Source organism: Cryptomeria japonica, chromosome 5, assembly GCF_030272615.1.
Source record: "Cryptomeria japonica chromosome 5, Sugi_1.0, whole genome shotgun sequence".
NCBI lineage: Eukaryota > Viridiplantae > Streptophyta > Pinopsida > Cupressales > Cupressaceae > Cryptomeria > Cryptomeria japonica.
Genome location: NC_081409.1, coordinates 238,485,779 through 238,557,867, shown reverse-complemented (window position 1 = coordinate 238,557,867; position 72,089 = coordinate 238,485,779). Strand labels below are relative to the sequence as shown.

Here is a 72,089-nt window from a genome sequence, read left to right as displayed (position 1 = left end):
GATCACCTCAAAGATTTTGATCACCTTGGAAACTGGTTCATCTTGCTTTTCTTCTTTAACTCTTTTCCCGCAATGCAAGAAATGATTCATATTTGCCCTTTTTATCTCTGCAAACCCTAATTTTAAGTTGACATAAATACACTGGTAAGGTCCAACAGGATGCCTTGATCAACATAATGCATTCAACCAGATTCAAAGATTGTCATGAAGAGTTCTAGATAAGCATCTGCAATCAACCATGATCAATAACATATCTCTCCAGGGGGTTTTGAAAGATTTTGTATGAAAAAGTCACCCCCTAAGGCCAAAAGCCTTAATTATCGGATGAAGATCCTACACCAGATTTAGGTGCAGATCCACTATCTGCCTTGGATTCATATTTTATTATCCATATCTTCTCATGCTTGTCTCTGATCTCTTCTACCTTCGCTTTTCCTTTCTCATCCGATTTGTCTTTGCTCACCAAAGCATTATTCTTACTTCTGCAATACTTTGCAATGTGACCGGTTTTGTTGCATGCACAACAAACAACATTTCTCTGCATAGGTCTAAAATTCATCTAATTTGGTCTCATCCTGCACTGGTTAGAGATATGTCCAAACATCCCACAAGCATAACATCTCTTTTTTATGAAAATTATTCATTACTGCTCTGCACATGTTTGACTTGTGACCAAAACTATTACATATGAAACATTGACCGATAAAGGTAGGACCATTATTCATATTACTCATTCCATTATTCATCCTACTTCTGTATTGATTCACCATATGACCAAATTTATTGTAAGTAAAACATATACCATTGAATTTATGAGCATTAGGTTGTCTTACCAGAGGATTCTTTTTCTTTATATGATTAGGTTTTGCATTGCCTTGTCCAGATCTGAAGGATTCACGTTTCTCAAAGTCAAGTCCTCACATGTCCTTTGCATGTCTTTGACTTTCCAACATCTCATCAAGCCTTGCTAAGCTAGCATTGAATTTTTCTTTGTATTCATTTTCAGTAGCAAGTTCATCTCTTAGGGAAACAATTTGTCTCTCATGTTCTTGACCATTATTCCTTGATTGTGTCAACTCCAGCTTCAACTGATTATTCTCATAGGTAAGCCTGAAGCATTCATCTGCTCTATCCTTCAATGGTTGAGTCAAATTCTCTTCATTATTTTCCCGATCTTGAATCTCCTTAGTCAGCTTCGTCACAATGGATTTCATTTCATTATTTAGTACAACATTCTCTCTAGCAAGATTCTCACACTCATCGGCTTTTTCCTGATTTTCCATGCTTTGATCTTCTTTCTCCTTCAACTTATCCATAAGCTCTTTTCTCTTGTCTCTTGAAGTGTTGACCTAGCTTTTTAAATCATTAATGAAGTATTCATCTGCATTCAAGTTTCTCTTTAATGAACTTATCTCATTTCTTGCTGCATCAAGATCCTTAAGTTCCACACAAAGTTGTCTTTGAAAACCAAAATCCATTGATTCAATTTCCCAGACCTTCCTCAAGCGGTTAGGCTTCCTTGGAGGAACTAGGCTATGATACCAATTGTTGGAGTCAAGGATCACTGAGGGGGGAGTGGAATCAGTGATCTACCTGCAAATAAATTTTCTAACTTATTCTGAAACTACCGAAAGCATATGCAAGAAAGTAAAGTACAGAAACACAAGATAAACAACCACAAGATCATAACACCAAGATTTTTACGTGGAAAACCAAAAGGGAAAAACCACGGTGGGATTTGAACCCAGAATATTATTCCACTATGGCTAGTAGTAAAACTATATTACAAAAGAGGAATGCACTTTGCATCGAGGCACACTGCCTAGAGAAAAATTAAGAGAGTTTGAGTTTGATTTAGAAGAAGGTGTGTGTAGGATGTGTTTCTCAATGTAATGTAGATTAAGAGGAAAATGGTGGAAATAATCGCATTAGATTTGTGAAGAAGACATTTAAAAAAAATTATGAAAGAAAAAGATTGAATTGTTCATCATCCATTGAAGAAGCAACAATTAGGGATGAGGTCGCTGAGACCCTTAGAAGCCTTATGTAATTGGGCCATTTTCTCTTGTTGGTTATGTCTATGTCTGGGTTTGGCCTTTCTACTGGCTTTTTGTGCCCCGCTAGGCTTTTGCTGTCTCTTTGGCTGTTGTTTCATATGTTTATCCTTGCAGCCTATTTTGTTTTGGATGTTTCTTTCTGATTCTATACCTCTTAGAATCATTTTGTAAAGGGTTTCGGGGCCCCTTCAAAACCTGTTTTTTCCTATGAACTATGGGGATTGGTGCCTATAAAGTTGTAAAAATATTTTATATGTATAATCAATATTGTGCCATGGTTTTCTCCCATAAGGGTTTCCATGTGAATATCATGTGTCATTGTGTTCTTTGCATGTGCATAATTATTTATGTTGAGTAAATGACATTATTGTGATTGATAAAGTGTTAAATTGGTAAAAAGTTGCATCACACTAATTCACCCTACCCCCTACCCTCCCTCTCAATATATTTTTGTGCTCATCTTAGGATAAACCACATCCAAGATGTATCAAATATTATGCTAACACCTTTTCTAAGTGCAATTGTGATGAGAGAAGAACCCGAGACACAAAAAAACACAACAATAAAGACAATAAAAGATCTATTTTATTATTATAAAAAAACTATTTGCAATACATGCAATTACATTCAAGAGGAAATAATCCTCACAAGATACAACACACAACTTACAGAGTCTTCTAAAAACCCTTTACAATGCAAATTATCCAACTCCTAGAAACTCACTCTCCAAAGCTAAAACAAGTTTCCTCAAATGAGTCCTAAAAAGCTTCTCTTTCATTTGGAGCCAAGATGACAATTTAGAAATTACCATTGGGCGAACAAATGCCAAAACATGATTTTGGAAATTGACATTTAGCCAGATTGAAAAACTAGAAACTTTTCAAAAATTTGTCTAACTTCCGACAACCAGAAATTTTGATCTGGGAATTAGATGGATGCCCCATTTGAACTGTCAAAAAGCCCTTTGAGTAAAAAATATGCTACAAATGCACTTTGTTGATTCATGTCGGGTTTGAGACCGTTCAGAACCGTTTAATGCCTCAAATCTGACTTGGAAGAGTTTTTTTTCACTTTTTCAGAAAACTGAAACTTGAATAAATTTCAAACCATTAATGGTTTTAACTTGATTCTTTCACCAAAGTTCTTATTTTTCCATTCTCAAGCTTCCTGAAAAATTCGGTCTCCATCCGCCTTTAAATAAAAAATTTCTATTTTGGGCAGTTGGCTAGAAAAGACAGCTTGATGCAAAGCCCTCCTTGTTACCTGCCAACCACCTCAAAATGTATGACACTGACCCCCTAATAGATTTATGGGATCCTATCAAGGCAAGGCTCTACAACTTTATTACAATCTTCTCACCATCTCCAAGACCCTTGCTTACTCGATTAGGGGTATCTAGCTACAACACACTCCATGATACCTCCAAGGGTTACAAATCATTTTCACACTAGTTTTGGGTCATACAAGACTCCCTAAGGTTAGAAAAAGCAGCGATGGCGATAATACAAGCTCATTCCTTAAGAAACTCACCCAATTAGGCCTAGTTGCTTGTAGCCCTATTTAGCGGGTAAAGGGACCTTAAGTTCATATTTTCCACAAACCCTTGGTAAAAAAATTATGGCTTCAAACACCCTTTTCGAAGTTATACAAGTCCCCAAAAGGAAGGGTCAAGTTCTAGAAAATAAAGGTCTTTTCCGGTAGGAATTTGACTATCCTAAAATGGCTAATTAGGCCTCTTTTGTGAAGCAACTATGCTTAGATGAATGAACTGGTGGGTTACAATCCCACGGGCATGTTGGGAAACATAAATCAATAGGGATTCCAGGGTTACACAGCTGGAAGCATCACCATTTGCACATAAGGTACTTTTGTTTGTTCAAGGTCTAGGTAGCCACATAGAGATGTCTACCTAGGGTCACTTCACTTCAAACACTTCTCTCCCTTGCTCCTCCTACAAAACACTTTTGGAAACCTAAACTAAATTGACCATACTTTCCTTTCACCAAATCCTATGAGCCTCAGATTGGTGAAGTGAAAGATATGGCCATGAAGGAGGAAAAACTCAAGGTAAACCCTGGTTTTCCGGGTACCTACAACAAAACTTAAATATCAAGAGAAACACACACAATAAAGACTTGAAATCAAAACCAAAATAGAGTCAACTCTCCTCTCAAATCAATTCACATCATTGGGAATGGATCCCAATCTGTACCACGGACCAAAACTCCAGAATTGCAGGGAAACTTCAACATTTTATTAGTTTGTTTGCATCAAAACTCTTCTCCGTACAATCACCCCGTTGGAAATTGGATCCTCGAGGTGTAAAAATCATTCCTCAATTGCTCTCAACAAAAAATCAAGAGGTTAGAGCCATTGGAGAAGTTTCAAATTACAAAATGCAAAAAGTGCATAGAAGTTGCTCATGACAACTTTTGACAACTTTTACAAAAGTTGTCAAAATGTCATCTTTCACCTCCTAATGCCTTGGGTCAAGTTCAACCCCTCCTAAAACATATTAAAACACTTAAAACCAACACATTGGATCTCCTATTGTCCAAAAGTTCTAATTGGCTCATAGAAATGCCAAAATAGGAGTTTGGCTCACAAGAAGGGATTCATTATTACAAACATATAATACATGATTGAAAACCTATATAAAATATCCTAAAGACATTGTTAATGCCTTATCCTCCCTTATCATAGTCCCACTTATCATCTTGAAGGGTTTGATGAGGTGCTCCTGCACCATACTCCTCAGAAGAGAAATCTCAAGTCCACTTGAGATGAGAGTCTGTAGGTCTGCACCATGATCTTTGATCTATTGCTTTGTCATCTAGACTGCTTCAGTATCAGGTTGTCCTTTCCAATCCACCAAATAATCCATGTAAACTTTACTCCTGGTTTGCTTGGCAACCTTAGTATCTAGAACCTTATGCAACTTTGGTGGTTCATGTTTAGGAATGTCATCATCAACAATATCCTGCATTGTGTCTTCACCTGCATCAACACTACACTTATAAAGAGTTAAGTCACAAACATTAAAAATAGGTGACAAACCAAGATTAGATGGTAGTTGAAGTTCATAGGCATTTGAACCATATTTATTCAAGATTTGGCAGGGGCCAATCTTTCTTTGTATCAACTTTGTGTATCTTCCTTTTGGAAGTCTTTCCTTCTTTAAGTGAACCCACACCAAGTATCCCACATCAAACTGAACATCTCTCTTCTTTTTGTCAGCATGAGCTTTATATGTCTCTGCAGATTGTTGAAGATGAGTCTTTACTTGGTCATGGATCTCTTGTATAACAATAACAAAGGTTTCTCCATCTGCACTAATGGGTTCTCCTTGAGGTATCTCTCTCAACTCCAGCACACCCCTTGGGTGGATGCAATAGACAATATGAAAAGGTGACTTACCGGTACTCCTATTCACTATATCATTATAGAAGAATTTTGCCTGAGACAATATACTATCCCACCTTTCTCCATGCTGTCTAGTCAAACACCTTAAGAGATTCCCTAGTGACCTGTTTACAACTTTAGTTTGACCATCTGTTTGGGGATGGTAGGATGAGGAGAAGGATAAATTTGTACCAAGATTCTTCCAAAGGGTCCTCCAAAAGTGACCAACAAATTTTACATCTCTATCAGAGACTATGGTCAAAGGCATGCCATGTATCCGGACAATCTCCTTAAAGAACAAATCTGCTATATAAGAAGCATCACAATTTTTTTTGCATGGCAAGAAATGTGCCATCTTACTGAACCTATCCACCACTACAAAAACACTATCATATCCTTTCCTTTTCCTAGGCAATCCTAAAACAAAATCCATACCTATGCTTTCCCATGGTCTTGAAGGTATGGGTAAAGGCTAGTATAAACCTGCATTGGTGGACTTTCCTTTTGCCTTTTGGCAAATCACACATGTCTCCACAAATCTCCTGACATCTGTCTGTAGTTTGGGCCAAAAATAGTGTCTTTTCACCAAATCTAATGTCTTGTCAAGACCAAAATGTCCCGCCATTGCTCCACAATGTTTTTCCTTAATGATATTTAGTCTCATAGAGCATTTGGGTATGCATAGTTGTGCACCCTTAAACAATAATCCATTTTGAATCAAAAATTTAGAATACTCAACATGAATTTGTTCATCAAATGAAGTACATACCTTGTAGGCCTCTCCAAAATCTTCATCATCCTCATACATGGTTTTCAAAGAGTCTATTCCAACACTCTCTAACTGAATTTCATTTGCAGTTAGGACTCTTTTGCTCAAAGCATCTGCCACCTTATTCTTGACTCCTTTCTTGTTCTTAAGAATGAAAGTGAAATCTTGTAGGGTCTCTACCCATTTCATGTGCTGGTGATTCAACTTTTCTTGACTATTTATGAAGCTAAGTGCCCGATTGTCTGTGAAAACTATGAATTCTTTTGGTAGAAAGTAGTGTCTCCATTTTTTCAAGGATTGGACTAGAGCATACATCTCTAGGTCATAAGATGAGTATCTTCTCTTTGCCTCATTCAATTTATCATTGAAGAAAGCAATAGGTCTTCCTTCTTGACTGAGCACTGCTCCAATAGCCGTATGACTAGCATCACATTCTAATAGAACGATCTTGTTGAAACCAGGTAGGGCAAGGACCAGTTGTTCTACCACTTTTCTTTTCAATGTTTCAAAAGAGTTATCTACTTCTTCTGTCCAACTAAACCTGGACTTTTGTCCTCCCTTTATTTTATCAAGCATAGGGGCACACATATGACTAAAGCCTCTTATAAACTTCCTATAGAAGGTAGTGAAGCCATGGAAACTCCTAACATCATTCATTGTCCTAGGTGTAGGCCAAGAAAATATGGCACTCACCTTTTCTTGATCCATTTTCAATTCACCATATGAGACCACAAATCCCAAGTAAATGATCTCTTCCTACATAGAGAAACACTTTTCCAAGTTGATCATTAATTGTTCTTCATATAATCTCCTCAGGACTAGGTCTACATACTTTAGATATTCTCCTTTGGTTTGACTGAAAGCTATAGGTAGACTATAACAAATTTCCCTATGAAATCCCTCAAGACTTCATTCATTAACCTCATATAGGTACTAGGTGCATTGGATAAGCCAAAGGGCATGACTTTCCACTCATATAACCCCTCATTTGTTTTAAAGGCAGTTTTCCATTCATCTCTCGACCTAATCCTAATATGATGATAGCCACTTTTTAAATTAATTTTTGTAAAATATCTAGCACTCCCCAAACAATCTAACAAATCCTCAATCCTAGGCATGGGAAACCTATACCTGATTGTAATCTTGTTGATAGTTCTTGAATCGGTGCAAAGCCTCCAAGTTCCTTCCTTTTTGGGTGCCAAGACTGCAGGGACTGCACATGGGCTCAAACTTTTTCCAATCAATCCAGATTCCAACAATTCTTCAACCTATTTTGTCATCTCAACATTCTGATCCGGTGTGAGCTTGTATGCTGCTTTATTTGGCAATGTGGATCTAGGTATAAGGTCTATACAATGGTTTATGTCCCTCATGGGAGGTAGTGATCTTGGCATGCCATCAGAGATGACACCCTTGTATTTGTCTAGTAGCTACTGCACTGTAGGGTCAATCAATCTCAATCTGTCCTCTTTCTTATCCTCAGACCTCTCCACCTTTGTTACTGTTGGAATAGGGATAAGGTCATAATAGACCATGCCTTCATTTTCTATGTTCTTCATGAACTTCTTCCCTCCTAATATCAACACCTTGGCTTCCTTTTGTTTGGTCTCCTCCTCACTCTCCGTTAAAGGTAGCAACTCAATCACCTTACCATCCTTGGTAATGGAATATGTATTCCTAGCACCATCATGTTGTGCCTTCAAATCAAACTGCCATGGTCTCCCAAATAGGAGATGGAAAGCATCCATCTTTGCAATGTCAAACATCAACCTATCTCTATAGGTTCCAATATGAAATTCCACCCAAGCCTGCTCTTCCACAACAACTTGTTGTCCTTGTGTGAGCCATGAGACCTTGTAGGGGAAAGGGTGACGTAGTCTCCTCAACTTCAGTTTCTCCACAATCTCTCGAGACAGAAAGTTCTCAGTTGAACCATAATCTATTAGGACCTTGCAGACCTTTCCACCTACTTTACAAGTGGTCTTGAATAGAGACTTCCTCTGTGGGAGTTCTCTATCAGACATGTTCATAGAAGTTACTGCTCTTCTGATCATCAAGGCTTCACCTCTTTTAGGGTATCCATAACTGTCAGGGGTATTGACACTTTGGTATGTGTTTGCACTTGCCACACTTTGGCAGTTGACCTCTAAAATCAAATTACTTCTTCTTTCTCCTATGAAACTAGTAGGCTTATTCGAGCATCTATTAGCCATGTGTCCTTCTTGATTGTAGTTATAACATCTGATTGGACCTCTACCTTGATATCTCCCTTTGAATGGTGGTCTTCTTCCTCTAAAGTTACCTCTCTGATTGTATCCTCCATTGTTATTGGAACTGCTCTCTCCTTTAGTGCCTTCTTGACTGATTTCACTTTGATTTCCAAAGCCATTTACTTTGCTTCTGAAAAAATTTCTTCCACCCCTCTGCTGTCTTCCTCCTCCTTTATTATTCAGCTCTTGTCTCCTTTTGATCTTCTCTTCCACCTTGATGGCAAGTTGATGGCATCTACCAATGGTATCCGGGCTAAGAAGGTTCAATTCTTCATGAATATTGTACCTTAATCCATTCACGTACTGGGAAACTTTCTCACTCTCTTCCTCTTTTGTTTTAGACTTCATGCATAGCCTCTAGAACTCCTCTGTATATGAGTTCACATCCATGTCTTTCTGCCTGAGGTTTGTCTCCTCTTATGGAGTTGTATTTCATAGTCTTTGGGCACATAGGCCTCTTTAATTAAGGCAACCATCCTCTTCCAAGAAACAATCTTGGGCTTATTGTCCTTCTCTCTTCCCTCTTGGACAAAGTTACACTAAGTTAGGGTTTCTCCCTTCAACATGGACTAAGAAATCTTCACCTTATGGTGTCTTGGAATGTCTTCACACTCAGAGAAACTAGACAGGGAGTCTATCCAATCCATCACAACATCTGGATCCATCTTCCCAGTGAAAGTTGGCAAATCAAGCTTTTGCTCCATAGTTCTCCTCTCCATGGATTTGAGGGAATTAAGGAAGTGCCTTTGGTCAGGAGGAATTGCCTCTTCTTCTGGCATAGGGATCTCATCCTCATCCCCTTCATCACAACTACCAGTGCCTCTATCTTCCTTCCCATATACTCTACCTCTCAACCTCTGTAGCTCCCTCTACATTGCCTTGCAAGTAGCAACCTTCTCTCTCACAATCTTTGCCAATTCCATGTTGGTGATTGGTCCTCTAGGGACCTCTTCTTCTTGTCCCTCTAACATCTCTCAATTTTCTATCTTCTTACCAAAGTCGTTACTAGCTCTGATACCACTTGATGCAGAGCTCTCCTTGTTACCTTCCAACCACCTAAAAATGTATGATACTCACCCCTAATACATGGATGGGATCCTATCAAGGCAAGGCTCTACAACTTTAGTACAATCTTCTCACCATCTCCAAGACCCTTGCTTACTCAATTAGGGGTATCTTGCTACAACACACACCATGATACCTCCAAGGGTTACAAATCATTTTCACACTGGTTTTGGATCATACAAGACTCCCTAAGGTTAGACAAAGCACCGGTGACAAGAATACAAGCTCATTCCTTAAGAAACTCACCCAATTAGGCCTAGTTGCTTGTAGTCCTATTTAGTGGGTAAAGGGACCTTAAGTTCAGATTTTCCCAAACACCTTTGTAAAAAATTTATGGATTCAAACACCCTTTTGGAAGTTATACAAGTCCCCAAAAGGAAGGGTCAAGGTCTAAAAAATAAAGGTCTTTGCCGGTAGGAATTTGACTGTCCTAAAAGGGCTAATTAGGCCTCTTTTGTGAAGCAACTATGCTTAGATGAATGAACCGGTGGGTTACAATCCCATGGGAATGTTGGGAAACATAAATCAATAGGGATTCCAAGGTTACACACCTGGAAGCATCACCATTTTCACACAAGGTAATTTTGTTTGTTCAAGGTCTAGGTAGCCACATAGAGATGTCTACCTAGGATCGCTTCAAACACTTCTCTTCCTTGCTCCTTCTGAAAAAAACTCATGGAAACATAAAATAAATTGACCATACTTTCCTTTCACCAAATCCCATGAGCCTTAAATTGGTGAAGTGCAAGATATGGCCATCAAGGAGGAAAAACTCAAGGTAAACCCTAGTTTTCTGGGTACCTACAACAAAACTTAAATATCAGGAGCAACACACACAATAAAGACTTAAAATAAAAGCCAAAATAGAGTCAACTCTCCTCTCAAATAAATTCACATCATTGGGAATGGATCTCAATCCATACCGAACCGTACCATGGACCAAAACTCCAGAATTATAGGGAAACTTTAGTATTTTATTAGTTTGTTTGCATCAAAACTCTTCTCTGTACAATCACCCCCTTGGAAATTAGATCCTTGAGGTGTATAAACCATTCCTCAACTGCTATCAACCAAAAATCAAGAGGTTAGAGCCATTGGAGAAGTTTCAAATTACAAAATGCAAAAAGTGCATAAAAGTTGCTCATGACAACTTTTGACAACTTTTGCAAAAGTCGTCAAAATGTCATCTTTTGCCTCCTAATGCCTTGGGTCAAGTTCAACCCCTCCTAAAACATATTAAAACACTTAAAACCAACACATTGGATCCCCTATTGTCCAAAATTCCTAATTGTCTCATAGAAATGCCAAAATAGGAGTTTGGCTCACAAGATGGGGTTCATTATTACAAACATATAATGCATGATTGAAAACCTATATAAAACATCCTAAAGACATTGTTAATGCCTTATCCTCACTTATCAGAGTCCGACTTGTCATCTTGAAGGGTTTGATGAGGTGCTCCTGCACCACATCTTGTCAATTCTAAAATTTGGAATCTCTTATTCATCCAAATGGGTATCCAAAAATGCAAAAACATTAAAAAAACTTAAACAAAAAGGAAATATTTTGGGTGATGCAAGATCGGATGTTCCTACATCAAATTGAGATGATAAGAAATGGTGCTTGAAATAAGGTCATGTTAGGTGCTCATGTATAATTTGAAATAATCATAAAGTAAAAATAGAGTGTACCCCTCAAAAATTAGAATAGGAGAAAAATGTAGGGAAAAGGTGCATATTTTATGACCAAGAGATTTAAACATTGTGATTCAATACCAAGCTTAACCACAAAATCCTCCAAATCACAACAATAGATAGTCTAAATGAAAGAAAACTTAAATCACAAAAATTATACCTTAATGAAGCAAGAATTTCCATTGGCCTCCATTTCTCTTCTCACTTTCTAAGCTTGAAAGTATTGTTGCTCTCAGAAATCATCATAAGTACTATCTAGACAATGTGGCCACAAGAAAGCCGAAAGATTGTTGTTAGGAATGATAGACAATTAGGGTCATTTTTATAGATTTTATGATATTATCAATAGGGGAGATATGAGGAGAAGATTTTTTGATCAATGGTTAAGATTTGTTGAGAAGAAGATGATTGAGCTAATTAGGGATATAGCTTATTAAAATGAGTTAGTCAAGATTGATTGATCAGTTGAACTGAAAGTGAGTGGGAGTTGAAGAACAAATTAACATTAAAAAATTGAACAATTATTTAATTGTGCATGAGAGACATAAATAAATAAAATAAATATTTTATTTATTTTTAGAAGACTTAGCAAACTCATTAAATAAAATTTAGTTTTTGAATTCACCACTATTTTGGTGGAAGCACACTAGTTTGAAGTAAAATAAATATCTACTTACTTAGCTCTAGTGGCTTAGAGGTATCCATCACATTCTTTCTTGGACTTCATTAGATTTCTTTGATTCTTCATTTAATTTTACCTCTTTTTTGCTTTGGCATTTGTGGTTTGGTACCCAAGACTCTTTGTATTTTAGAATGTGAGGCCTTATTCTATTTATGACTAGAAGGAGGTTTTCTTCCTAATATTTTTTAGGAACTAACTTTTCTAGTGTTGCATTACATTTGATGGATTTGTGAGGTGTTATTTTTTTAATTGTTCTTTTGTCTATGAGAATCCTTTCTCATCTCATGCTTAGTAATCTCCTACTTAGAAGCCCATTTCAGCTTCAAACCTTCTTCTTCCTTTCCTAATTACTTATGTAGTTATAGAGGCCTCTTTGAAATTATAAGTACCTATCAAAAGATAATGCAACTTTGTAATCTTTTGATATACCTTAGTACTCTTCAAATATTGACAATCCCCTCGCTTTTTGTTTAAAGCTAGAAGTAGAGTTTACTTTGGAAGGTTGATATAATGTGTTTGTTGTGTTTCACTTGGAAATATATTTTTCTTCAGAATCTTGATATAATCATCTTGATTCTATTTTCTAGTTGTACCTCAAGCACTCTTCATATTCATAAAATTTGAGAAATGAGCTAAAAAAATTTTAATCTTTAGTGGAAGGTTTTTTATATTTAGTATTATAGGCAATGACATATAACTTGATTGGAATTGGTTCTTATATTATAGGAGTGTATTTTTTTATTGCAAGAAATGGGTTGGAGAGGTTTTTATCATCTTTGTTTTAATTATTGCTGAATCTTAAAGAGCTTGTTCCACAAGACTTTAGTAATTTTAAGAATCCCATGGTTCATTGGTTGGTAGGAAAACTAGTTTTGATTTAAGGTAAATAATTTCAATAGACAAAAAAAATTAAATGGGAACTATTTTTAAACCCTAAATCACTTTAATACTTACCCATAAGGTTAACTCAGAAATATGTAAACAAGTGAAGAGGAATTAGAGTGCACACTGAATCATATCAAGGTGTCATAGCAATTCTAATGATTCATTATTAATATTTGACATTTATTACTTAACCGTAAAGTATAAAACCCTAACCCAATGTATTTAGCTCTAGTAAACCCATAAGTTTTTCATTACATTCACATGAATGATAGTATACCCATAATGTTTTCTCTACATTCTTACATTTACAAACAAAACTCAAAATGTTGTGATCATAGCTAAAATATAATACATACAATATTTTTAATAAAATAAACGTTGGCTATAGGGGAACTTGGTTCTAGATCACTCATAAGAAAAAACAAAATTGTATGATATTACAATATCTAGTTATCACTAGTATGGTGACCACAATACAAAAAATTACACTCATGACAATTGCAAGTGTTATGTAGATTTATTGTCACAATTATAAACCACCATGAAAACTAAAATGTGGCCTTTGTGTAAATCTTATTTGTTAGCCAAAGGGATTTCATCCTCCAATATGGCATCTATAGGGTTTTCACCTCTTAACCTCCTTAGATTCGTGTGTTTTCATCCTTAGATTTGAATGCTAAAATAAGTGGTCATGGTGATTTTTCTTAGGGTTTGGTTCATTTTTTTTACTTTCGTCCATCTTTGTAATATTAAGATACCCAAAAATAGTGTCAAAATTGTATAGTGGTCACCATCTTATGTCTAATATATGAGAATGACTTCTTTTACTTGTTGATTTTATCCTAATTTACTTAAAGTTGTTAATACCATTTCTTATGTAGATATGATATTTGAATGTATCGATGATAATCCCTTGCAGCATAGAACTATCCTTAGGAATTATGGCGAGGAGCTCCTTTTGATACAAAACCTTAACTACCATATTAATGGTGGTTTCCATCTCCCTCAAAGTGCGCCTTATTGGATGTTCATGAAATTAATATTCAAGTGAACTAGGATATATTTTAGTGTTAGGAAGAATCACATGGGGAATCACATATAGGTGGAGAAGGATAATGAAAAAGCATATAATTGCTAATGTTTAAGGTTCACATTAGCAATAAGGGATGGTTGCATGCATAAATCCAAATTTATAATAAGGAGAGGAATAAAGGGGAGAAATAGATGAGAGGCATGGTACTAGGGGGAAGTTTGACATCACAACAAGGATAGAGAGAAGTGGAATTGAGAAGAGAGGCATGCTAGGAAGTGTAATTGTACCACTTCAATTACTTATATAGACTCATGAGATTCCCCATTCTTTCATGCTTAGGACACTTGGGGAACTTAGGGCTATGCTTAGGAGATGAAGGGGAAGGATCTCCATGTAAATTAGGATCAAGGAAAGTGTAGGAATCAAGAAATGGGAATTTGCATCTATTACATGAGTTATAGAGAAAGAGGACATGAAATTTAGTATTCTTGGATAATTTTGGTGTAATCTCCCTATTGGTTGTGTATTCCATTTCCCCCTCTTATCTAGTCTATATATAATCACTCTTCTAGCATGTTTTGCACCATTTTGCATTTTGTAGCTTCATGCTATTATGCTTTCCTAAAGTTTTTTCTCTTCTTGAGAATTTTTGTTACTCTCTTGGAGACTAAGTTTGTAATCTTATTTTGATTTTTAATCATTTATATTTACAATTCTATAGTTTCTATTTCTCACAATAGATATTGGGTTATCGTTTCTTTTGTATATTTTAAGAAAAACATATATAATTCCTCTCTTATGGTAAACCCACTAGGGGCATGCTTTGGATACGTACGTTGAGAATAAGAGATTTTTTAAGGTTGAGAGAGACTTAAAATGAGTTCAAATAAGAATATTTTATGATAGCAATCCATTTGTGGTACCAATATTTTGTATTGTAAAGAATAATAGGCTTTATTAAATTTAAATACACTAGGTGTAAGTGAGAATATTAGATAAATGTTCTTGATTTTTCAATGAATAAAATAGAATTGTATAAATTGGTGGTAGTTGATTCTTTATTTGATATTTATTCCCACATTAGGTTTTTTTAATAGTAAAACACTTAAATATTGATATCTTTTTCAATTTAATATTGTGATATTACTTGCTTGTCTATTTCTTAGAATTTTATTGATTTCTTTTAGCACACGTAGATAAAATGCAACTATATTTGATGATGACCAACCATTTACAAACATAGTTCTTATACCTCTCAACACCTATTTATTGGAATTGAACTTATATATGAATACTCTTGTTTGTCTTATGGTTTTATGAATTATTTGATAATCATATATGTAGTAGGATGATTAGAGTATGAGCAATTGATGTAGGAATGCAAGTGGGCTTGCTAATATTTGTATCTATGTTTTTAATGATGTTAAATTTGATAATAGTTGTTGCGCTTACATCATAGTTTCAAAAATTTATCTAGTTATTCAAACAAATAAAGAACTTGTGACCAATAAACATTATAAAAAATATGTTAACATATTTTAATAATTTAAATTTTATATATTGGCATCCAATAAAAATCAAATCAATTCAACAAGATTGTTATAGAAATATATTTTAGCTAAATGTTTGTAAGAAAATAGAAGATACATTATAAATCACAATGAATTCATTTGTGCCTTCAAAATTGAGGCTAAAGAAAGGACCTAAAAGTAAAAATCAAAATTGAGGCTAAAGAAAGGACCTAAAGGTAAAATTTGAGACAAAGATTTATGTTGTTGACTCTAAAGAAAGTAAATTATACGTTGAGTAATCTAGATTTAATCGTCATAACGAATAATATCTAATGAAGAGTCACGATTTTGTTTGAAGATGTATTAAATTTATACTAGATACCTAAATACAAAATGTTGGCATTTCAATAGAAGGAGATTATTGATATAACTGAAGAAGGATGATAACTATCTTTATAACATTATTTTGTCATTGATGTCAAGAAATTGATATTTTGATTCAGTATGATGTTGCCATATCTTGAGAAGACTGATTTGAAGAGAATTAAGATGTTGGTAAAAGACACAAAAAGAATGTGATGAATAAGGGGAGAAATAAGTTATTTAATGGGCAACTATTACCGAGTTAGACAATGATGAGATCATGATGTTTATATTGTTTTGATATCCTACATATGTTGTTGATTGTAAGGTTAATACTATACTATGTCACCGAGAAAAGGACCTAGTCGGTAAACCCTAAGGAACCTAGTCAGTAAACCCTAAGGTTATCGATATCGGTTAATGAAGGCGGAATGTCTACCAAGTGAAGTTTAGTATTTACCGAGTTGTAACCGAGTTATGGCAGACAACATTGAAGGAATGAAAGTGTTATTTAATGAAGGAAGCTGATTAGCTGGAGTTGATTAAATGATTGACATGACGTGCAAGAAATTTGTTAAGGATCTACGACTTTGAAAATTCAGGAGCTAGATCTACAACACAGATTGAACTGCTTAACCTAGCACAAGTTCCAAGGATGGAATGAAAGTTCCTAGGCGAAGTAAAATGTTTTTTAGATCAAAGGATACATTGAACCTAGTCAAGATTGAAGATCTAATGGCCATGATTGATTATGGGAAATGTGATCAAGGAGATTCAGCGGTTAGCAAATTGTTTATAAATAAGAAATTATTGATGAACAATGTATGTGGGCAAGTGTAAGCACAAGGATGCTACATAGTTATTATCGAGCATAGAAGCTTGAAGACCTATTTGAATAACAGAGTAGGGAGCCCAGCAGAGGGACAAGATAAGTCCTATGACTAGACAATGTTGAGCAAATAAGAATCTGCTTTAGCATTTTAGATGTGTAGTTGCAGATATATTTTTATTACTGTTATTTTGTAAAGTGACAAAAAATCTCTTAACCGAGTGGACCTAACAGTCTTATTTGTAAATCCTCTAGCAAGGTAACATTCTAATTGAGTGTTTGAAATCCTTTGACAAGGTCACTTCTAACAAAGTGAAGATCCTAACAGATCTGAGGGAAATCCTTTAACCGGGTCACATCTAGCAACGTGTTTGTAATCTTTAACAGGATTTGCTTTTAATTGAGCATACTCTAGAAGAGTATATTTCTTAGTGGGTCCGAAATCCCACAGTGGTTTTTCCCTATTTGGGTTTCCACATTAAATCTGGTGTTATATGTGTTATGATGATTATGTGTTTATGAGTTAGCATGTTTAGCAGTTTTTGGTTATATTGCTGAAGTATAAGTTACCGAGGTTGAATCTGTTGATTTTATGGAAGATTAAGTTTGTATGATTCACACCCCCCCCCTCTCATCTTATTAGCTATTGGCATTAGAACTTTACACAAAATGCTATTATGATTCTAGTTCATTATTGTAAATTATACAAATGCAATGATTTATTAGGAAAAGTGTCTGAACTCTAAGAAGAACGAGTAATAATATACCTAGAATTGACCCGGAAGAAATCTCAAAAGGAAAGCAAGCCAATTTTCTTAGGAGGACTAATGCATCTCTATTTCTATATAAATATAGCCTTTTAAATGTTGATGCATTTTTGTTGACAATATTTTTGCTAGTTTCATCTAAGCTAATTTCATATAGAAAAATTGTAGATCGAATCCCTAAAAACTTTGTATAATTTTATTTTAACATGCCAAAATATTCCTAAAAAATATTAATAAGGTACTCATAAATATTAGTATCAATTTCACTTTTATAGTATAAGTTCTAAAGGGATTTTTCACTCTTTTTGTTTATAGGCCTTGAAAATTATAATAAAGTAGAATTTTCTTACAATAAATAATTCAATATATATTTTATAATTTTATATTGGTTTTATTTATTCACAATCATATTGGGTGGGGTGAAAAATGTTTGAAAATTGCAATCTTCTTAGATTAATGTATGATATTTTTGTTAAATGTTCTAAAAATATAATATATCACAAAATATGGGTTTATGAAAAAATTTGCACCCTAAATTTTATGCAAGGTAGAGCATTAAACAACACATCAAAAGAGAAAAACATAAATTTGATAAAAAGCAAGAGCTATTGACCTAGTAGTAGAATTTTGAACATGGTCATTTAGTTTCCACACATTAGTATGATCTTGGACATGAGGTATGCACCAATATTAACTTGTTGATCTTGTACAACCTTAAGAAGCCAATTAGAAAACCTAAAAGGAGAAATGGCCAATGGAAGAAAAAAAAAGTTACTGTTTGGCCAAATTGAGGTACCTCTATTATGGGGCTACTTGAGGAAGTTGAAGTTTGATAGAAAGATAGAGACCATACATGAGAACTATGACTATAAGATCTAAATTGAAAACCATGAAAGTATTGAAATCATACCCATGAGTATTATGAACCCTACCATTTCAATACCCTCATAGGAGTAGATTGGCCTTGTTCGAGGTAGACGTTGACATAGATTTGGCAAGCATACAACACACATTAACCTAGTTTTTAAGAGGCACCTACAATGAGCCATTTTAACTGCAATTTTTTTTCTTGCACTAACATCTATATTGACACATTTAAAGAAAACATAGAATTAGAATATATGGAATTTTTTTAAAGGTTTGTTCTAAAGTTCTAGTTATCACCTATGCTTATTATTTTTTGTAATGGGTACCTTCCAAATATTTTTATCAAAAGCTAGAAAATATCTTTATATATTTTTTATGGGCTTCATTAGAATAAGACAAAGGATTTTACAAAGTAGCATAAGAATTTTGTTGCCTTCATCGTGATTCTAGGGGGCTTGGTATCATGGGAACACAATAGATGGATGCAACCTTATGTAAATGGATAGTTATATCCTTGGAGTGTAACAAATCAAAGAAAATTTTAGTTCATGATTTTATATCTTCTAGAATGCCTCAAGGGTTCAAATCTTGGAGAGTTTGTCACAAACCGTATTTTTGATCATGTTTATTTAAGAGATGTAATGTAGGTTTTTATTTATGCATTGAAATTGAAACAGATATGAGCATTCATTTTTATGATAATTCAGTTGTAAGGAAATAATGTATGCATTTTATTAATGTAATATGTAATTCGATAACTAGTATTATCTTAATTGGGGATTGTCAATGCTGATGAATTATTGAGTGCAAGTGATGCAGGGATAGGTGAACGAAGTTGAAGGTGAGAACATGACTCAGGTAGAGTTGTTTTTAACTTATGACTTCGGTAGACTAGGGGAATCTCACACACCACAATAGGAAATTGTTTGTGCAAATATGACTTTGTCAAGGCATCATTGATTGAATTGTGACTTCGTCGATGATTATTTTAAATTGAAATGATTTGAGTAAAAATTAGTCGTTACATTGATTGCATATTTAAAAATGTACAATAGTTGAAAAATTAGGGTTAATTAATTAGCGAGTTAACATTTTTATTAAATTTGATTTAGAATGCGAACTTTATGTCGACGTGATTTCAATGGTATGAAGTTGATTATTTTGTTCGTTGAGAAATAAGTATTACAGTCTCATCGACTAGATAATTGAATGGATTTCGCATGCATAAAGATTCGATGATTGTTTATAAGTTAAGTTATATTTTGAAAGTAATTAATCTTGTCAATTCGAAATGATAGACTTATAATTATGCATGAATATATATATATATATATATATATTGTTAATTTATTAAACATCTTCAAAGTCATAATTAGGTTTTCTTTTATTTAATAAACTGAATGCGATGTATATTTTATTTAACATAATATTGTTCTATTTAAATCAACATTGTAATGCAAAGGTGGTGGATGTTTGTTTTAAAGGTGGCAACGATGGGAAGTAGTTGACTAAGTGATAGTTGACAAGGTCGACCTCCTCGCCAAGCAAGCGACCAACCCACGTAACTGCAGAACTCCTCGAACAATAGATACTCCTCACCCTTAGCTAATGGCTAACTTAAACCACAAATTACTCCCTCATCCCACGGTGACTGTAGTCAACTGTTAGTTTCCATGAAGATAGCTTTGAAATAGTCCACAATCTTTGGCTTGTAACTGCGGGAGGGAAGAGTTAGCAGGCACATGGTGCCATAGAGTTAGAAATGTAGACATTAGAAAGCTACAGACTCCACGATCCATGGTGAGAGGAAGTCGACTCATCTTCCACAACTACAAAAGATGTTATTAAACCTTCCATCTCTCCAAGACATGTAGACTAGAGATATAGCTAAACTGATAGCACTATGAGAAAAGGAAGATGTGAGATAGTTAAGTTAGAGACCTGTCGAAATGCAGAAAAAGACTTCAATTTAATAACCACAACCGAGCCTCAAACTTAGGAGATATCATAGGGGGAATTAAGAATAAATATAGGCATACGATCGATAGGTAAACACACACAGAGGAGAGAAAAAAGAGATAGAAAATAGCAGAGCAGATAGAAAGATATTAAGATAGGATTGCAAAGAGAGAGAGAGAGAGAGAGAGAGAGAGAGAGAGAGAGAGAGAGAGAGAGAGAGAGAGAGAGAGAGAGAGATGTTTTAGAGTAGAGTTAGAAGAAGAATAGAAGATCGCTGAGAGAATTTTGAGCCATCAAGAAAGATGTAGACCCATTTAGAGGAAGCATGACAGAGATATTTCAAAACCAGTTTCAAGCGTAAAGAGGTTGAAATCTTATTTTATTTTGGTTATATTGCAATAAGCAGAGTTAGAGAGTTAAAGCTTTGTATGTAGTATAAGATTTTTTTTATGATATCCCATATTTTAATTGTTTTATTGAATATGTGTTTTATTCCTTGAATAGATGAAGAAAGAAACCTTTAGGTGGAATATATATTGAAGTAGTTAAGATAGTTAATTGTTTAAAAATAGTGATTATTGTCAAAGAGATTAGGTTAGATTTTCAATTAAGAATGTCCTCTCATACTTTACTCCTTTATATGAAAGAAAATCATACTTGTGTTACATCGTCTTTTTACTTTGTATTTACTTTGTAATGTTGTTGAAATTATAATTTCTTTTCAAATTACGAAAGATTGTATTCATTTAGGTGAAAAATTGAAGTAGTGTTTAATTTACGAAAGTAATAGGGAAGATGTTTTTTTTCAATTAGTCAAAAGATTGTATTCTTAAAATGTATTCTTGTTTGTGGGAACCAAGCTATGGAAAGGCTTGTGTATAGAAAGTTACCTTCTGGGACGGGTGCCGAATATGGAATCTTAGAGAGAATAGTTGTTTTTTCCAACTATTTATTTTTGCTATGCATGACATTCTACTCGATCGAGTAATGATTTGAATTATCCATAGAAATAGATGGAATTTTTTATTTTATGCTCTCTACCATATCCTTGCATGATAATGCTTGTTTCTTAAAAGAATTAGAAAAACGAAAAATGCTTGTATCATCTAGGCACGCACCAGATTCCCTCTTGTTTTTCAAAATCTTTGGTTAAAATAATTCGTGCAGGGTCGGGTATTCTTGATTGACCAAGAATTATGGGGAAGCGTAAGCTTCAAGGTTGGGCGGAAAAAACACCTGAATCTTGTTCTCGTCTTCATTCAAAGGACTGAAAGGAAGCGACTCAGAATGGAGATCGACGGATGTATCTCACCTTCTTTCTCTTTGTATATTACTTAAGGATATATGAAAGCCTAAGTAGGGTATAAGGATATATATTGAGAAATTTGTACATTTCAATTTATATGAAAATTGTATTTAACTCTTTGATCTATGATTGTTTTATCTACTTATTGATATTTCTTTATATCATGTATGAAATAGACTTCTTAATTGACCTATGAGTTTATTTATGAATAAAGAGTAGATTGTGTCTTGTAGACTAAGTTATGTCTTTACATTTCGGTATCAGAGCATAGGTTTTATAATACTGGGACCTATGATTCACTCTGCAAGTTGAATTTGGAGAATAATAGTTTTATGTTGAAACTTACAGAGATGGTGCATACAAAATAGACAACTCGTAAGTCAGTAGCTGGGTATGCTCACTATCTAATTTTAAGCTTTGGAAACTTAAAATACATGATTTGTTAGTGCAGCAAGGTTTGCACAAATCATTGGTAGGAAAATCAAAGAAACCTACAAATATGTTTGATGAGGATTGGGACGATCTGGATATGAGAGCTCTTAGTACAATTCGGTTGTGTTTGGCGGATGAGTTTCTTTTCAATATTGTTGAAGAGGAAACAACAACAGGCTTATGGAGTAGAATGGAGAGTCTTTACATGACAAAATATTTGACAAATCGGATCTACTTGTAGAGGCAATTGTATAGTCTGTGAATGAAGGAAGGTATAAAAATTGTTGATCATTTAAATGTTTTCAATACTCTAATTTGTCAATTAGGTAGTTTGGATGCGAAAATCGAAGATGAAGACAAGGCAGTGACATTGTTTGTTTTCTTTGCCTAAATGTTGGAATCATTTAGTCACTTCTATTAGCTTTAGCACAACTGACACCCTTGAATTTGATTTTGTTGTGGGAGCTTTGTTGTCTAAAGAGGTGTGTAGGAAGTCTAATAAAGGAACTTCCACACCGGAAGCAATGGTGGCTAGAGGTCGATCCATTGAAAAAGGCAAAAATTTGAGAGGTACATCCAGATCCAAGTCAAGAGGCAAAAAGGGTAAGGGAAAATGTTGGTATTGCGGTAAATTAGGGCATCTCAAGAAAGATTGTTGGAAGAGGAAAGAGGATGATGATGGATCCAAAGAGGAAGAAAAATCTGTCGAGATAGATTCAGGTATGGTTAGTAAAGTATTATTTGTTTGTAATATCTTACAACATCAAGATGAATGGATATTAGATTTTGGTGCTTCGACAGGTTCATGTATGGTTACTGAAATATTATTTGTTTGTAATATCTTACAACATCAAGATGAATGGATATTAGATTTTAGTGCTTTTGATCACATGTGTCCACATAGGAATTGGTTTTCTACTTACCAATCTATCAATGGTAGTGTTGTTCTTATGGGAAATAATACTTCTTTTAAGACTGTTGGGATTGGGAGTATTAGAATTAAGATGATTAATGGTGTTGTAAAGACATTAACAGAGGTAAAACATGTACTAGAACTAAAAAAGAATTTAATTTCCTTGGGTGTTTTGGATTCTCGTGGTTATAAATTCTCTTGTCAAGGTGGAGTACTTAAAGTGTCAAAGAACATTGTAATGGTTATGAAGGCTACAAAGTTGGAAACCTTTATAAGCTAGAAGGAAATACTAAGATAAATGAGGCAATTGTGGTATCTAAGGAAGTAGATGAATCTACTTGTTTATGGCATCAACGAATGAGTCATATGAGCGAGAAAGGGATAAAGGTACTGGTAAACCTTAAGTTACTTCCAGATTTAAAAACTTTGAATTTAATTTTTTGCAAGTATTGTGTCTTTGGAAAGCAATGTAGACACAAGTTTAAATCAGGTAGTCACATAAGTAAAGGTGTTTTAGACTACATCCATTCAGATGTTTGGGGTCCATCCCCTACTATTTCTTTTGGAGGAGTATCATATTTTGTAACATTTATAGATGACTACTCTAAAAACTTGTGGGTCTATTTTCTTAAAAGTAAAGTTGATGTATTTAGTGTATTTAAGCAATTTAGAGTTATGGTTGAAAAGATAATTGGCAGATCAATCAAATGTTTAAGAACAAATAATGGAGGTGAGTTCATATCTTTAAATTTTGAAAATTATTGCAAGGAAGCTGAGATTGTGATGCATAAAACCACATTTTACACTCCTCAGCAAAATGGTGTTGCTGAACACATGAATAGGACTCTTCTAGAGAGAGTAAGGAGCATGCTCTATAATGTCAAATTGCAGAAAGAGTTATGAGTAGAAGCGGTTAATACAACATACTATTTGGTAAACTGGTCACCAGTAGTTGCAATTGATTCTAAGATTCCTGAAGAGGTATGGATAGGTCGTTCTTGTGATTATTCAAATCTGATTTTTTTGTTGTTGTGATGCTTACGCTCTTGTTTCTAAGGATCAGTGTTCTAAATTAGACCCCAAATCTAAGAAATACTCCTTTGTTGGTTATGGTGATGGAGTTAAGGGATAAAGATTGTGGGATCCTACTACCCATAAAATCATCATTAACAGAGATGTAGTATTTGATGAATCTTCTCTAACAAAATCAGATATTGTAGAAGCTGATTTGGAAGAGGAACAAGTACCACATCATCAACAAGTCCAATTGGAAATTCAATCATCTGCAGATAAGAAAGGACTCGAAGAACTCTCTGAAGGTGTAGGTGAAGATTTGGAAGACATACACGAAAGTGTGGGAACACCACAACCATTTCTAAGGAGATCTAAATGAGTAAAAAATCCTCCTAAAAGGTATGGTGATTTCATTTCACCCGTTTCTTTGATTTCTAATGATGGGAAACCAAGTTGTTATCAGGAAGCAATGAATGGCATTGAAAATGCTAAGTGGAAGACAACCGTGAAAGAATAAATGGATGCCTTGGAGAAGAATAAGACATCAGACTTAGTAGAACTTCCAAAGGGAAGGAAAATTATAGGTTGCAAGTGGGTCTACAAATTGAAGAAAGGTTTATTCATTATCTTACTGTTATATGTTGATGATATACTTGTAACAAGTAAACGTGTGGCTGAAATTAATAAGTTAAAGGCTCAGTTGGCTAGGACATTTGATATGAAGGATCTAGGAGCAACAAAACAAACTTTGGGCATTGAGATATACATAGACAGGGAACATGGTAAGCTTTGGTTATCACAACAGAAGTATGTAGAGAAGATCCTCATAAGGTTCGGTATGCAAAAGGTGAAACCTGTAAATATCCCTTTAGCTTCCCAATTTAAGCTTTCTTCAAGTTTATGTCCTAGTACTATAGAAGAAAAGGATGATATGTCTCGTATACCATATGCTAATACAGTAGGAAGTTTAATGTATGGGATGGTATGTACAAGACCAGATATTTCACATGCAGTTGGTGTTGTCAGTAGATACATGGCAAATCTAGGTAAAGTGCATTGGGCAGCAGTGAAATGGGTGCTTCGGTATCTTAGAGGCACAAGTAATTATTGTATCACCTATAATGGTTGTAGTAGTTTAGTGTGTGGTTATGTTGATTTTGATTTTGTAGGTGATTTGGACAAAAGGAGATTTACATCAGGTTATGTCTTTACTCTTGCAGGTGGAGCAATTAGTTGGATGTCAAAGCTTCAAGAAATAGTTGCTTTGTCCACAACTGAGCCAGAATATATGGCTCTTTCACATGCATGTAAAGAGGCAATTTGGTTGAAGGGTTTTTTGGTTGAGTTTGGAAAAGTGCAGGACAATGTTATTGTATTATGTGATAGTCAAAGTGCTATCCATTTGGCTAAAAATCCAGCTTATCACATCAGAACCAAGCATATTGAAATCAAGTACCATTTTGTAAGACAGGTTATTGATGGAGGTGGAGTAACCCTTGAAAAAGTTCATACACATAAAAATTGTGCAGATATGTTTACTAAACCAATGTTGGTGGAGAAGTTGAAGTGGAGTGTGGCTTCTCTTGATTTGCAAAAGGGGTGATGCATGGGCTTCGACAAGTATTAGGTAAATTGTTGTCAAGGTGGAGATTGTAAGATTATGACAACAAGAAAAACTAGAAAAAACAAGATTGTGAAAACAATCTTTCTCTTGTTTTATAAAAAAACAGTTGAATTTCTTCGAAGGAATAAATCGGGTTTAATTCTATGTTGAGAGATTGCTCTTATCTTCAAGAGGTTATAAATCTTTGTTCTCTTGAAGGAATTGTTATTGTGTTGATTTGTAAGAGAAATATTGCAGCAGTTGTGAAGCTTGTAGATGTAATTGTTTTTCTTGAGCAATAAAATTACCAATACTTGCCCTGTGGATGTTTCCTTGGCATATTATCAAGGTTTTACCACGTAAATCTATGCATTCTCATTTGTTATGTTATTCTTCTTTATTTTTCACTACTTCTTTGCATCTAATTTGTGTTGTAATTTTATTGTTTATGGGTGAATGCTTCTGCATTCATAACACAACATATTCACTATCACTTGTAAATCAAATTCACAAATAAAAATAAAACTAACTATTAAATTAAAAATATTATACAAGTTAAACTCCAAGCTAGGTTCCCCAATTTGACCCTGTGAAAAATAATTACTTTCTTGACTGCTTAATCTAAGACTTTGGTTATAGTTAATTTTGGCTGCATATTTATGTTTAAAATCTCTGTATTGGCAGTTGAGAATCTGCCATCTAAACTCTTTATAGATTTATTTGCATAGACTCCATAATCTTGCCAGGTTTTGAAATTAGATACTATGGTTACTCTGATGCTTATGGTTTCTATCTGCTAGGAAACCCTTTTTTTGAAATATGCTGAGAATGGTTTTTGAGGCATCACCGCTCAGCCTTGTCAATACGGTAATTAATGCAATATTAATATAAATCTCCGCTATGCCTTTATTGATCAAAAAGAAATATTATACTAATAAATCATCACTAAATGTAACCATTTTGTTTTTCCTCATTCCAATAACATGACAAGCAAAATGCACTCAATATAAGCAATCAAATTCTTTAAGAAATATAATTTAATTCAATGATCATAGCCAACATCACAGAGAAGTGATCATAGCCAACATCACAGAGAAGTGATCAAGCCAAACTGCAACAGTTTCATTCATTTACCCACATAATAATATCAAGCTCCCACCCAACTTATAGCTAAATCATATCTGATCAGAAGTAAGCTCCCACCAATTCATAGCTTGATCAGATCCAGAAGAAATTTATAGCAACCCAGATCCAAATTGGTAAATAACTAAGTATAATATACGTATGCATCCCCAAATAATCTGACAGGATGATCAATAGCCAAGTGAAGACTCGTCCAATTTTATTCCACATTACACACAAATGCAGAGAATATAAGTATTTTCATAGCGCTCCAGAGATTGGGTTATCAGGCATTTGGAAGACATTTGAAATTGTCAGGAACATGGATTTGACAGGCCTCAATGTAATCTCTAACAATGGTAGGATCGTCTCGTCCAGTTGCAGACGTGAGGATATCACAAAAGCAACCCAAACGAGCAATAATCTTCATTCCGTCACAGCATTTTTCGTTAGGCGCAGACACCAGAGTGCCTTCATCTATGCATGGACTTATCTGCTCAAGTGCATAGCTTTCTTTTGTACACTTTGCCTCACCACACATAACCCACATCAAAAACACTGCAAAAATCACTAACCCTGTATTCTTCATCCTCATTTCTGCAATTTTGCTTCAAATGCTCTGCTTTCTTTCTGCTGCTGGCTGGTGGGTTTCCTGCATCTTAGCTTGGTATTTATAGAGATTATTGGGGTTCTGAGAAGATTTGTTGTAACTTTTTTTCTTGGATTTTAACTTAGAAAAGTATGATTGTGTTCCATGTTTTTTTAAGCTTTCTGACCTGTTGTTAATGGTGGAAACCGTTTTTTAAAATTTTTCTTAAATTGAGAGGTTTGTCGGCCAAATTTAATTAGCCGTTATGCTGTATTAATATCAAATCATCATTAATCAGTTATATTTCTTTGAAAAAGTCCCCTGCCAGAGCACAGCTGGTTGGATTATACAGATGAATTATATGCATCTATTTATTGGCAAATTCGGGATGAGTAAATTTAAGATACATTTAATTATCCCACCGATTTCTTCTTTACCACTTCCCCCAAAATCCACCGCCCAAAACATAATTTGTACTGCAAGGAAGCCAAGTAATTGTTTGGTTTAATTTATCTAAGAATATAATTTCAGAGGCGCCGTCAATTCTCGGCAGCCTACCTTAGATTTCTTGTTCATCTTTTGATGACTCCATCAAAACGAGACTGGACTGCTCCCCTCCAAGGTGGTGACCATCCCATTTATGGAGTTCCTAAAATCGACAAACTAGCTGTTCCTCTTAAGTCTATAATTGATTCTATTGATTCTCTTAGGGGAAAGGACTCAGTAGTTTGAACTCATTCCAATTCTTGTGATAGAAGTAGTTGATTTAATACCCTTATACTTGCTGATTTAATGTCCATTTTTTGTACAACATTGCACCAATAGTTGTTATTTTAAAGTTGTTATTGCTATGATGAGTACCAATAATTGAATGAAATATACCATTTGTTGTAAAAAAACAACCAATCATGTGATGACACATCAGCTGCACAAATATTAGGGTCCCTTTTGCATGCTTATTGGTCTCACTTTTTTGGGGTTGTTTTGGACACCTTGCAAAAAGCATGTTGATGTGGCATCATATTTGATGATGTGGCCTTGAAACCTTAGTTATAAGTAGGGGACTTGCCAAATAAGCTGCTCTAAAAAATTGGGAGTGATTTGAAATTCCCACGTAGGATTTTGAGAAGCGTGAAGTTAGGATGCACAACTATTGGGTCATCTCCCCTACTTATAATCTTGCTGCCTATTTGGCCAAGCTCATCTCTCCTCTTACTGGCTCTTCTAGCTCTTTCATCAAGAATTTTGCCCACTTCATCGATGACAAGAAGCTCAACAATAATGACTTTCTAGTCAGTTTTGATCTGGTTTCTCTATTCACCAAAGTGCCCATCCCTAACTCAATTAAGTTGATTAGAAATAAGACAAATAACGAGGTTGCTACCTTGGTGGTTTATGTCTTAGATCTACCTTATTCTCATTCCAAGTTGTGATCTATGAACAAGTGGATAGTGTAGCTATGGGTTCTCCTCTCTCCAATCATTGCCAACCTTTATATGGACTACTTTGAAACTATTGCTCTTCAATGCTTTCCCCTCAAATCAAAGTGGTGGGAACGTTATGTCGATGACACCAACATTTGTTGTCCCCGCGGTCTTGAGAAATTGGAAGAGTTTCACTCTCATTTAAACAACATAGCAGATTGCATATCCTTCACCAAAGAAATTGAAATCAACAACCAACTCCCTTACCTCGACATTCTTCTCATCAAAAGGCTTGATGGATCCTTAGCTCATCGTGTCTACCGCAAAGGCACCCACACTAATTTGTACCTTCATTCCTCTTCTCATCACCATCCAGCCCAAAAAGCTAGTGTCCTCAAAACCTTGGTCTCTCGGACGTTTCTAAGCTGTGATGACGAACACATTTAACAAGAGATTGCCCACCTTATCCATGTCTTCAGGTTAAATGGTTACAAAAGGAAACACATTTTCTATATTTTTTTTGCCTCTTATTTCTTCATCTTTTATTTTTATTAATTCCTCTTAGGTCTTTTCATTAGGTTATATTATTTCTAGTCCTTGCTTTTTGATTCTTTCGTTTATTTTTTCTCTTTTTCTTTTTTTCTTTTCTTTTTGATCCTTCATTTTATTATCTTTCTTATTCTTTATTTTATTAACTATTTAATTTTCCTTTTTCCTTTATCTTCTATTTCAACCTCTTCTTATATCATTAGACTATTATAAATACCCTTTCTTATTATTACCTATAATTTTAGGCTCTCTCATCTTTTTATTACTTTCCTTATGTTAATACTTTTATATTTAGTCTTTATTCTAGCCTTTTTCAAATTTTCGTTCCTTTCTCCCTTATTTTAAATTCATTCTATTTCTATTCTTTATTATCCTTTTCTTATGAGCCTATTCTTTATAGTCATTATTACTTTTATTTTAGATTTGTATTCCTCTTTTGATTGTCATTATTTTTATTAATTACTTTATGTCTTTAATTTATCTTCATTATTTTTGTTTATTGTTATTTATTGACTTCCTTGCATTATTTTCTTTATGTGGTGTCTTTAGTTATCTTTAGATTAGGTCTTATCTTTTTGATTCCTTTCTCTCATAATTTTCAATATTTTTTCTTTTGGTTTTTCAATTATCTTACCTCATTGTCGATTACTATTATTAATTTCTTTTATCTTGTTACTTTCCTTCTTGTTTTGTCATTAATTATTTTTGCGTCTTTTCTTTAACATATATTATTTTTAGTCTTTTCTCTTTGCTTATTTTTCTTATTGATGTCCTATTTTCTATTTTTGGTCTTTTGTTAAATTAATCTCATTCTTTTTAATCATATTTCTCCTTGTTCTTCCCCCTCTTTCTAACATTGTGCATTGGTTCCTATGTGAATTAGCCTTGTTGTCCTAACTCTTTCCATCTATTTAGGCACCTGGGTCTGCTAATCTTTCACTTCTCTCTTCTCATGCTTTCATTCCCTAATGATGGATCATAGAGTTTGATCTGAAACATTGGATGCAAAAATATCTACATAGTCAAATCCAAAAAAAAATCAATAGCTAGAATACTATCCTTATTCATGTGATTTGCATATTGAGCTTTATTTTGCAATGTAAAATCTTTGTAGAATTTCTAGATTAAGTTGTGCATATGCTGATAGATTTGTATTGATTAGTTCAGTAACTTCTATTCTTCAATTTGGTATATATGTGTGAAAGAAAATTTGATCTTTGATCTAACCAACCTCTATGTTAAATGTTTACTAATTAAGACTCCCTATAATAGGGGTAACAATAGTGGCTGTGAAAGTGGTAAGGGTAGGGTTCGTGTACAAATTTATTTTTAACCATCTTGTAATGTTGTTTATCGTTATATAAATTAACACCATGTCGCATCTTAATTGCAACCTATTATTTCCTAGATATGTTCTAATTACCCCTTTCATTTTACCATCGCATATAATTTAAATAACCCATTTAAGATTTATGTTGATCGCATTATATTGTATCAATAATCCATCATTTGTAAAAAGGAACACAATGAGCGTATTAGCATGTTTAATTCTCGGTTCCAAAATCTATATAAAAAGTCAAAAAATCCTTATCATGTAGATGTAGTTGTTGTGGTCAAAGTATACATGAGGGCACTAGATCCATTGACTTGTTTGTTCTTAAAAAAAATCAACTCAACTTGAACAAATTTTCCAAAATATATAATATAGTTATCCACTTGGTTATAGAAATGGATTTGATGACAAGAGGGATTGCAAGTACTTTACCAACCTTGGGATATACTAGAATGCCCAATCATATCCCAACCATTAACATAGCATTATCAAAGTATACATCATTGCTAAACCATATTATTGGGTTATTGAGTCAACCACGTATTCCATAACCCTTGAATCAATATATCCCACACCCATATTAGATTGGAATAGACAACCATAGAACAACCATGGTATCTAGATAATCCCAATTGAGAATTAATATTTTAAAAAACAAATTTCCAACAAAATACCTTTAGTCAATGTTTAAGCTAGTGGAATGACATCTAATATCAATCAAACTTGCACACTTAACTTCAAATACTGAAAAATTCAATAAATTGTTTTTCGAAATGAATAATGGGCTTATTTAATTTAATTATTTTTCATAAAGAGTAAACATTTAACCAAAACAATTTTTAGAACCACAATAATAGGAAATTTCAAAGTCAGAGAAGATCATTTAACTCTAGATCATACTGTGTAACGAACAATGGAATACTTGTCCCAACAATATATAAGTTACAAATTTTGAAGATCAAAATAAACTATTTGTGAGTTCCTTCAATCAAATAGACATAGTAGAATTAAATCCCATGAACTAGTGCATACTACATGACACAACTAACTATTATGAATACAACTACCTTTTATAGAGAATTTGGCTAGAATAACTCAATTAGATTCACAATAATAGAGAATATCAATGAAAAGTAAGGATAGTAATTCTGAAATACAACCATGATACTTAGACACATATTTTTTCTCTATTTGAAAAGGACAATGAATTAATTAACGAACATCATCACAATCTATAGATTGCTCAAAAAGTTAAATAGTAACTACTTACAAAACAAAAACAAAAGTCCTTTGATTACTTGCATTCCAATGGGAAGTAATACAACTCCACCAGAACCCCATGAAAATAATCACTCCCTCCCTCCAAAAGAATCAATTGAGGATAATGCCAAACCAAATTTGTTTGATGTAATTCAAATTTGTCCTAAACAAATAGAAGATTTAATGTTTTTTTTTTTTAAATAAAAGGAGTGAAAAACATGACCAAACGCTAAGAAAGGACATAAGTCAATATTGATGCCTTTACGACAATATATAAAGGTAAATTAGATGCTCCTCCCTTTTTATTCACTATTAGAATTTTTGGAAAAAAACTTGCATAATTGCTTGGTAGACTTAGGAGCCTCAAGGAATGTGATGCCTAATACAATTTGTAAGTATTTAGGCTTAGTTCCCCTACTAAAACACAAACGAAGGTAATTAAATTGGATAAAATAAAAGTGGTTAGAGAATTGAAGGATGTACATATATAATTGGCATCTATTTCATGAATCTATAAAAAATGTTAGCATTCAAGTAGTATACATCTCAAAAGTTTATAAAATGTAGGGATTGGTCAAAAGTTTGAATGGATATTTTTCCAAAGTTTTCACATATTTGATTTCTGTGGAAAGGGAATCAAATTTATATCAAGATTGAAAGTGAAATTTGCTTAAAACACATGATAACTAAATATAACCATCCAAATGAGGTAACCTGTTTTGATATTAAACTTGGAGTTTACAAGATTTCAAATTCTCACCTCTTCTATTTTTCTTGATGTTAATAGTTGCTTAGTAAGTGAACATAACTAATAAATGAGACTAATGAAGTAAATTTGTGAATCAATGTAGTGAATCTTCTCAATTTAATTGCTTGTTTTTCTTACTCAAATATTCCAAATCTTATAATAATTCTGTGTGATTTGAATGGAATGTTGCAAAGACTGCATATATATGTCTTGATAGATTCTTTTACTTAACACATTACTATCGGAGCCTTATCATTGTACTCGGAATCAATGACATAATAGGAGTTTGCAAATTAGAGTTGATTGGATCAAGCCATTCTTTAAGACTAAAATGAAGGTATTTCTGAATCACCCTTTACACGCTAAAGATATTTAATTCAACCTCTTCCCTTGAGATTGGGATCTTCTTTAATATATTTCATAGCCTTTAACTTGAGATTGATCTTGATGTATGTCCAACTCACCTTGTTGTTGATGTGTGAGGAGTGAGGGTATTTAGAAATAATTAAAGGAAGTTACTAGATTGCAAGAGTTAAGTTCACCTTAGCCAATCCTTTTTAAAAAGTAGCTTTATAGCCTTGTACAATTGTTGCAAACAACAAACAAGTGTGTAATAACCTAGATACAAATATAATCTTTTTTTATCATTCCAATTGAAGTGTTCCTAGGTATGAATGGTCTTTGTAATGAAAAAAATGCTTGATGTCTTTAGGATGCCTTTAAATACACAGATGAATGTTTTAAATATTAAGACATAATAAATAGTTAGTGAAACATGTACCAATTTGGTCCAAATGGATGATGAAAAATGATGAAAGTTAAAAATTTGGATTTAAATTTTTTAATTTGGGGCGAGTTTTGTGGCATACAAGATTAAATTATGTGTTGTGGGATTGACTACGAATGGGGAATGCAAGATCTCAAGATAAAGAATGGAAACATAGAAGTTGAGGTTAATGATGAGATGACTATGTGGAACCATGTGGAAGTAGGAAAAGGATTAAATCAAACATGTGTGAAAATGTGTAAGAGTAAGCAAGGTTGGATACAACACAAGAAAAGAGCCAAAATTTGCACACAACTGTCTCATATGTTGTTATGTAATCATATTGAGGCACTCCCTTAAAATGAAACCAAAAATAAATGGGAATTATTCTCATGGGAAGGCAAATTTCGCAATACCATTTCCCCCACTTTGAGTACATGTAAATCCTAAAATAGAAATGTATTTAATATTATTCGAGCATTCACAAACATGTAGAAAAAGTAACCATACTCGAAGATAAAAGGATACAGATTCCATGTAAAATATTAGACCATCTCAATTTATTTGTGTGCTCCTCCTCTTTGATTCTTCATAGGAAACTAAAAGATACAAGAAAATATTTACAGTGTCTTTTATCACGTATCTATGGGAGGGAAGTGGGAAGGAGGAAGCGAGGTGATAGGGGGGTGGGAGCATGAGAGAGGGCAATGAAGGAGATGTCTCATGACAATGATTGCAATGATAATAGAGTTGTATGACATTTTAGGCATACATCTTTCTCATGAATAGTCAAGATTCATATCAAAAAATAATTTCTATATATAGCATAAGTCACTACTTTAATTTCAACATAAGAATGATGATGATAATAATATATACCTCCCCCATGACCAATCTGATTAGTTGCGCATAAAGCATGCAAGGAAATAGATAAAAAGAAAAATTGTACATAAAAAGTAAATGTACTTGTATATAGATCATGTAAAGTGATGTAATCAAGTGTCATGGGTGACATCATTTGCTTGAAAAGTAAGAAAATATCAAATTATAAGCATATAAAGCACAAAGGTTAGAGATAATCATCAAGGTATATAAAATTCCCCCCTGATAGGGACCAATCATAAGTTGAAAATATCTCTACAAGTTGAAACTAGGTGGTATGAGGAAGGCATGGTGTCCCTAATGTGACTCTTAGATGATGATAAGTAATGCCCCTAATATAATAAAGTAGCTTTGGGAACATAATCAAGCATGTGCTCACACAAAATGGTATGAGGGAATGCATTGTGCCCCTTAATAAAAGAATGATAGGACAACGGAAGTAAAGTTGATGGTAATTGATCTAAAATATACACAATGAGAATATTAACATGAGATAGAAATACATGAGGTAATTACATTATAAGACTCATAAGTAGCAAGATAGCACACACACCACACACATATTTAATTAAAGTATCCAAGCAAGGAGAATAAACATCATAAGTATACAAACAAGAGATTAAACATTATACTATCATATGTCAAAGAACAAGTATAAGAATGCATAACAAGTATAAAAGTAGGAAACAAGAAGGAAAATGAAAAACCCATGTGGTCAGGTATGCAATGATATAGTAATAAGTAAAAAAGATGTGAACAACCATCAAAGAAAATATTGTAAGTAAGAAAGAAGGAAAAAATATTCCAAAGTGTGAGGAAATGAACACAAAACATGATATAGAAAGTTAAATGAGTATTTCAAACACAACAAACAAAGTTTAATAGAAAATATCAAAATGCAAGCAAGAAAGTAAAGGACAAAATGAGAACTAGAAAAATAGGCATGTAGACAAGGTTGTGTGCATATATATATCTTACATATCCGTTTTTACATATTACATTTATATTCATAAGTTCATACACTCATACATACATGTAAGTCTAAATATATTTCCATACATATATATACATTCACTTAAATATATAAATATATGTATCTATGAAATAATAATAACAAAGACATCAATTAAGTATAAATAATATACCACAGGAATTTCGAATAACCGATACATTGAGTTAGGTCAAAGACATCATAGGGTTGATACTGGTTCAAACCAAGTCACACCTGAAATGATGCAAGGTGTAACAATCAGAATACGAGCACACGACAAAATGGCATAAACCTATGTGTGTGTGACAAAACCCAGATGTCATTGCTTGCCTATTCCCATGTCTAATGATGCTCTCCTTCTCTTCACATGTCTATAGCCCTCTCTCTAGTGATGATCTCCCTCTCTATCCCAGAGGGCAAGGTGTATCATCCTTTGTCCATCTTAGAAACCACATTTGTAGTTAGCCATTACATTTAATCATCTTTATAAACATCAAAACAAAACATTAATTATATATCTTTGATAATTAATGATAAGCATTTATTATGCACATGCTGAATTATATCCACATGTAAATTCACCAAGTGGAAAGTATTGCTCATTGTCATAAAGAAGGATGTAACATTGACAATTTTATAATTTAATCTAGAGTGCTTCCGGATTAGATTGTGTAATCCGGAAGCACTCTAGATTATATCTAATGAATTGTGGAAACTTGATGTCTGTAATTTTGTAATTTTATGTCGTTTGTAGAGTCTTTTAATGATGTAATGACAACTACTGTAATGAACCACCTAAAATTTTGATTATTTTTACTGGCAAAATGACAGATTTGAAGTGTTATACCTTCTGATCTTAACAAAGGCCAATGGCAGCCTCTAATAATCAAGTGGAGGAGGAAAAACTGCATCACCCACCCCTATCTCTTTCAACAAACTCTCGACAAGCCACGTCTTCTGCAAAAAACTTATGATTTTGCAGTGAAAGATGTGTCTATTCTGTTCTCACCGATCTTTTTGCTTCATTAATGCTGACCTACTTCATATTCATATTCCTTGCAGTCCACGGAATGAAGCTACTCGAACCCAAAAAATGTAATATACATAGACAGCAATGGAGATAGTTAGTTACGGAAATTTGAAACACATAGTAAAAATATACTGATAAAATGGGGTTTCCTGATATCTGGAAATGGCTCTGCAGTCTCCCAAGGCTTGACAAATGGGAGAGCTCTTTAATCTCTCTGCAATTATGTGCTTCTCAAGACAATAGGAGAAATTTTCTGCTAATTGCAGACAAGATTTTGGCTCCTGGGGGCTCTGTCTGGTGTGTAACCTTCTCTTTTGCTCTGGGCGGTGAGTGGCCTTCTGAGTATGGTGGTCGGGCTTTGTGGGTTTCGAACGCTTGCCCTCTTGGAAACGAAGAATCAATGGAAAAGAAGACTCTGCCTCTCATATCATGTCTGGTGGAAGAGATTCTGAATCGTGCTCCAAGCAAGGGCCGCAGCACATTGTTTTGTAAGGACACCAATATATCTGAAAGTTCTCTTCTGTGTGTTGATCCACAGTCCTGCAAAGAGCTCTGCAATTTCTTGTTTCTCTGCAGATTGTTCTGGCTGTGCGCCTGTGAATCCCCATTCCAAGTGGGTTCTCTGTATTTTGACATGGTGGGCTCTAGCCTAAACAGAATTATGCCTCCGAAAGAGACATTAAAATCCTTTCTGGTGTCCATGGGAGCCGATTTGGAGGAGAATTTCATGCGGTCACTGGGGTACATGTATACTAAATTCATCTGTTTGAATCCAGAGCAGCAGAGGTTCGATCCCTTGACCTATTCATGCTCCACCAGTGGATACTGTGCAGTCAGAGGCTATGCTCCTCTTCTTGCCATGAAAAATTCCCAAACCCATCTGCAATTTCAGCTACCCAGTACAGAGGATGCAGTGCTTCAGTATGTTCTGAGCCACCAGCAGATGGAGGCAGTCATTCAGCTCAAATACAGGGCAGTGGTGTTGAATGACTGTGTGGAAATTGAAATGAGTGTTGATAATGTGAGGTGCACTGTTACTCAATTGGCATTTGGTAAAACAGCTGCAGTTTCAGAGGAAGAGCATTTTCCTTCCAAAATAAGCCTGTGCCTTGCCCCACATGATGCTGCCCCAGTGCTAATGGTGACCTTGAATAAATCCTCTGCAAACCCTGTTAAAAAGATGACTTCCCATAGATTTTTACTTGGTACTGACTACCATTCAAAGTTTCCTGTCTTTGTAAAATCACGGTGTGTCAATGAAACTAGTTATAGTACTGATTATGTGAGTAGCTGGAAATATGAGCAGAGCAGTGAAGGAAAGCAGGGGATCTTAGAGTGGGTTTTGTATGATAATGAGAGGGGGAAGGAAGTTGCTTCATGCAGGGATTGCAAAGGAGGAGGAGGAGTGGATTCGAAGAGGTGGTGGAGAGAGAGGTACAGGAAAGGCACAAGGCCTTTTACTGCAGAGGGGGGAGTTGTGTTTGCAAGTGATGAGTATGGACAGAGTGTTGTGTGGAGGTTGAACAAATCTTGTTTGCAGGAGAATTGCTTGAAATGGAGTGTCAAGGGTTGCATTTGGGTGAGTTACTGGCCAAATACATATAACACTGATTACTGTGAAACAAGGTATGTGGAAATATGTGAGCAAGTTGATCTTCTCATTCCAAACTATCAGACAGTGTGACTAAAACAAAAAGCTTTTCATAAGACTGTTAGGTCTTATTTTGTTATAAAAGTATGTTAATAGACTAGTTTTACTGGAAACTCTTGTAATTTGTTATATCGATTATGGAGCTTTACAAAGTAGTAACAATTTTGTGAGATGGTGTTGGAGGATCATTTTCTTTCACGATTTTTTTTCTATATATTTTATCGTTGATATCAATGTAAGTTTGATTAGTTGTTGTGATTCAATTTAGAAAGCAATTTAATTTGTCTTTGTGTCTGGCTAATGTATTTAAATGCATTCATTTATTCATTTCAAATTAACTTAGAACTTGTTGATCATATCTATATTTCTTATTTGTGATGCTAGATTAAAATAATTTAGCAAATAATTAGATATCAATTCATCCTAGACCCATTGTAAGATTGCCTATTATTCTCAATTGTTCAACTCAAAGCCATGAATCTAGTTCATTAAGGGTTTTGACTAAGGAAAATATGGATCTCGCAATATAACATATTCTAAAAGGTGTTTATGAATATCACCGATCCTTACAACAAGCATATATTAGAAATTTGGACAAGCAAATCTCATAACACCATCTCAAACTACAAGTGAGGATTCACATATTAATTTGAGTTCACACTATAGATTAGGTATGCACATGCAAAGATTAGATTTCCACACACATAGAGATCATATCTACAATCATGGATCTAAAATTAGACAAGGTATAATCAAATTTCATAAGTCAAGAAATAGAGCTCAAAACTCTAAAACCCTAACAAATGCATTCATGACATTTGGACAAACAATTATACAACGAAATAAAAGATAAGTACCTTTGTATGTAGTTTGTTTAACATCTTACATTTATTTGAATAGTTTTTTATATTAAAAGCAACATAACATAGGTGCTAGCCCTTTACACAAATAGCTCAAAGGCAACTTTAACAACTAACAACACACTTACAACATATCTAAAAACAGGTTAAGAGTCTTAGCAAAATAAGTATGACAATAAAGAGTCTGAGCAGTATATAACAAAAAACCTAAATATCTAAAACCAACCATCCAATGGCTACTTGAGCCAATTGCTATAGTTTTCAATGAAGACCGTAAAAACCTCCTTATATATTTTGTCTTTTCAGCATCCTTTCCTAACATTTTCTTTCGCATCATTCACAAAGAGGTGGCCGAATTGTGCATCACATGAAAACCGAACTTGGAAATACTAATCATCTTATTCTCCATCTCCAACACTTTCTTCTTTAGGACCTTTGATTTTGCCATGGTAGTCTTGCAGTCAGCATAGGTGCCTGCACTCCCCTCTTGGTGAGTGTCTTCCTCCTTCGACATGGCCTCTTAAGTCAGGTCCACCAATTCATTTTTTGCACTACCAGTGTATGTTGGACTCTCACTAGCGGGCTTAGATGAGCTCTCATCCTTCCCTATGTCGCCTTCAGTGTCGTCTCCATCATCAACATCATCATCTTCCTCCAATTCCTCTTCATAATCCACCAACTTCTTTCCTTCCTTTTTACCATGAGCCCAACCAGCCTATTAGAGTGTCTATGATTGACACTCCAAATTTTGTTATTATCTTCACCCAAATCCATCTCTGCATCATTGACAACATCTCAGATGGTTATCTTGGGTTTTTTTTGCCAATGGGGAAGGTTTCTCGAGTTTCCTTTTTTTGTCTACAATGGAGGTGGTTGCAGACTGCTTTAGGACACAAAGGCCTTCAACAACCATGTTATGGGTTGGGGTAGTAGGGAAACCAAGGTGGGAGGGGATTTTAGAGGCAATTAGGATACACAGGTGCTTCTTTTTGATAGAGCCAAGGGAATGAAAGATAGTAGCAGTCGAGGGAGAATTAGAGCAAGGGGCTTCTATAACCACAAATTGCATAGGAGGGCATAGGGCCAAATGGAAATAGTATAGGAGAAAAATAAGGCTTTGATGGAGAGGGATTGACTTCCAACCTTGGGTTTGGGAATATCAACAATATCTTTAACCGATTTTTCAAGGGAATTTAATAGAATAAACAAAAAAGAAAACAAATCATGATTATAGAAATGGTTAAGCAGGGGTAGGTGATAATAGTAATAAACTTTAAACCTACCCTCTAAAGTGAAAAATTCCATGATCATGAGGTAAACCCGGTCCATGGTTCTAGTAGGTCGTTTCTAGCAAATCTGCCATGAAGCTTCACAGGCTCCTCACTTTCCTAGAATAACTAAGACAAACTATCATAATTTGTCGTTGATCACATCTATATTTTTCTTTAGATTAAAATAATTTAGCAAATAATCAGATATCAATTCATCCTAGGCCCATTGTAGGATTGCCTATTATTTTCAATTGTTCAACTCAAAGCCATGAAGCTAGTTCATTAAAGGTTTTAACTAGAAAAATATGGATCTCACAATACAACATATTCTAAAAGGTGATTATGAATATCACTGATCCTTACAACAAGCACATATTAGAAATTTTGACAAGCAAATCTCAAAACACCACCTTAAACTACAAGTGAGGATTCACATATTAATTTGAGTTCACACTACAGATTAGGTATGCACATGCAGAGATTAGATTTCCACACATAGAGATCATATCTACAGTCATGGATCTAAAATTAGACAAGGTATAATCAAATTTCACAAGTCAAGAAATAGAGCTCAAAACTCTAAAACCCTAACAAATACATTCATGACACCTGGACAAACAATTATACAACAAAATAAAAGCTAAGTACCTTTGTATCTAGTTTATTTAACATCTTACATTTTTTTTTTGGTCAATTAACGACAAAGCCTGAGATTTCATATTGTGCAGAAAATAACAAGATTACAAAAATAGTAGTAGGATTCCAATATGCCATAAGCAACAACTCCATATTAGATAATTAAAAAAAAAATCACCCTCAAAGCAACTTTTAGAAACGATGAACCAAAATTTTAACAGATCTATTATCCTGACAACTTCCCATTAATTTGTATATACGAATTAAGGACTAAAACTAGTATAACAAAACAACATAGAAATATTGAGGCTTTTAGATTTCATTTCTCCAACTCTAACCCAAGACAGGAGAGCCTAGGTTGGAGCAAAATATTTCATTTAACATCTTACATTTATTTGAATAGTTTTTTATATTAAAAGCAACATAACAAGGGTGTTGTCCCTTTATGCAAATAGCCCAAAGGAAACTTTAACAACTAACAACACACTTACAACATATCAAAAAACAACTTAAGAGTCGTAGCAAAATAAGTATGACAATAAAGAGTCTGAGTAGTATATTACAAACCTAAATATCTAAAACCAACCATCCTATGGCTACTTGAGCCAATTGTTATAGTTTTCAATGAGGAACATAAAAAGCTCCTTATAGTTTTTGTCTTTTCAACATCCTTTCCCAACACTTTCTTTTGCATCATTCACAAAGAGGTGGCCGAATTGTGCATCAAAAGCAAACTGAATCTGGAAATTTACTAATCATCTTAATCTTCGTCTCCAACACTTTCTTCTTCAGGTCCTTTGATTCCGCCATGGTAGTCTTGCAGTTAGCATAGGTGCCTGCACTCCCCCCTTGGTGAGTGTCTTCCTCCTCCAGCATGGTCTCTTAAGTCAAGTCCACCAATTTAGTTTTTGCACTATCAGTGTACGTTGGAATCTCACTAGTGGACTTAGTTGAACTCTCATCCTTCCCTGTGTCACTTTCAGTATCGTCTCCATCATCAACATCACCATCATCAACAACATTACCATCATCAACATCTTCATCTTCCTCTTAGTCCTCTTCATAATCCACCAACTTCTTTACTTCCTCTTTTCCAACCATGCACCCAACCATCCTATTAGAGCGTCTATGATTGACACTCTAACTTTTGTTATTATCTTCACCCACATCCACCTCTGCATCATTGACAACATCCTGGATGGTTATCTTGGGTTTTTTTGCCAATGGGGAAGGTTTCTTGAGTTTCCTTTTTTTTGTCTATAGTGGAGGTGGTTGCAGACTGCTTTAGGACACAAAGGCCTTCAACAACCATGTTATGGGTTGGGGTAGTAGGGGAACCAAGGTGGGAGGGGATTTTAGAGGTAATTAGGATACATAGGTGCCTCTTTTTGCTAGAGCCAGGGGAATGAAATATAGTAGCAACCGAGGGAGAATTAGAGCAAGGGGCTTCCATAACCACAAATTGCTTAGGAGGGCATAGGGCCAAATAGAAATTGTATAGGCAAAATTAAGGCCTTTATGGAGAGGGAGCGACTTCCAACCTTGGGTTTTGGCAATATCAATAATATCTTTAACTAATTTTTCAAGAGAATTTAATAGAATAAGCAAAAAAGAAAACAAATCATGATTATAGAAATAGTTAAGCAGGGGTAGGTGATAATAGTAATAAACTTTAAACCTACTCTCTAAAGTGAAAAATTTCATGATCATGAGGTAAACTTGGTCCATGGTTCTGGTAGGTTGGCTCTGGCAAATCCGCTATGAAGATTCATAGGCTCCTCATTTTTGTGGAAGAACTGGGACAAATTTTCATTATTTGCCACCCTACTCTATTTTTTTTATTTTCTCCCTTTAGTGGGGAGGCTTATCGTTCTCGCTATGGCATCCTCGCTGATTTCAAATGAGACTCCCCCCACCCCGAATCTCCTATTATCCCACGATATTGCAAAGTGAATAGACAGGTTCTCATCAAACATATTGTTTCATTCTATAAATTGTGCAACCCCTCCCTTAGTACAAATATGCCACATCGTGGCAATTTTTTTAACTCAACATGAGTGCTAAGTTCAATTATCACCCTATCCCCACCCATGGTTTGAACAATCACAATTAACACAATAGTAGAGAGCACAAAAACCAGATACTTAACCCTTTTTCCCACTAACTGTCTAAACATGGCTACTAAAAAATGTTGTAGGGCTTTGGCTTTAATAAATAGGGTTAAATGCTTGCCGACAAGGAGATAATAATTATTTGTCATCCACATAAAATGTCGTGCATGCCAACCCTCTCTCATAGTTCTTAGGGAAATATTACGTAGGGTTCCCCATGCATAAAATATTACACAACATAAAATTCTTATTGAAAAATTATTACTCATGCTTTGTTGGGTCATTTCATTGACAAGGCTACACAAAAAATGATGAAATCACATCATCATTAAATGGTCCTCAAAATTTGCCACGCGGGCATATCATTCATGAAGGGGCCATGTCATCACCCCAAACCTATGATTCGTCATGCTGGATTGGGGGCGCCATCTTTTCATCCACGTAGTCTTGTTATTCCATGAGCAAGTCATCGATGTCAGCTCAAAGTCCTTCATCCCCCTGATGCACATAATAGGGAGTCTCTCTGCCATGTCTATTCAACAAAATATTCAAATCCTTAGCCCACCAAAAAAAATTGAAGTTATGCATGTTGCCTCCCAACCTCTGCTCCAAAAGTATCAAGCAAAGAAGGGTTCGGAGAAGCCAAGCCCACTGGTTATTCAACATCCTATATGTAGGTTGAATTTTCTCTCTTACGAAGGAGTCTTTGGATATTTATAGGTAGACAATCCCTTTTTCTCCAACATTTGAGATTCCTAATTACTAGACCTAAAGCGACCATGGCATTCACCACTATGTTTCCTTCTCTATATGTGTGCCTCATCTCAAAAGTATCTATCCCTAAGAGGAGTCTATGAATATCAATAATTATCCCTTCAATAGTTCGACCCACCATGTTAAAGAATTTGACAACATCTTCAATTAGCTTGGTATCCCTTTCGATTTCAAGGATCCCATTTCCAATTGAGAGAGCAATCTTTAACCCCCAGAGCAGGGCCATACCCTCAACCTGATTATTAGTGCCCCCATTGAGGCTACTTGTGTAACCCACTACAAGAGCTCCAATTCTGGACTGTATGATTCCTCCAACAACAACCATTCCTTGGTTACCCCTTGTTGCCCCATCAAACTTGAGTTTGTGCCATTTGAACAATGGGGGTGCCACCTAGTATTTAGCCTTTTCATCCTTTTTGAGTTGTCAAATCTAGTATGGGAATTGGGGAGATTCCAATTCATGGTCATCTTACCATCAAAAGGCGTGTGGGGTAGGAAGGGCGTGCCCCTCTGGAAACCAATAAGTTATCAATCAAAAGTCTAGTAAAGCTTAGAAACACCTCCTCTATAGGTTTCTCCACATCCCTAAATATCCTATTATTCCTTTCCTTCCAAAGACTCCAACATAGGTGTGGTGGAATTTGCCTTCATAGATCTTTGATAAGTGGGTGTTGTGAAGGGATAGCCCAATCAAGGGCAAGGGTTGGGAGAGATTTATTCACAGACCAATACATTTCTAGCTTGTACAAAACCTAACTCCAAAGGTTACAAACAAAAGATAGTGTATAAGGATGTGGGGGATAGATTATTCCTCTTGCTTGCAAAGGCTACATCTGTTAGGTAGTTGAAACCCATGTTTAATGAGGTTAGTGGGAGTTAGGATTTTTTTATGCGTCACCATCCACAAAAAAAAATTGATTTTGGGGAGGAGTTAGGGGTTCCAAACTTTTTGCCGAAATCCCACTAAACTACCATCCTTTAACAACAAATTTTAAGCCAATCTAACTGAGAAGTTGCCTTTCGAATTTTTTGGTCTAGACAAACTTATCATCCCTTGGGAATAGTGAGATTCTAATTTGTTGGATGAGATAATACAACAAAGAAGCCTTTTGCAATAAGTGTGGTCGATTCTAACAACATTGAGTTATATCTCTCCATGAGTTGTGAGGTGATATGTACTCTGAAACTAGGGGTCCAAAGAAGGCTTGAGCCCTTTCCCTAATGTCATTGAAGTTGGGGTGTATAGAAAGGGGCATAGCCCCTAGCCATTTGTCCTCCCACGAACATAAGAGAAGCTCATTTTCAATCTACCAATTTAGGCCCATAGAAATTAAACTCCTTCTTTATTTATTTGAATAGTTAATTTCAATTATCAATCCTCATTTAATCAATGTTAATAATTTGTTAATTAATTAGTATTATTTAATAAGCCTAGATTTATTTGTTTAGTGGTATTTTCCTTTTAAATTTTGGTGGACCCATCCACTATTATGCCATCCTATGGTTTTTCTTGAAGCAAATTAGGTTTTTTAGATTTTTTTTTTTTGTGCTTTTATCATGTTCTTATATTTGACTAGGGTTGATTCCCCTTTCCTATTTGTTCTTTATAGATTTTTTTTGTCTAGGGTTAATGATTCATTGTGTCATATTTATTTCAATTACCCCATCCATCATTCTTTGTGCCTTTCGGTTTTCAATTCAAGGAATGCATATTGATTTATTGTGTGATAACCCACTTTGCATAACCCAAGAAATTTTGTCCGTTTTTTAATATAATTATTTATTCATTTGTGTTTGATTCCTCTGGGAATCTATCAATTGTATTAGGCATTTATCCATCCAGAATGAGCATCTAACCATGCGGATTAGGCATATGTCCATATGGGACATGAGGTTTCATCTATCCAATATAGGATAGGCATCTACCAAAATAGGGTATGCATCTATCCAACTTGGGATAGGAAGTGCTCTGGCCAGAGACTTAGACTCAACGGGACCATCCAGGTCCTGAGTCACTCTCTAAGAACTACACTCCTCTAATAAGAGTGCATCGAGGTCACCGTCCTTAGGAGTAAATAAAATAACATAATGCAAGCTTGAATTCTGCCTCGGAATTTGGCCTATAGCCTCGAGAAGCCAAGCAAATCCATACGGGATTTCTTTCGAGTATGCATTGAATTATCCTTTAAACTTTCAATTAGAAGAAGTATCCCAAAAACTTCGTAATCCATCTACTTTCCTTAACCAAAATCCTAGACCCCATCCCCGAACACCTGAGTACTGGGGACAACTTTGTCACTAGACTGCCTACATACCCGTTTCGATATGGGATCGAGGAGTAAAATATGTAGTTCTGTTTTCTAATCTATGGTTTAATATAAATTGTTTTGGTGGGTATGCAACCCTTTCTATGGTCAATGTCCCAGTCAGTTTCCTTTGTGGTTGCTACCCACGATGGTAGCTTTAAGAAAGGTCTCAAGGTGGCCTACTGCTTGTGGCCTAAAAAAACTAGGTCCTAATTCTTATAATAAGCGTCACCCTTAACCCATTATCAATCGACAAAAATAATCGTTAAGATAGAATAAAATTCTAGAAGCATCATGCCTAACCAACCCTAATGGGGTTTTCTAAGGTTTAACTAAGCGGATGTAAAATTCATTTAAAGATTATCTTATTAGATTATCGATCCAAGGGGGATTACTCGCCCCTTGGATTTTAACTTCCATGTGACCCTTATTACTCCCTGACGATTTATAGGAATGATGCCACAGACGTCGTTGATGCAACTTTATTACGCGTTAAGTACAATAGTTCAACACGACGACATTACCCGTAAGTGTGACCCAGAGGCACCGTAAATACCAAATGTTGCTAGGTTTTTGTTTTCATCACCTCTTGTTTAGTTATCTATCTTAACATTACTATACTTATAACAACTTAAAAATAATCATTATCTTATTTCAACAATTGCAAATAACTAATCCCATGGAAGTAGGATAACAATTGCAAATAACTATACTTATAGAGTGGGGGTCGTGGGGCTCCCCAACCCTGCGGTATTGTGGTTGTAGGCCCGCAGAAGTGGGGGTCGTGGGCCTTCCACTCCCCTTTGGCCACTGCAAAAGCAGTGACTGTAGGGAAATTGGTGGGTACCACTCCCCACTCCACACATCGGTCATTTAATAACAATTCTGATGTTTAATAACCAATGTTAATTCGAAAACAAATACATTTTGATGCAATGATAAAATTTAATATTCGATTTCGATATATATATATATATATATATATATATATATATATATGACTTACATTCATTTATTATACTAGAAAGTATATATATATATATATGATAACTCAGAGACTATACAACTTCACAAAGAAATAGTTTATAATGCATATAATTGGGTCAAGAAGGAAAACAAGGAGGAATTCACACAATTTGCATTGAGACAGATAAAATAATTGTAGAGAATTAGTTTTCACAAATATATTGAGTCGAACAAACAAATATTTAGGGATACAGCTTAATAAAGCTTACACACTAAATAATTACAAGATATTTTTTGAGGCAAAAATATATATATCTAGTTGAGATTTTGTTTTCTTAGAGAGAAGGTATTTCCCAGGTAACCAAATTTCACAATGTATTTGAGGTTAGTTTTCACAGAGAGGAGGATCTCCCAAAGCAAAAGATTATGTAGGGCTTTTGAAATAATTAATTACACATTTTTGGAGAATTTTTCTCGGAGAAAAAGGTTCTTGCAATGGGTATACAGTTACAATAAATTTGAAATAAACGTATAACTTGAGATTAAAATTTTAGAGCGGAAATTATTTTCTCAGACAAATAGTTATGCAGAAGAAATCTTGGGATGATAATTCATGGAAAGAGAATTTTTTTGAGGAAAGGAATAAAAAGAATAAATATTTATTGAGGAAGTGTTTTCTCAGGGAAAAAGATTCTAAAAAACAATGCATGTGATTTTTCTAAAAAAAAACATTTAACCATATTATCCTCCTCCCTAAAATCTGATTTTTTTAATTTTAATTTTAGTTTTTTTAAAAAGTAATTAATTCTATTTTATTTCGCAATTAAAAATAAGATTTCCCCTTGATTAATTTTCTAGATAAATAAGAAGATGAATTTCTTGAAGCACATTTTCATATGAATAAAATCTAAAAGAGAAATGAAACTATTACACACATGCATATAAGCTAAAGTAAAAGTAGGGAACCTGGATTTGATGAAGCCTTGAAGTTGAATCTTCTCCAAATTCTATCTTTTCTCCTTAGATCCTTCCTTGAAACTTAGTGAAATTTCTTCAAAAGCAACTTAACAAATCTACAAATAAAACATGACTACAAAAGAAATCCTACTACTATCAACATGAAACTTGAGGAATTTTCTTCAAAAACAATCAACTCCCTCTTTTCGAAAGCTTGCATACATTATATAAAAAAAATTCTTCAATTCCACTATCAAGAGAATTAATTGAAAATAAAATCCTTTTTCCTAAATTATCCTCATGCAAAATTGATTGATCACTAAATGGAGGAGTTACATGCAAGAAAATGGAGAATGAAGATTCCCTCTAGAAGCTTCCAATTTCACCTACGACATGTGCTTATTTGAAATTGAGTAATTAAATAATTTCTATTTAAATTATTTTTCAAGTGTGTATGTGTGTGTCCATTATTTTAATCCTCTTTATTAAAATAACTTTTCCAACTAGATTTAATAAATTAATTTCTAACATAACCACAAAATGATATAATAGTAACTAGCAATTGCACCTTGGTATGCAATTGGTACGCCGAAGAGATATGGAAGTTCAATTGGGAAAAAAATTGGTCTATTTTATGTGTAGATTTGTGTAGTACATGATGTCAATTGGTAGATCATTTAGAAAATGTTGTTTTTTGCAACAACTTCTTTAATGGAGTAGTGATAGCTACAAATCTACTACGCATCCAATTACATGTATCTAAAGATGACTAAAAGAAAAACTTTGAATCAAGAAGATAATCAGGGTCCATTACCAATAGGATAGAATTATGTTTGCAATAGGGAGAGAGAGAGAGGGGGGGGGATAGATAGTGAGGGAAGAATGAGAGAGAGGGGTAAGGAGATATAGATAGGGTCAAGATGGAGATAGAAGTGGAGATGGAGATGGTGAAGGAGAGGGACATGGAGAGAAGGAGATGGAGGAATGTAGAGAGAGGGGAGATAGGATAGATAGAGGTGGGAGAGAAATATATAGACACGGAGACATGGGAAGTGATATGTAGAGAGAGATAGAGAGGAGGCATGTAGGGGTAGAGAGATGTAGAGGTAATGAGATAGAGACAGAGAGAGGTGGAAGAGGGAATATGGAGATATAAAGATAGATATACGAAGAGATGTAGATATAGAGGTATTGGAAGAGGGAGAGGGAGAAAGGCATATCACATAAAGAATATGTTTATGGATTTATGCTTCTTCGTTATCCTTCCCATACCCATGAGATTTGCCTAGAATATCTCTTGTATTTTATCATAAATATCTATAACTCGGTACGTGACAATGTTTAATTGATCAAAGGGACAACAATTATTCAAATGGCAATATCATGGTTGAAGTGCTGGTGAAAAATTAGGTCATTAGTTTAGACTTTGTATGGTAAATATTGTACCATTCAAATAATAGATATATTTTTTTAAGTGACAATTGGTGCTAATTTAGTTGAGGTTGTTTTCTTTAACATCTATAGTGCAATCAGTATGTATAAGCCTCTCACCTTTATTGAAACACTTCTAATTAAAAATTAAATCTATCAGTATGGAAGACTTCAAATAACTATAAACTTAGGGATGAAACAAATTTAATTACAAAATCTTATTTATATAGAGAATACTTTATTAAGTCACTTAATCTTTAGCAAAAGAATTAAACATGACAATCACAACACTAGCTAATAAATTTTAACGAATAGGTTAGTTCAAGGGTGGGCCATTTCTTTACTGCTACAAATATTACTCAATATAGATGCTTTCTTTACACAACAATATCTTATTTTTAATATTCAAATTCATACAAAGATTAAGAATTAAACATGACAATCACAATACTAGCTAATAAATTTTAACCAATAGGTTAGTTCAAGGGTGGGCCATTTCTTTACTACTACAAATATTACTCAATATAGATGCTTTCTTTACACAACGATATCTTATTTTTAGTATTCAAATTTATACGATGTTTGTCTTTAGTTGAATTCCTTATAAAATTATCTATGAGACACAACACTAATGTGTCATCTTTTGAGATATATTTATAGGAAATGGGATGAATAAATTCTAGCTCATGCACATTATAGGGGATAAAAAAGATGGTAGCTGCAAGGCTTAAGCTTTCTAGATGTGCTTTATACAATTTTGTAGATTAAATTTATTCAATTTTAGATAGGAAGATAGAGGCAAACATGAAGATAGAGCAATAGAGAAAGAAGGAGACACATAGATGGAGAGGTACAGAGAGATAAATAGAGAGAGAGAGAGAGAGAGAGAGAGAGAGAGAGAGAGAGAGAGAGAGAGAGAGAGAGAGAGAGAGAGAGAGAGAGAGAGAGAGAAGGGCAATGTTTAGGGTTTAGGTTTCATATTATTACATGATGAAAATTGATGTATGCGCTTCTCATTAAAACATATTCTGCAAATAGAATTATTATTTGATGAGTGGATAAACATGTTAGGTAGCATTCTTTGCATATAGTGCATGTTTGTAAATTCCAAAGTGCATCTATTCTATGTAGAAATTTATTAGATGTTGTCATGAATTTAATTTTGTTGTTTGATTATGTTGGATTTTATGAGCCATTTTGCATAGTTTTACATCTATGATTTGCATAATAGCTCCTAGTCGGTTGTAATTTTTTTTATTACATTTCAAAATATCTTTCTTGATTAATTAATACTATGAAATCAAAATTTGAAAAAAATTAATAAAAATGGTATTAAATAATTAAGAAACTAAATAAAGCTTTATAAATAAAACAAAAATCTTGTTATTTATGAGTAATAAATATAATGTAATTATATATTATAATTTAAAACTAAAATTAGTATTTAAAAAAAAAATTGTTTTTTCATAAACTATAATAACATTTTGAAATACCTTTCTTGATTAATTAATGAAAAACAAAAAAAAATCACTTTAAAACTTTATAAATAAAACAAAAATATTACTCTTTATGATTAATAGATAAAAAGTTTATATTACAATTTAAAACTAATACTAAAATCTACAATTAAAACAAAATTTAAAAAATCTACAATTAAAACAAAAATTTAAAAAATTATGTTTTTTCTTAAAAAGTTGTTAAATAAAATGATATATGGCAGAGTCAACATAAATTTATTAAAATATCATAAATTATCTAGATTTAGGACAGATAACTACTGCCATTCTATTACCACATCGGGTGATTTCCATGTGTAGAGTTGCATGTCTCATAGGTATGGTCTATTTCATAAACAAAGAGGATCAGACCTAGATCATGAGCACTATGTGGGAAAAAATAGAGAATAGTTTCCCTTTGAAGGGCTCTAATGGGAAATTCATATATCTTATTTTCTAGCACCTTCTATGCTTGTCAATCATGGAGCACCACAATAACACAAAATCTGTTAGTCTATCTTGCTATGGTTTTTCAGAGTCTTGATTAAATTGTTTGGTTGAATTGTGTTTCAAAACTTGAATGTTGAAGTAGATGTCATGTTGGGGGAAGAGCGATGCAATTTCATTTGCATTTGTGGTGGAGGTCTTTCAGTTTATGAGGAGTTATAGTGTTAGACTGGACCAGGGTATGCTTAATTTATGTTGTGTTTTGCTACCAGTTGTTAATCTAATATTATCATTGCTTCAGATACCATGTCAAGTGATTATATAAATGGCTGGTAAAGTTATGAGAACCTCTCAGAGAAATGGAGATTGCAAAAGAGAAGCTTGAAGTTCAAGATTTTATTGTTGTTCAAAAACTTACAATCAATGGACAAACTCGTGGTAAACAACATGCATATGATGCTAAGAACATTTCTATTGCTACAGAGCATGACTATAACAGGATGCGGTAGGCATGATGGTGAACAAATCCTTGCATCATGGAATCCTGCAAGTGCTATCAGGAACACACTCAGACTATAGAAAGTCGGGGGTTCGATACCCACACACTTCGAATGGATTTTAGAAGAATGAAAAATGGAGGAGGACCCACGAATGCAGTTTCCAAGGCAGAGTGAGTGGTTTTGTTGTCCCATCGTTTACACGGGATAAATGACGCAATAGGAAGTGAATCGACGGTTGTAGACAGTGCAATCGTCTTGCACTATCTATCTATAGCCCTGGATCATTGATGGACAAAATGAGCTCGTCCATCTCATATAAGATACACCTTCGGCGTAATAATAATAGTAGTAGAAAATCAAAATGGTAAATGAGGGTTATGACATATTGTTTGATTTATATCATTACTTAACTTAGTCCTTAATCATTTATCCATCTATATCATGGTTTACACATTTATCCTATGATCTTCCTTTGATTACAATCCGTCCACCCTTACATTATGCTTCATTGCTACATATTTTATCTTGGATTCACATAGCCTATCTTCTTTGATCTTTATGCATACCTCTCTTATGGATTTTTCTATGTGTATACAATTCTTGATCTTTGACCATATTCACCTATTGGGTCCTAATAACATGTTAAGTTTACTTTGATCCTAAGAATATTTCTATAAGTATTAGTTGTCTTGATGAGATTTTATCTTATCTCATTTAATTTTTGAGTTCTAGGCATTTAATATTCATTCATGTTAGTTGTCCCATGTCATAGGATTAAGACACATGTCATAATCCTATCTAATCCTATGTCATTACCTTGCCTATATAATAGAGTTACCTCTAGCATTATAGATCATCAATCACATAATCTAATATAGTATCATATTGCATTCTTGATTTGGTGGAATAACATCTTTTGTTGTTGTTTCTCTCTTGTCTTTGTGTTCAAGTTATGTGGTGTTGCGGATTAATGATCTTGGGTGTTCACTTCAAGATGATATCAAGGTGTGGGTGAAACCTTTGTTGTTTCCAACATGAAATTAAAGCTTTAAATTCGATAAGTCTCTTCCTTGTTAGATATTTTTTATCATCAAGACTTGCATTGCGATTTAAGTTTCTTGTATGACCTTGTGAATTCCCACTTTCTATTCTCTTGTTCTTTAATATGATCTTGAGAAACAAAAAGGATTTATGTAGATATGTTTGTTGAGAAATATACAAGTTCAAACACCAAAGATTGTAAAATTCAATCTCTATTTAATAAACCAATCAAAGGATGAGATACAAGGCTTGGACAACTACAACATGAAAATATGAAACTTATATACAAATATGAATATTAAGTTGCCTTAATGTGAAAAACCATGTTTAGATCCTTCTTCTTTATGATGCTAAAAAAACGACTTTCATATCATGCTTATTAACACTACCTTATGTGAAGTTATAATAGCAATGAATAATGAATAACATCACCATAAGATAGCATCAAAGAGGTACAAATCAACAACATAAGTACATCAGACAACATAGAATTTATGTGGAGAACCCCTCGTGGGAAAAAACCCCACCAAGATAAGAGGTTAAGTATAATATATCCGTTTCCATTATCCTCTTTGCCTCTAACATGACAAAATTTGTGTACTTTTGAACAACCTCTTTATGCCTCCCACCCATCCTTGTTCCTATACAGTAAATCTACATTCAAGTGTTCCTCACAAATTCAAAATTCAAAGAGTTGTTTATATAGAATGACAAGAGCTCCAAAACGAACAAACAAGACATCCAAAGAAGGCTCTTCATTCCAAAATATCCCCACCCTTGGATTACCTCGACAAAAATTGAAAGGACATCAGTTCTGGCTCCAATAATTTTCCTCCAACTTGGGCAACTAAACATGGAAGATAACCATTATATTAAATGTACCAAATGATAGAATACCAAGCGACAACTATTGCCTCTTCCAAGTGGACAATTGAAGAATCCCAAAGGTCACTATTTTTTCCACTTCCCATGTTATTAATTATCCCATTCTAAGTGTCCAGATGTGAAGAAAAAATATTAAATAATTGTGTTCACAACCCAGATTTATTGATTCTAGTGGAAACCATCACCCCTTATGAATGTATTACTAACAATAGTGAGAATAAATATTATAAAATATTTTTCAATACACCATAAGTGCCTTAGGACACTTCCCAAGGATGTTGGAACCATGTCATAGGATCTACAAGGTATATGGCACCTTAATCCTAACACTATCAATCCTATATTTAATTTATTTGTTTGGTGAGATTTGGTGATTATACTCTTTTGAATATAGTGATGATATTTTTTGTTGTCCCATTGCATCCATGAGACTTGAGAAAGTTAGATTTGGATTTTGTTCCACTCACATTGGCCACCATTTGCCGTATATTCTTCTTCATGCACTCTATTGTGATACACAATTTCAATGAACTTCCCATGCCTCTCCCTAGTCAACATTATGGGGGAATTATATTTTTTCTGCTAATGGTTCTTTGGTTTCTTTTTGGAGTGAATATGATTTTCTTACATTCTTGTTTTGTGGAGGTACCCTTTCATTCATGTTGATCAGTATTCTTCAAACTATTAGCACTTGGATTTTCAGCATGCATTGGTTGAGTAGTTTCATTGAGGTCACTTGTGCATACTTATGTGTCATTTGTATCTTCAATTATCAAATGTTATTGCCTTTATTTTCCATTTGATCATTGTTTGAGTAGTGTCGTTAGGGGCACTCATGAATATTATTGTCTTCTTGATCCCGATCATCATCCTATTTTCAAAGGAGGTTCTTTTGTTATAGCACTATATCAGTAATTCTTTGATAATTGTTTGAAAGTTCTTTGTTCATCAATGATATTCTTAAATTTCATATTGTTTTTGGGACATTTTTGTGGAGGCTTTCTAGTCCTTCATGTGTTTTCTCTCTTTTGGAAATGAGTTTTCTCCCATAAGGGTTTTCTCCTTTTCTCCATTTGTGAGAGATTGTTTGTACATGGGTACCTTGTCAAATCTTATTTCCAAGATCCATATTTTGCATCTTTTCATTGGTTTTGTTTCTCACTAAGTTGCACTTAAGAGGACATGTTGGCATGAATAAGATATTTTACCTAACTTGTTCACTTAGTGGGTCTTATTCACATGTTAAGTTTACTTACATCCTAGTAATCTTTCTAGATCTTAATTATCTTGATGAGTTCTATCTTACCTTATCTCATTTATTTTTGGAGTCTTAATACTTTTTCATGTTAGTTGTCTCATGTCATAAGGTTAACACACATTTTATGGTCGTGTCTAATCCTATGCCATTACCTTGCCTATATACAGAAGGTACCTCTAGCATTGTAGATCATCAATCACATAATCTAGTCTTGTGTTACATTTTATTCTTGATTTGGTGGAATAACATTTTTTACTACTGCTTATGTCTTGTCTTTGTGGAGGTTATTTGGTGTTGTAGATTAATGAACTTAGGTGCTCATTTCAACATGGTATAAGCACATGAGTGATTCCTATGCTTCCAACATCCTTAATTCACCTATCATATTTATTAGAAGGATGGGATTACATTGTCTAAACATGCATTATTTTGAGAATGTGTTTATATTATCCTCTTTTTCAAATCTAGTTAGTATTTCCCCCTCTCAGATACTCTCCTTCCACTTATCCATAAGCCTTATATTGCTTACATTTCTCCTAGGGATAGTGTTAGTGTGGGTTTTTGAGACTAAAAATACTTTACTATTGAGCACTTTTACATCATGCATGATTTAATCTATGAAACACCTTTTTTTATTGATACTCATGATCTATACCCTCACTTTGTATTTATAAATTTGTGGATGATACAATAGACACCTAAAATTGTCCTAGCCTAATTATTTAATTATTTTTTTCTAAGACTTCTATTAATTAAATAGATTTTTATTTATTTAAATTATTCTTTCCCCAAATTTAAATAAATATTTTATTCATTTAATTGGCCTCACTTCTTCTATTAATTAAATAGATATTTATTTATTTAATTAATTCATTAGATTTTTCCATCTAGGACACTTGTCATTCATCTCTTAATTTACCTTTAACCAACACTAATATTTTCCTATTTTCTATACCTACCTCGTAATCTAAGGTGACCATTTATCCCTCCACCTCTTAATCCTATCCCTCCATTTCTATGGTACTCTCTATATAAGAGGATCCTTTCATCCCTAAGATCCCTAACAAGCGAATCAATTTTCATGCGACCTTTCATAGTGATCAATCATTAAAGTGTCTACACAACCACAATTGTTCTTTATTGAGCTCTTGTGCACAATACAAAATCTGAGAGCAACCATATCAAAGCAAGATCAATGGAGTTAGGAAACAATAAAGATCAAACCCTAATGAGCATGTGAATGGTATTGTTTATGGTAAAAATGGAAACAACAATATTGAAAGACTAAATGAATTCAACCACAAAACTCTAGCCTAACAACAACAAAGATCCACAATAACATATGAAGATTACCTAAGACAATGCAAATCAAATAAAATCACAAAGATTATACTATCACATGTCCAATAGGGTTTGGATCTCCATTCTTCCTATCTCCATTTGTTGAAATGTGGCGACTGATCAGCAAAACCGACATTGTAATAAAAGCCTAAAAAGGCCGACTTTGTTTGTTGCCCTAAAAACGCATGTTATAAGCGGTTGGGATGCTTAAGGCATTGTAAGGTTGATGTACTATTTTTGTTGGATAATAAGAAAGATTGGACGGCTATGTATGGTGGACGTAACCCATTCTGGGTGAACCACGTTAAATCTCTATGTTATCTGTGTCCTGTTTTAGTTCTTTATCTTTCGTATTTAAATCTGCATATAATTGTTAGTTCATATTTGCTTCAGATCTGCTTGAAACCCTAACAATTGGTATCAGAGCGAGGTTTTCTGTAATTGGCAGGACTTTCAGATTTGAGTGGGAGCAATGGAGGATTCCAAATTCAAGGTCGAAAAGTTTAATGACCAGAATTATCAGTTATGGAAAATGCAGATGGAGGATTACTTGTATCAAAAGGATTTGTGGCGGCCATTGGAAGGAAAGGCAAAGAAACCAACCACAATATCAGATGAAGAGTGGGACATTTTAGATAGAAAGGCACTGGGATCCATTCGATTGTGCCTTGTGTCATCTATAACATTCAATATAACAGAAGCAAAAACAATTGTAGATTTGATGGCAACATTGGCTAAGCTGTATGAGAAACCCTCGGCTTCGAATAAGGTATTTCTTATGAAGCGTTTGTTTAATTTGAAAATGAGTGAGGGAGGATCTGTAGCGGAGCACTTAAATGAATTTAATACAATTACCAGTCAATTGTCTTCGGTAAAAATTACCTTTGCAGAAGAGGTTAGGGCTCTCTTGATTTTATGTTCTTTGCCAGAAAGCTGGAATAGCTTGGTTATGGCTGTAAGTAACTCTGTCTCTGGTAAAAATACTATGGTATTTGATGATATTGTTGGTGTTATCCTAAGCGAGGAAATGCGAAGGAAAAGCACAAGTGAGACTTCAACATCATCAGGTAGTGTTTTGAATGTGGAGAACAGAGGAAGATCAAAGGAAAGAGGAAAAGGCCCTGGGAATGAGAAGTCACGAGGGAAGTCAAAGAAAGGACGCTCTCAATCTAGAGGAAAGAAAGATTGCTGGTACTGTAGAAAGCTTGGTCATCTAAAGAAAGATTGTTGGTCTCGGAAAAACAAAGAAGGAGACAAAAATGAAAATGACAGTAAGGAAGCTAATATTGCAAGTAATACTTTACAAGATGCTTTAATCTTATGTTTGGATAATGTTAATGATTCCTGGGTAATAGATTCTGGGGCTTCATTTCATGCTACACCCCATAGAAAATATATTTTAGATTATGTTCAAGGTGATTTTGGACAGGTATATTTGGGTGATGATGAGCCCTGTCAAATTGTTGGAAAATGAAAGATAAAGATCAAGTTGCAGAATGGTAATGACTGGTTTCTGCAGAAGGTAAGACATGTTCCTAATTTAAGAAGAAATTTAATTTCTGCAGGGCAATTAGGTAGTGAAGGTTTCATAGTTACCTTCTCAGACAATATGTGGAAGGTCACTAAAGGATCATTAGTAGTAGCTAAAGGTGCGAAGGTAGGCACATTATATCTGTGTACTGGTAACACTTACTCTACCTTAGCTGCTACAGATAAAGTTACTGTAGGAACAACAACAATAAATGTTACAAGAATAGATTCGATAATGTGGCACCATAGGCTTGGGCACATGAGTGAGAAAGGGATGAAAATCCTTCACTCCAAAAATCTATTGCCAGGACTAAAGAAGATTGATTTAGAGTTCTGTGAAAACTGTGTTTATGGTAAACAAAAAAGAGTCAGATTTCTCAAGGTTGGGAAAGAGAAGAAGAGTGAGAAGTTAGAGCTTGTACATTCAGATGTATGGGGACCGGCTCAGGTATCATCTCTTGGTGGCTCTTTCTATTATGTTATATTTATTGATGACTCAACCAGAAAAAAATGGGTATATATCCTAAAACAAAAATCAGATGTTTTTGAAACTTTTAAGAAATGGAAAGCTTTGGTTGAGAATGAGACAGGAAAAAAGTTGAAGTGTCTCAGATCGGATAATGGAGGTGAGTATTGCAGCAAAACATTTGAAGATTACTGTTCCTTAAATGGGATTCGAAAGCAGAAGATAGTTCCAGGAACTCCACAGGAAAATGGTGTGTCAGAGAGAATGAATAGGACTATCATGGAACGTGCGAGGAGCATGAGATTGCATGCTAGATTGCCCTTACATTTTTGGGCAGATGTTATACATACTGTTGTCTCTTTGATAAATAGAGGACCTTCAACCCCTTTGGATGGTGGTATTCCAGAGGAGGCATGGACTAGTAAAAAGGTAAATTAATCTTTTCTAAAAACTTTTGGTTGTGAAGCTTTTGTCCATGTTGATAAAGAAAACAGAACCAAGCTTGATGCTAAATCTCAGAAATGTACCTTCATAGGATATGGGATAGATGAATATGGCTATCGGTTATGGGATTTTGAAAATAAGAAAATAATTAGAAGTAGAGATGTTATATTCAATGAGAAGGTTATGTATAAAGAACAGATGCAGGAAAAGAAGCATGAACAGGAAAAACAAGAATATGTGGTGTTGGATGAGATTCCTGAAAATGAAATGCCACAGGTACCTGATGCTCAACAACAACAGATTGTCCCACAAACTCCTGCAAGTGTTAGACGTTCTACGAGGACAAGTAGACCCCCTGAAAGATTTTCTCCTTCTTTGTATTCTATTTTATTAACGGATTCTGGTGAACCAGAAGAATATGAAGAAGAAATGCAGGTAGATGCCAAACAACAGTGGGAGCTAGGCATGAAAGAGGAGATGGACTCCTTGATGAAAAATAAGACTTGGGACTTAGTCCCTTTACCTGCAAAAAAAAGAGCCTTGCCTAACAAATGGGTTTATCGGCTGAAGGAGGAGGAAGGAGGTCAGAAAAGATATAAGGCCAGACTTGTGGTAAAAGGTTTTGCACAGAAAAAGGGTATAGATTATGATAAAATATTTTCTCCAGTTGTAAAAATGACTTCAATTAGAACTGTACTTAGTCTTGTGGCTGCAGATGACTTACATCTTGAACAATTAGATGTCAAAACAACTTTTCTCCATGGAGATTTGGAGGAGGAAATTTACATGTTGCAACCACAGGGATATGAGGTCAAAGGTAAGAGAACTTGGTGTGCAGGTTGAAGAAAAGTCTGTATGGCCTAAAGCAAGCACCCCGACAATGGTATTTAAAATTTGATAGTTTCATGGCTGAACACGGTTATCATAGATGTCATTCTGATCATTGTGTATATTTTAAGAGATTTGATAATGGCAGTTATATTATCCTGTTGCTTTATGTTGATGACATGCTTGTTGCTGGGTCTAACATGCAACATATAAATGATCTTAAACAGAAATTAGCCAAGTCATTTGCTATGAAGGATTTGGGTGCAACTAAGCAAATTCTTGGTATGAGGATTACACGGGACAGGAAAAATAGAACCTTGAATTTGTCCCAAAGTGAGTATATAAAGAAGGTGTTGAAAAGATTTAACATGTAGGATGCAAAAACAGTTAGTACAACTTTGGCTAGTCATTTCAAATTGACTAAGGAGATGTGCCCAAAGGCACAGGAAGAGGTTAATAAAATGTCTAACATCCCATATTCATTAGCTGTTGGCAGTCTGATGTATGCAATGGTATGCACAAGGCCAGATATTGCACATGTAGTGGGAGTTGTGAGTAGGTTTATGAGTAATCCGGGTATGGAACATTGGAATGCTGTGAAATGGATTCTTCAGTATTTGAATGGAACTACTACGAAGACATTATGTTTCAAAGGATCTAATGCTGCTCTGAGTGGATTTGTTGACTCTGATCTGGCGGGTGATATTGATTCACGAAGGAGTACTACAGGGTATGTTTTTATTATAGGGGGAACTGCAGTCAGTTGGATTTCTAGGCTGCAAAAGGTTGTTGCACTTTCAACCACTGAAGCTGAGTATGTTGCTGCTACAGAAGCCAACAAGGAGATGATTTGGTTGCAATGTTTTTTGAAGGAATTGGGTAAGACACAAGAGGATAGCCCATTGTATACTGATAGCCAGAGTGCCATTCATCTTGCAAAGAACTCTGCTTTTCATTCAAGGACAAAGCACATTCAGCTCAGGTACCACTTCATCCAGACTGTTTTGGAGGAAGGTCAGTTACGGCTTGAGAAGATTCACACAAGTAAGGTTGATGTACTATTTTTGCTGGATAATAAGAAAGATTGGACAGCTGTGTATGGTGGACGTAACCCATTCTGGGCGAACCACGTTAAATCTCTGTGTTATCTGTGTCCTGTTTTAGTTCTTTATCTTTCGTATTTAAATCTACATATAATTGTTAGTTCATATTTGCTTCGGATCTGCTTGAAACCCTAACACCATTGATCTCACTTGATATATTTGCTCTTAGATTTTATGTGTGCACAAGAGCTCAACAAAGAACGGAAATGTGGTTGTAAGTAGGCTTGATCGCATGTGAAAGTTCAAAAGCGTAGTTGGGAGTTAGAGTTGATAATGAAGGAAGCATCTCCTTATATAGAAGACACTATAAGAAATGGAGGGATAAGATTGAGAGGTGTAAAAGATAAATGGTCGGCTAGGATTAAAGGGTAGGTAGAAGAAATAAGAAAATAATGAGATGGTAGGTAGTGTAGGAATTAAGAGATGAATGGCATGTGTCATGGGTAGAAAAGGATAATGAATTAATAAAGATTCATTTAATTAATAGAGGAAGTGAGATCAATTAAATAAATAAAAGTATTTATTTAATTTAGGAAAATGGGAATTTAAATAAATAAAGGTATTTATTTAAATGAGAAATAAGGCTAGAAGAAGGTAAATGAATTAATCAAATAAATAAAGATTTATTTAATTAATAGAAGAATTTAGGTCTCTACATTTTGCCCCTCTTTGAGACAATGCATCTTGTTGCGTTGTTTCAAAGAAGATAAGATGAACTGATATAAAGTTGCCCCAAGATGGGAATGATATGCCCCCTCGAGAGATCGGATGAAAATGTCTGAAAAGATCACAGACAATCTCTCGATAAGAAAGAAAGGGTAGAATGGACTGACCAGATAGGATAGGGTGACAGAGTCATGAGATAAAGAAGACTTACTGGGGAAACTAGGGCTAGGGTAGTCTATAAGATAGACTACAAGGGAAAACATCCTCATTGTCATCCACACACCTAAGAGATCAAAGTGTAGAGAGAGTAGAGAGCAGTCAGCAGTCAACAACGATGGCATTGGTGCACAGATTCGATCGCATTCATCGAATTCAGAGGCGAGCAAATGCAAGAGAGCCGGTAAGTACCACAAAACCTCCTTGTACCTTGTTGCATTAATTGTTGTCATAAATGTATGTCAAGTAGGGTAATAAATATGCATTAGATATGTCTATAAAATGTCAAGCAGGTGGAAAAACGTTAAGGCGTGTCTGCATTGGTGCCAGGCACGTCTAGGTAAGCTAGGCGTGTATGTGTTTGTTTAAGCATGCCTATGAGTCTAAAAGCGTCTATGTCAGATGCGAGCGCGACTGTGCATTTCAGGCGCGTTTATGCAGGACATGCACGTTTGTGAAGTATGTAAGCGTGTTTGTGCCATGAATGTGTGTTTATGTCTTCAAGGTCAAATCGACAGTTTTGTGATAAACATACGTTGTTGATTGGATAAGTTGCTGAGAGGATACACTCAAGCAGGTCCTCTAGGGAAGACTAAGGTAGCAAATAGGGCTAGGATTGACAATTTTGTGATAGAACATACATTGCCAATTAGGAAACTACTCAAGAGGATACACTCAAGCAGAGGCCCTAGAATAGGATAAATCGAGGCACTTTGTGATGAACAGGGAGTACTAAAGAAATTGACAATTCTGTGATAGAACATACGTTGTCAACTGGATAAGGCTAAAATTAACAATTTTGTGATAGAACATACATTGTCAATTGGATAAGCTACTCAAGAGGATACACCCAAGAAGGTTCCCTAAAGATAGGATCAAAGCAGCACTTTGTGATGAACAGGGAATGCTACTAGGATAGAAAGCAACACTTTGTGATGAACATGGAGTACCACTAGGATAGGAAACAACACTTTGTGATGAACATGGAGTACTAAAAACAGCTGCACTTTGTGATGAATAGAGAATGCCACTAGGATAAAAAACAGTACTTTGTGATGAATAGGGAGTACCACTATGATTGACACAGTTGATTTGCTTGACTGCAGGAGGACCTACCTATGTTGGAGTCACGAGAGAGATTCCCATTGACTCAGAGTTTATGACCAGAGCTGACACTCGAGGATAGAGCAACGGTTGAGGCTATGGGTCTGCGACATATTCTGTATGTGCCTGCGTTTCGGGCGAACATGGGATTGTTGACTGCGCTAGTTGAGAGATGGCACTCAGAGACTTGTACTTTTCATTTGTCGATGGGTGAAATAACAGTCACCTTAAAGGATGTATACAAGATACTGCGGATACCGATCGATGAGGAGTTAGTTCCTTATGATCGAGACAAAGACAGGGATGCACTGAGACAAGTGTTTCAGGATCCAGGATTGGAGATGAGGGCTGGACACGTGGCTTGGCATACCATGACATGGATAGGATTAGCGCTACCAACAGTGTTGGCAGGAGTGATCAGTGGATTCCTTTGTCTGGATAGAGCGACACAAGGGTTGGTTGTGGGATGGGGGAGGACTCTAGAGACATTGGTGATAGAGCACACCAAGTTTGCATGGGGACCGTGTCTGCTGGCACACTTGTATTATGAGTTGCATCAGTTTGTATATCATGGATTAGCATGATTGCGATGCAGAGTGACATTACTACAAGTGTGGGCATATGAGCATTTGTCGGTTACACGTTAGATACACTTCAGGAGCAGAGGACAGGGACAGGAGCAGCCATAGGGACAGGGTGAGGGGGGAGAGGAGGAGGATGAGTTACTATCCTTGAGGGATATTTACTAGGGACAGGCAGATGAAATCTAGGATCTAGAGAGGGAGACAACTAGGCCTAGGAGACAGCTAAGGGACACTGAGCGGGAGAGGGATCAGGCTATTCAGCGCTATACAGAGACTGAGACAACACTGAGGGTAGGGAGGCAGGCAGTAGAGGACACAAGGGCCGGATACGCTTATGTTTTGTGGGCAGGGGAGGAGATAGCCTACTATCGAGACCTGTACTATGAAGTGGTGCCACTAGATTAGCGGGCTAGAAGCTTGCGGAGACCATCATGGATTGCGACGACCACTGGAGGGAGAGATAGGAGACAAGCATCTAGTGGTGGGGTTATGCGTCCTCCACCACCACCAGATAGAGGGGACAGGAGAGATGATCCTGGGGCAGGTCCTTCCAGGTCTCAGACTCCGTCAAGGCCAGTCGGCTTCGAGGGAGGGAGTTCATCATAGCCTTAGAGGGCTCCCTATGTATCAATTTTTTGTACCATTTTTGTATGATGATGTAGACATCTTCGAGCGATTGTAGCCATATGTATTTTGAAATCATTGTATCATGACACTTATGATTTTGATATATATATATATATATATATGAGATGATTCATCTTTGCGGCAGCTATATGCATGTGTACCTATGTGATGTTGCTTCTATGTGATACTTATGATATGGATGCAAATATGTACATGATGAAATGCAATATTTTTGTTCTTTTATGATTTATATGTTTATGCAAATGCAAATGTGAATGTATGAAATGCAGATGATTATGATAATGCAAATAACTATTTACATGATGAGAATGTAAAATGTGCTAACATGTGTTGTGTGCAGGATATGGTGCAATTGTGATATCTATATGTATGAAATGCTAACATGTGGTAATGCAGGTGCAAACTACATGAAATGAAAATATTTGTGGTGTGTCATTATACTCATTCATGTGATAACGGGCTACACGGACTCAGGGATGATGGAGGTCAATCAAGAAAGGGGGATGGAAGATAGAAGATATGGAAGTGAAAGAGCTTCTTGCGCGTTATCATCATTGAGCTTTATTATGGCAAATAGGTTATGACAATTGAGGCATATGTTCGACCCAGAAAGTCATTGTACCCGTTTGCATGGAGATAAGACAATTGCAAACAAGGAATGCCCCAGTTCATACTAGACTCATAGTGTCCTCATATCCTTGGACAAGTCATAGCATTACTAAGAGACAATCCACAAACAACAAAGAAAATAGGTGACGATACCCCATCCTCGCCTTTCTAGTCAAAGACATCCTGGAGATAAAATCTCTAGTCAGAGACATCCTGGAAAAGCTAAAAGACACGTCACTAGAAAGATAAAATCAAAAGAAAACCAAGACTCAACACCAACATCCACTGTAGTCCTCAAGTTTAGTGTCTCTTGTCACTTGTATAAGTCTATTTGATTGCGGTCACAATGCTTACTTTCACAAAAGGATAGATAGCACTGAACCATAATGTTGTCTGAGTTTGTTGAAAGATTTGATTTGTTGAAGCCCATTGTTGTTTTCATGTCTCATCTGAAACTGAGTGAATCCATGAAACTGATACTTTATTGCAGAGAAGATGGAACTTTATTGCGGATTGGCGATGCAAGTGTTGCTTTATTGTGGATTGTGCACGGATAGACTAAAGAAAACTGGAAGAAACTGTACTCCTCGGACATGTGATGCTCTTAGTTCCACACCCATCACTAGACGTAGGATTTGCCTTAGCCACAGATAGGAGCTGATTTATTATGGATGGACAGGGCTGAAAAAAGGATTATTGTGAATGGCTAACCAATCTTAGGTAGATCAATAACAAGCCATGATGGGAGTGGGTAAGTTTATTATGAATGGATAGGTTGTGAGTGTGTGCAAAGTGAAGGATGAAATGGAATTCTGAAGGAGGGAGGAGCAATGTCTCTACACATGGCGCCAGCGACCTGGTTTTCACCATGGTACTTGCCCAGGGCGCCACCGAAATGGTTTTTACCATTGGACGGATTTATTTCTCTTTATTTTATTTTTTTGTGTCACAAGGCACCTGTTTGCCATATTTTCACCAAGTAATGATTTTTTTATTTTATGATTTTTTTTGTATTTTTGTATTTTTTTGGTTTTTTTGGATTTTTTAATTTTTTGATTTTTTTGTATTTTTCAATTAGGATACTCTGAAGAGCTATGTGAAAAACCTGCAAAGGTGCATGATGTGGATAGGATCTTCCAAAGGTTCACCCTTTGTGGTTGAGAGCTAATATGCACCGGATCCATAGGCTATTGTAATGATGTAAGGACCGAGCCAATTTGGTTCAAACTTGCCCTTCTTCTCTTTGTCTTGCTGATGTTTTGGATTTTCTCTGAGAACTAAGTCACATACCTCAAATGTGCGAGACTTAACCTTATGATTGTAACTGTGGCATTCCTTGACTGAATGATGTGTAGCTCAAGTGACTATCTTCCTTGTTAAAGGAGCTGAGATAGAATTACTAGTGTGTGAACTGCACAGTCCCATATGCGTGTCACCTAAAGAAGTTTGGGCATCCTTGACAACAAAGTCCTTCGAGTAAGTTCCATTAAAGGTCCATGATGTATCGCCATAATGGAAAGGATCTGCAGAACAAGTGGATGAGTGATGAAGGTTTATGATTGTGAAAAGAAGTGAAAGTAGGATAGCATGATGGAAACTTAGGATCAACAAGTATGCTTTTTGACTTAAAATTGTAGAACTTTTGCCCCCAGTTATTTTGGTATTAGGGGAGATCAACTCTTGTTGTTTTTTCTTCATAGGATTTTTATCCTTGACTTTGATTTTTGCAGAGTCCAACAACTTTTGATTTTGATTTGGACTAAAGGACTTCTCTTTATTTTTTACTTTTAAATTTTTCATTTCAAAGCTTGATTTTTGATCCCCAATGAGTAAGGGCTTTTGTAATTCTTGTTGATCCAAGTCTGGAAGAGGAATGGAAATGAAATGAGTGGATGATATGGGAAAGCTATGTGAGTTCTCAAGAGGGCTGGTGATATGCTGAATAGATTCTTTGATGGAACCACTCTTAGGATTATTGATATCAAAAGATGCTTGCACCACTAGAGGAGATTTCCATTTAGACTTAGGAGCCACAACACTAGGTGGTTCACACCCAATTCCTTGGAATTGAAAATTGTTTGTAGGTTGTTCTTGTTGACTAAATGTCTTAGAAGATAGTGGGAGTTGATCAACATGAAAGATATACTCACCACATCCCAGGTCTTTAACCTTGAATCTTTCTTTGAGCTCTGTTTATTTTGATGTGGAAGCTTTTAAGGATTCTGGATCCACATATGCTAATGAATGAATAGCCTCTCGATTGACTGGGATTGTTATTTCTGATCTAGGTCCCAAATTGTTGCAATATATGATTGGATTTGGATCAACTTTGATGGTCACTTCAACTCCATTGTGTGGAAACTTGATACATCGATGATATGTAGATGGGACTGCTCCCATCTCATGAATCCATGGAAGCCCCAATAGTATGTTGTATGTGAGATCTAGATCAAGGACTTGACAAACCACATCCTTAGTAACTGGCCCAACTCTGAGAGGTAAAGTGACTGTGCCCTTGGATGAATGCTCTTCATCATCATATGCCTTGATGGTAATTTTGTTTGTCGCATTTACAACTTTATCTGAATATCCCAATTGTATTATTGTATTTAAAGTACATATATTGAGACCAACTCCTCCATCTATCAGGACTGATTTTATTTGATGTTTGTGTAGGAAGGCTTCAATGTGTAAAGGTGCATTACGTGGTTGGCTCACGGAGGCATCGCCAACTTCTATGAATGTAAGAGAATGTGGAATGGAAAGGTATCCCACCATGGCTTGAAACTGGTCCGCGTTCAGATCAGTGGGGACGGAAGTATCTCTCAAAGTTTTGTCAAGAATGGCTTTATGTGTGGGGGATATGCATAAGAGCTCAAGGATGGAGATAAGCATGGGTGTCTTCCCTAACTGTTCTACCAGATCATACTCAGGTTTGGTTGATGAGGAAGCGGTGTTTTTAGCTAGAGCACCTTGCAAAGTGAATTTACCTCCATGAGTTGTAACATTACATTCAAAGGTAGGTTCAGAAGAAGATCCAATGCCTTTTAGGACAATCTTGGGTCTTTGGGTAGAATTTTTTAGACGTTTTGTCCTTGATGATAATGGTAGAGACATAATTATCCATCGAAATGTAATTGACAGTTGAATCATAATTAAAGGATGCTCTGGTATAGTTGGCCTAGTCATCTGTGGCTTTAGCTTTTCCCTTGTCATGTTTAGGGAATGGTTCTTTAAACATTTCATGTTCTTGGTTAGATGAGTGTCCCTCGATCTCAATGTCACCTCTATCAATAAGATCTTGTATGATGTTCTTCAGTCGATGATAATTTCCTGTTTTATGACCCTTGCTTTTGTGATATTCGTAGTATTCATCATCATTCCACCAATTTGGTTTGACCTTTGGCTCATATGGAGGCAAATCTAGAATTGTGATCATCTTGTTTGCTACTAGCTTCTTGAAAGCTGACTCAAGTGGTTCTCCCAATGGGGTGTACTTCCTTCGTGATTTTGAAGTTGTTTGAGTATTCACTTGATTGTTTGTAGAGCTTGATCCCAAAAAAACAATTTTGGGTCGTACTATATTAGCATCAACAACACCATCATTGACTGTGTTCTTGTTTTTATTCCAAAATCTTGTTTTGTCTTTTCCTTTAAAGTCCTCTTTGTTTTCTTTGAATATTTTGATGATGCCTTTCTCAATTAGGACCTTCTCTATCGCTAAGCCTTTCTCAGTGACGTCCTTGAAGGTGGACAAACAAGCTTTTCTTAGATCATAACCAATGTCTTTGTTAACATTCTGGGTGAACATCTCTACCATTTGTTTTTGTGGAATTTCACAAGAGCATCTGCTGGTTAGCTTCCTCCATCTTTGTAAAAATGATGAAAAAGACTCTCCATCCTTTTGTTTGGTGTTGCACAAAGTGGTAATGGATATGTCTATCTCTATGTTGTATGAGAAATATTGGATAAATGCCTTTGCTAAATCACCCCATGATTTAATTCTGGGTGGAAGTTGAGAGAACTATTCCATAGCTTGATCACCTAAGCTTTGTGGGAATAATCTCATCAGATATGTCTCTTCTGCTACTACCTCAATGCAAGCCATGAAAAACTGTCTTAAATGTGCCTTAGGATCTCCTTTGCCTCTGTACTTATCGAACTTACGTGTCACGAAATGTGTAGGAAAAGGAGGCATTGGAATGCTTTTGCCAAATGGATAGGGACATGTGTCTCTCATTGTGTAAGCTGGCTTCGGTGTATTTATGTCCTCCATTTTCTTTTGTAAGTCCTTAATTTGCTGCTCCAAATTGTTCTTAGGTGGAGAACGACTTCTTGGACCATACCCCATGCCTGAAGCACCAGGTGGAGGAGAAGCATGTTGCATATATGGATGGTATTGATCATACACATGTTCATACGGAGGAGGTCTATAATGATGTTGCGTATATGGACCACTTGGTATAAAGTCATGATGAAGAATGGAATATATGTTTTGTCCATGTATACCATACTATACAGGCATGCCATGAGTTTGTTCTAATGTGTTGCCCCCAAATTTGACGCGGGGTTTCCTTGTGTCCAAATTTTGAACATGCCTTTGGATATGCAATTGCTTTGGTGGTTGGTCCTTAGCATTGGCATGTGATTGAGTATATTTTTCTGCATAAGACTTCCATAATGGTCTGCGAAGGTGAGTATTTTATGCCTGACCATGTGTATGTGGGACCTCAGGTTTTTGAAACAAAGATGAAGGTGATTCAAGAATAATATGTGGTCCTCTATTGCCTCCACTATTAGGTCTCCTTTGATCCATGTTGAGGTGAGGTTGTTGCATAGGCCGATTTTCCACTATTTGAGACATGTCAAAATCATGAGGGATCTTGGCTCCACTTTGCACCATTACTTGTAGAAAATATTGTCTATCTATCCTCATTATTTCCTCAACCAATCGATTGAAATGAGGATTCATAATGGAGTCTTCCACTTCTGCTGAATGTATGGAAAAGTTGTCCATATTATCATTGTGTGTATCATTGTTGTTTGTAGTGTCCATGTTCTCAACATTTGGAATGTTTCTATAGGTATCCATGTCAGGTAATGTTGTATGATCAGAATGGAAAAGACATCATTATCATAATCATAGGCACTCATGTTTGCGGCCTCTTGAGCCTCTTTAGTTTATCTCCTAGATTTTTGGGAACGGGTTTCAACCATGAACTAGGTATTTACCAAGATGTGTGAGACTGGATGAAAATGGAAAGAGTATGGAAGACCAAGAGTTGGATGGAATGTAAATGAATCTGAGGTGTACTTGCAATGTCCAAATTGTAAGACCAAGTATGTATGTAGTAGAGTAGGTGTGGCTTCCAAAGAGATGATAGTTTCTCTTGATGAGGTAAGTTGACCTTGACTCTAAGTAAGACTAAATGAGACCCAAAGGTGATAGACCTTGATGAGGGACCACTTAGCAAAATGTTGTTGTATGTAGTGAATTGACAAAGAGAGATGAGGACAAAAAAGTGACCTTTTGACTCAAGTTTAGACAAATGTGAATGCAATGTAACGTGTAAAGCAATCATGAACTTTGTGAGACCCAAAGATAGGTTGAATGCTAGATGAAAATCTGGAGAAATAACTTAGGAAGCTCAAGAATTCTGAAACCGATTGCTCTTGTTTGTTGGACTATAGATTTTTCCAATACTGAACACAAACGTGCCTGTATACTTCACAGACGCAGTTTCTAAAATATGAGTGCAATTTTTCCAATTTGTGAAGTTGTTTGTTGTGACCAAATCTGAATTTTTGACTATTTCTCATGACAAGAGGACATAATATTGATGAGGACTCTATGTTTGCAAGCGTTTAGACTCAAAATGACTCAAAAGAAAGTGTGTTGTTTGATGTAAAAATGTTTTGCATACACTTAAAGACACAAAAGACACAATGTTATGATGTTTGGTCTTGAATGTTTGAATGTTCAAAAGAAGACAAGCACAATTCTTATGGCTGGCCAGGACAATAGTTGTTGATCCCACATGGGGTTTCCCCCAAGGCTACTCTATTCAGAGCGGATACTTAGATGCTTTACCCCACTGGCTCCACCCTCGACACTCACTTCTCTAAGGCAGCCAAGCATGAGTCCCCACGAAAAATCCCCATGGCAAAATTTGTATCTCTACTAAGAACCATATGTGTGTGGGTCACTCCAGAGGTCAGACCTCCTGACCCAACAACTAGAAGGATTTTGGCTTTTTAAAACAAAAAGGTGCTAGTAAGGGCATCCGCTCATGTGGCCATATATTCGGCACTTTTAGCTCTGTAAATATAGAAGGCTTCCAGCTGGTAGGGGTTACGCCCTACAAATGATCAAATAAATTTGATCAAACGGGTTTATGGGGAGACATAGTGTCGGTATGAACTAATCAGCACATGTTACTCATGGTTTTCACCATGGATACAGTTGTTTATAGTGGTTCAGAAGAGGTGGGTTTTCCTCGCTACCACTTGGGTCGTTCTCTCCTCACTAGTAGTCCTAATGACCACATGGGGAGACAGACCCTCTAAAGATTAAACAAAAAGAGCCTATTGCTCAGAACACAAAAGACATTAGTTCAATTTTAGTGCACCAATTGAAGTGTTTGATAATCTATGAAAATAAGGCACACAATAAAGATCAAAAGAAAACCTTTGCCAAAATTTTACAACAAAGATTTGTTAGTAGTTTTGCAATAATACCCCTCCTGCAACCACACAAGTTAGGTAAATTTTAGATCCAAAAGACTTTGTGAAATAGGGGCTTTCAACAATGTGTTTTTTGACAAATTCAAAGATTTGATTTTCCATGAGTTGTTTTGCATCATCAAAAAAACAAAGAGCCTGTAAAATTTCAAGAAATTTTTCAGAAATGTAAGAAAATCCAAAAAAATTGCTAATTTGCTCCAAAAATTATTTTTTTATGACAAATCATAAAAAATTCATAGAAAATGCAAAATTGATCCAAAAAATATGATTTTTTTACCAGACACTCCTGATAGCCTTCCACACCTACATAAAATAACTCCTATAAAATTTCCAACTAGTTTGTGAGATATGAGCAAAATAATGCAAAACCCTAATTTTCAAAGATCTATTTTTTTTAGGAATGATTTTGTATCAAATTTAAAATCACAAAGAAAATATCCTATATAATTCTACGAGCTTTCCAAAAATGTAACAAAATCCGAAAAATTTGCTAATTTTCTCTCAAAATTAATTTTTTATGAAAATGCACAAAAAATTCATAGAAATTTCACATATGATCCAAAAACTTTGATTGTTTTACTGAGAATTTTTGATACTATTCTTGACTTGTAAAAAAATTTGATCTCAAAATTCAAACCCGTTTGTGAGATCGGATCAAAATAATGAAAAACCCTAATTTTTAAAAATCCAATTTTTTAAGAAATATTTTGCATCAAAATTAAAATCACAAAGAACAAATCATGTGTATAAATCAGAGAGCTTTCCAAAAGTATAAGAAAATCCAGAAAATTTGCTCATTTGCTCTCAAAATTAATTTTTTTATGAAAATTCATAAAAATTCATAGAAAATTAAAATATGCTCCAATAGATCTGAATTTTGGTTTGAGATCTTTTGATACTATTTTCAACCTGCCAAAAACATTTGGTGCATAATTTCCAAGCCGTTTGTGAGATCGGATCAAATCTCTCCAAGATCTTGATTTTGTGTCCAAAACCCTAGCAGCACAAGGTTATTCTACAAATTGTTTTACAAAACAACAATATAGGGTTAGAAAAACTTGCAAAAAACACAGATCTAACAAAAATCCATGTCCCATGGGG

General features: G+C 35.0%; 1 protein-coding gene across 1 annotated transcript; it reads left to right on the top strand.

Moving 5' to 3' along the window:
* Window positions 1–35,978: 35,978 nt before the first annotated feature.
* LOC131028850 (uncharacterized) lies at window positions 35,979–38,048 on the top strand. Its single transcript, XM_057959220.2, has one exon. The coding sequence runs from the start codon at window positions 36,255–36,257 to the stop codon at window positions 37,797–37,799; it is 1,545 nt and encodes a 514-aa protein (XP_057815203.2). The 5' UTR covers window positions 35,979–36,254; the 3' UTR covers window positions 37,800–38,048.
* Window positions 38,049–72,089: the final 34,041 nt, after the last annotated feature.

Coding starts and splice junctions, on each gene's coding strand:
- LOC131028850 (XM_057959220.2), top strand. CDS start 36,255: ATGGGGTTTCCTGATATCTGGAAATGGCTCTGCAGTCTCCCAAGGCTT.